We start from the raw sequence: 72,089 nt of genomic DNA on the forward strand, positions 1-72,089 counted from the left end.
ACCCATCCAAGGCAATACCAAACCGAGTAAGACTTAGAGTCCGAGTACAGAGGCTGAGATAGCTGAGATGAGTCGAGTACCATATGCTTCCACAGTTGGCTCGATCATGTATGCTATGACTTGTACTCGCCCTGATGTGGCCTTTGCTTTGAGCATGGTCAACAGATATCAAGGGAATCCTGGTAAAGCTCACTGGACTGCGGTAAAGAACATTCTTAAGTACCTACGCAGGACTAAGGACTGGGTCCTTACTCTTGGTGGGAGTGATGACTTAAGAGTCATATGGTATAGTGACGCTAGCTTTCAGACCAACAAATATAATTTCCGCTCTCAGTCGGGCTGGGTTTTTACTCTGAATGGAGCAGTAATAACTTTGGAAAGTTCCAAACAGGAGACTGTAGCTGATTCAACGTGCGAATCAGAGTACATAGCAGCAAGCGAAGCGTTGAAGGAGGCGATATGGCTGAAGAACTTCATTAGAGACCTTGGAGTTGTACCAGCTATAATGGAGCCTATGGAGATTTTTTGTGAAAATGAGGGTGCTATTGCCTTAACCAAGGAACCAAGGGATCATGGCAGATCCAGGCACATCGACATGAAATATCACTTCATAAGACATCAGGTGGAAGAAGGACTCCTCTTGGTAAAGAGAGTATCATCAGATGAGAACCCAACAGATCCCCTCACGAAGGGACTGAGTAGGGTTAAGCATTTATAGCATGCGAGGCGCATTGGGCTGAAGGATGATATTAGTTTTAATGATTAGATAACTATTTTGAAACTTGTAATAGATAAAATGTAATTGACATTTGATGATTAAATAAAAGGTGTTTTTTATTTATAAGTAAGGTTACTGTCTTATGTCAATTGTTTACTATTGTTTCATTTGCATGTTTTGACTTCCGAAATAATCATATTATTCAAACTATCCACAGTCGATCATACTTTGGAAGTAGGTATTGAGGCAATAATGTCATGAATATGGCTTGTAGATTGTCTGAAGTGTATTAGACATAGCAAAGTTTGCTACAATATTCATGAGTGCTCATAAGGTTTGAGTATTTGATTAAACCCACACTCACTTGAATCACTTCATGGAATTTATCACGAGTGATCGTGAGACAATAATATCATATAAGTCTTCAAACCTAGATATATGAGTTAGTTGTGCATTGATAGTGCGAAAACGCATTAGTAACTTGATATTATAAAACGCACTGTTGTTTATGATTTGATGAATAGTTAGTACAAGCATATAATGTCAAAGTTTATCTGTTCCTTTTAATTCTTGGAGGATTAAAAGCGATATCTTGGCCCCTTCAATGATTTTGTTTTGACTTATGTGTGGGGCCCGGTCGAGACTAAATTGATGTGTTCAATTAAGTTCTCTGTCAAACAAATCGAAAATCGAGAAACAAACTATTGGACAATAAGTATGGCATTGTTCCATGTATTTGTCCAACTGATATCTTGAAGAACAAAGGATTATATGATCCCTTATCTAAAGGATACGTCACTGACTGGGTCAGAGTTCGACAACGGATTTTAAGAGCTACGATTGCTAGTCGGTGTTTTAAGTCGTACTTGCAATTATAGTTATTAGACTTATCCAAGTGGAAGACTGTTGGATTAGGTATCTAAGCCCATAACTATAATTGGTATGTAATTGATCCGAGAGTAGCATGGTCCTTTTGGGTTACCTTCACCAATGCAACTTGATAGGATGGACTTTTGAGAATAAGGTTATTTGTGATTTGTTAATATATTACAAGTTTAATATATTAATATGAAATCATATTATTTAATTAGTATTGATCAAGAATTAATTTGGAATTAATTTAGTGATCAAAAGAGACTAATTAAATATACGGGGACTGATTTGGTAAATCAATGATTCTTATAGTGTGGGCCAATGATCCATGGTTATTTGGGTGGGCTAAACCAACATGGATAGTCCATGGAGGTTAACCCATGGAGCCTAAGTAAGATAAAGAGTCATTGCGCATTAGGGTTTGCATGGATGTAACCCTAGCACTTGCCACACTATAAATAGACACCCCTAGAGCCAAAATCGGTTACACCTATCATTCTTAGAGTTTGATATTGATTTTGAGCTAAGCAACTTATTCTCTCAAGCCTCCTTTTGCACTTGGTGTTTGTGACACATTAGAGGCATCACACTTGAGGTGCTAAAGCTTTTGAAGGCCAAGAACTACAAGTCTTATTAAGAGGTAAGTTATCTAACTAGTTATATTATTCAATTGTATGCTAGTTAGGATGAATGCTTTGGAAAATCAAATTGCATGCATAATTAGAGAAAACATAGATCCAAAGCATCTAGGGTTGCATGTGCACCATAAGGTTGTTAGAGTGCTCAAAACCCATCATTTACATTATATCAGATCGAGATGTTCGGTTCGCTTCACAATTTTGGCAGAAGTTCCATGAGGAACTGGATACGAGACTGCTTTTCAGCACTACTTATGATCCACAGACTGACTGACAAAGTCAACGGACCATCCAGACACTTGAGGATATGTTGTGGGCTTGTGTCATAGATTTTAGTGGAAGTTGGGATTCCTATCTACATCTTGCGGAGTTTTCCTACAATAACAACTATCACTCTAGCATTGGTGCATCACCTTTCCAGATTCTGTATGGTTGGAGATGTCGGACCCCAGTTTGCTGGGGGGAGGTTGGTCACATAGTGATAGGGAGGACTGAGGTAGTCCTCCATACAATAGAGCTTATCCAGCAGATCATGCAAATATTACAAACAACTCAAAGTCGGCATAAGAGCTATGTCGACCGACGTCGATCAGAGTTGGAGCTCCAGGTCGGCGATATGGTACTACTGAAGGTATCACCCTAGCAGGATGTGATACGCTTCACGAAGAGGGGGAAATTGGGTCCCCGATATATTGTGTCTTTTCGTGTGATTGCCATGGTAGGAAGGGTGGCTTACCGGTTGGACTTGCTGAGTGAGCTCAGTTAGATCCACATCACTTTCCATGTTTTGCAATTGCGAAAGTGAGTATTGGACGATGAGACGGTGGTCCCTTTGGATGATATTCAGGTCGATGAGTGCCTGAATTGTATTGAGAGGCCAGTGGCGGTAGGGGAGAGGAAGATGAAGGTCCTAAGCAACAAGAAGATACCTTTGGTACAGGTTCAGTGGCAATATCGGAGAGGTTCCGAGTGGACCTGGGAGCCAGAGGCGAAGATGAGGGAGAATTATCCTGAGTTATTTGCAGCATTGGACTTCGAGGATGAAGTCTAGTTCAAGTGGGGGAGAATTGTAACGCCTGTTCCGAGAAGGTTCATTTCTAACCCTTAACTCTTTAAGTTGCATTCCTGGTCTGTACGTCGTGCGTATTCAGGGCATACGCAAGGCGTACTAATGCATGAGGAATGTGGGTTCACGCACGTACGTTGGGCGTACTCAGCATGTACGCGGTGCATACGCTGTTCAGGCCAAAACCCTACTTTTGATGGTTTTCACCCTATGTAATCCCCTTTATGTCCCCAAGACCTTCACCCTCATCAACCTCCACCTAAAAACCGTGCCTCTAGCTAACCCTAACGGTGGAGAGTGCACCTTGAGCTCATTTGTGTGTTTTGGTGGTATTCTTGAAGAAGAAGAAGGCGGTCGAAGGACTTTGGATCTTGGAAGAAGTTTGGATATGGAATTCTCACCTTGCTAGCAACCTTCGGGAGGTAAAAAGCTCCTAGCTTGATCATCCTTTCTTATAGATCTAGTTATTCCTTCATTTAGGGAATTTTTGGTCCTAACCTTGGTGATTGTTGAGCATAGAATGCTCTTAACTAAATAAGTCGTCCTTTCAGACCCATTGAGGGGTCTTGAGTCATAAAAATGAGATCTTGATGCTTAGTTCTTCCCCATGCATGCTCTAGAATATCTTTATGGATTAAGAAGTTAGGATTGTTGGTATTAAGCACTTAATGGACATGCAAAGTCATAAAGTTGGAAACTTTATGACTCTTAGTGGTAACTTGGCCTTAGATCTATAATTGGAACGTAAGAGCTTAATGCATTAAGTTCTTATTATAGAAAAGGGACTTCGGTGTGTACGCCGTGCGTAGTTCTGAGTATGTCATGCATATGAGATCAATGGCCCGATCCCGGTCAAGGCTCGTGTACGCCCAGCGTACAAGCTGAGTACGCCCCGCGTACTCAGCTAAGTTGTCTCGTTGACTTTGACCTTTGACCAAAGTTTTGACAAAGTTTGAACTAGGGGTATTTTGGTTATTTTGAGTTATTAATTAGGACTAGGTCCTTGGTATTGGTTAGGTGATCGTTGAGCCAGTTTCTGCAGTTGTTCACGGCGTTGTGCATTTTTCCTGTTCTCGTCTGATTGTGAGGTGAGTTCTTCCTCATTATACTTGGGGGCGAAGGCACCAATGTTGGGCCAATAGATTAGGTATCCTGGTTTGAAGGATATTGATATGCTATAGTGACATGTTAGATCTATATGATTAACTATATTAGATGTTTATCTGTAATCTGTATATATATGTCGACGTATGTTCATTGGGTTGAGGTCACTGCTTTGTGCAGTAGACAGACAAACTGGGGCAATCCAATCGGGAGATTGTGGGCCAGGGCAATCCAACCGGGAGGTTGTGGGCCAGGGTAATCCGATCGGGAGGTTGTGGACCCAATGTTGTGGCAATCCAACCAGGAGGTTGTGGGCCCAACATGCATTGTATATGTCTATTTAGGTGTAGTGTGTGGTATCGTGGGGAATCTCACTAAGTGTTGGGATTACGATTTTAGTTTATGTTTCAGGTACTCCAGATGATCGGGGCACTGCGAGGGCGTGATCGGGCACATCTTCCTTGATTTGATTTGATATTATTTTCTAGGATACTCTGGTTGATGATTTTCTACGTTTGAAACAATGATGTTTTAGACTATATTTTTAAATGAAAAAATATTACTGTGATTTTAGGATGTTACAACCCCCCTGCAGGTTGATCGGGAGTGGAGGATTAAAATGGAAAAACAAAAACATAACATAACATAAATGAAGAAGAGGCAGTGATGGTGACAAAGCTCTAAAGATGACGGCTAACAATAACTGTTCGTTGGAGAAGGAGAGAGAAAAAGTGACGACCAACAACAGTTCCTTTATATAAGAAGAGAGGAGTGACGACGAAGATAACGATCATGCGACCGACGACAGAGGAGTCCGAAGAAAGGCAGTGAGAAAGAAAGAGTGTCGAGCTGCGGTAGACGGAGCAATTTTGGTGAGATCGGCGACTGCAATGCTGATAGAGAAAGAGACGACTGTAGATCAAAGACTACTCGATGGAGAAGGTGCCATCGGAGAGAGGCAACCGCAATATCAGAAGGGGCTAAATCGGAAAAGAGATATGAAGAAGTGGCTAGCCGAGGAGGAGGCAGAAGTAGACGAGACAGTAGAAAAGCCGATGAAAGGGCTCTGGTTTGGTGTCAGTCGGTTGTTTTATTATTTAGGTGGATAAGAGAATAAACAAAAAAAATAAGGAACATAATGAAGGCACATTCGACGACTATTAGAGAAGGGTGCCAGAGGTGGAGGGCGACGGCTGCGGGATGTTGTCAGCAGTAGGGTTTTTAACCTAGAGCTCTGATATCATGTAAGATAATAAATTGTTTTTATGTGACCCCCAAATTGAGTAGATATAAGATTGGAAAGGTGCAAGAATTTAGCAAAATCAGATTTTTGTTGTATGGGATATACCCAAAGGTAATGTGTGTAATGATCAAGAAACATAACATAATATTTTAAACCACCATTACTAGAAATAGGAGATGTCCACAAGTCAGAATGAATAATCTCAAAAGGTGCAGAAACATTAGAATCAGACAAATAAAAAGGTAACTAGTGTGTTTGCCAAGTTGACACGCATGGCAAGTAACATTATGTTTAGGTAAATGACAAGAAATGGAACTACTAGAAGATAAATGCTTCAATACTTGGTCTCCAGGATTGCCGAGTCGTTGATGCAGATGTGGAAACGAAAGCATGACTTGTGGAGCTTGAAACTGGGTAGAGAGGCCCGAAGCTGTCACAACGGATTAGAGGCCGACGAGTCTGATAATCAAGAACAGTAAAACCATAAGGATCAAAATCAATAGAATAATTATTTTGGGTAGTAAATTTCCGAACATATATGAGATTTTTAATAATGTTTGGTGTTATAAGGACATTTTTTAAGTGAAGAGGGCGATAGATATTAGGAATAGGAAAGATTGAGTGTCCCGAGGTCATGACAGGTATTGTAGATCTGTTACCGACATAAATAGAATGAGGGTAATGATTATTACTAAATGAATTCGTAATACCTGAGTAGGCGGGAACGTGATCAGTTGCTCCGATATCCATGATCCAACCATCATTTCTGAGGTTGTTTAGAGACATGGTATTGAACATTTGCGGGGGTGAAATGGGTTGATCATTTATGAGGAATTCATAATGCCCACGGGGGCTAAACAGTTCCAAAACTCTGAAAATGGTCCTGATTTGAGAAAAAATTGGGTTGTTGTACAGATGAGGGCATGCTGCCCAACAGACCTTGTGCGCCAAAAGTAGGGCTGCCCCATTGGGCCGAATGTTGTTGCTGTTGCAATTAATTTGCACCGGCCCAAGGAGTTTGTTGGACTGAAGATGAAGCAGACTAGGCTTGTTGTGGAGCGACCTATGGTGACGGAAAATAGACCCACCCATACGGTGGGTTACGAGGGACGTGCTGAGGGTTACCTCCACCTCTGCGTCGCTGCTGTTGATGGCCTCTTCCTCGACGATTGATGCCCTGGTAAGAACCATCACCGCCTCCTCGATTGGAAGAGGTGGCTACAACATGAAGAAATGAGGGCGACGAGGGATGGGAGTCATGCGATGGAGTGGTGACAGTGATACTGTTGATGCAGGTTTCTTCCATATCCAACATAGACCTCATCTCGGAAAAGGAAGGGAAGGGTTTGGTAAATCGGATGATACATGCAATACCCTCATATCTGCTTGATAGTCCATTGATAGCGTGAGTAACAAGGTTCCTTTCCCTGATCGGTTCGCCATGACCATCAAGCAAATCACTAAGTGGTTTGACTTTCTCACAATACTCATGCACTGTGCAGCCCCCCATTGTTATATTTCTGAGTTCTGTTTCCACTTGTAGGGCTGTTGATTCCTTGTTTTCATATAAAATGGAGTGAATGTTAGTCCATATCTTATGTGCATTGGCATTGATGGAGTAGGCTGAAGTGGCGAGTTTCTGATATATCGATCCAAAGAGCCAAAGCTTGACCATGTTATTGAGTCTACCCCATTCCGGATATGTTGGGGTGTTTTTGGAGGGTCGTAAGTGTCATCAATGCGATCTAGGACGTCGTAGGCAATGCAGTGGGCACAAAACTGTCACACCCCCGAACCAGACAGCGGAAACGTCCGAGGGCTCGTGTGACTTAAATTGAAATATCATCACAATGAATATATATGAAACATAACACATGCATCACCAACCATTACATAGTACAACTGGCATTGTTTACATCAAGTACAAGGTTTACATTACATGATTTCGAAATATAAAGTGTTTGGTGATTAACAACTACAAAAGAAACTTTCATCACACTGGATGCCTCCTTGTCTAACGATTACCTGAGAATACAAGTTATTTTGAAAACGGTCAACATATATAATGCTGGTGGATTTGCGCCATGGCTGCTGTGACCACAACAGATACAGCGGCTTGAAACGCGGCTGAGTTGACTTCCGGTGGTGTCGGTGGTTGGTTATTTCCGCGGTTTGGTCTCTGAGGCATCTTGCTGTTACGGAACAGAAAGATGTTGAGTATGTGTTGTTTTTAAGTTGGGAATTTCGTGAATCGGTTTGCGCATCTAAGTGTTTCAATAATTTACACTAATTAATAAGAACATAAAACACATAACAGATAACAACATCACAAATAAACACATAATATTTTCCACTAATATTATCCGCACTTTGATACATGAAAATTTGCTCGAAAGAGCATACATAAAGTTCGGCAGCATAACGACTCTATGAGTAGTGTAATCACTTAAACATGGAGTCGGTAGTACATAATATAGCGAACATAGTACTAGTAGGGGGGTCTACTGATCCGAAGTGCTCTGAGATGCGTCGGGTGGTGGGGCTGATGATGTGGATGCGCCCTGAAGACGCGCCACCTGTCGTTCTGTGGCTCATAGTCGATCTTCCTAAATCGCTTGACGTACATGAAAGTTATGGATTACTTCTTGAGTTTCTTGTTCCGCTCTGGTCACTGCGGCTCGCATCTGATTCAGTTGCTCGGCCGTGTCCTGGGCTAGGTCGCCAGTGTTCCGTAGCCGCCTCACCATGACAGGGAGTGCCCGATCGGCTGGCCCTCCGTCTCTCATATCATAAAACTCCCTGGCCATCCCATATGGGGGTCGCTGCCCCTGCTGCCTGCTCCATCTCCAAATATCTACGCCCCATGGAGGCGTGGGGCCATTCGGGCCCATCCGATGAGCGGGCACCCTAATCGGGTAAGGTGGGTTGATGACTTCGGACTCTGCATCCTAATCACCATCGTCGTCATCACCGGGTTCTTCCTCAGACTCCTCTTCGGGGTCTTTTTCGGGTTCCTCTTCCAGCCATCCGTTATTCCCCTGGTTAGGGAAATACGGATCTCTAGGATGATGGAAGCCGACCATACTGTCTGCGAGAGGGTATATCAATATATCATTATTAATCCTAAGGTATTCTTAGTTGTTATGAAATTGGTTTAATGCATTCTTCTTGATTAACAATAGGGTATGCCTTGGGTTTACTGACCACCGCGATCGTTCCAGGGCATGTAATAGTTGTATTACGAAGAAATGTAGTTGATCAGGCTACATTTATCCCTAATACAACTGTGAACAGTCCTGGCTTAACCGAGATGTCAGGTTCTCCCAATCGTCTTATTCGATTTGTTATTATGTTCATTTTTCTAAGCCGCACAAATAAGAGTGTTTATTAGTGTATTTTATTTGTTTTGTTCAGAGTTAGTTAGTCCCTCTATGGGTTTGTAGTTGCATATCAATGTGTGGTTAGATATTCTAGTTCACTATAAATAGAGCTCTGATACCAACCTGTCACACCCCCGAACCAGACGGCGGAAACGTCCGAGGGCTCGTGTGACTTAAATTGAAATATCATCACAATGAATATATATGAAACATAACACATGCATCACCAACTATTACATAGTACAACTGGCATTGTTTACATCAAGTACAAGGTTTACATTACATGATTTCGAAATATAAAGTGTTTGGTGATTAACAACTACAAAAGAAACTTTCATCACACTGGATGCCTCCTTGTCTAATGATTACCTGAGAATACAAGTTATTTTGAAAACGGTCAACATATATAATGTTGGTGAGTTCATAAGTGTGTTTGATGTGAAACAATTTATGTCATTTGAAAAACCCAGAAAATCCGATATTTTCTGTATTAAAACTTTTCTTGAAAATGTAGTGATGATCCTGTAAGTATGTGCGTGAGTGATTTCAATACGTGAATAAATGAGACGTTTTGCATTATAGTTTTTGAAAGTACAAATGAGTAAGATTTGTTTCCCCGGAAAACCCGATGTTTTCCGATATAAAGTTATGATAGTTTCGCTTTATTGAATCGTTACATCGAATGAATATGATTTCCCTTGATTAATGATGTCGGATTTCTACGTGAGTCGTTATAACAATGCATGATAATGACTAGTTCGTCTGTCTTGGCATTCTAATGAACACCGAAATTTGATCTTAAGACTTTGTCACCCTAGACTGGCCGAGTCTAACTGTAGCGAATAACTTAGGTGTGGGGGAGTCACCCCCGTATAGATCTATACACAAACTCTCGCTCTCCCTCCAGGAGACTTTGATTACAACTACAGACTACGACCGACACCTAATGGTGTCACCTGTTATTACTCACTCAATCCATATGAATTTGATTAACCTTGATTAATGATCTAATTTTTATTTTACTTGAAGAGGTGATAAGCCTAACAGACAAGGAGAAGAGGACTACTAGGCCCTACTAATTTCGTATGTTATTTATGGCTGTCGAGTATACGAAAAGCGTGTTGGCCCATTTCGCATACGATTTATTTGGACCATACTAGTAATGCTAATGGGCCACTGAGGCCCAATAGCATGTAAAAACCATTGAGGGTCCCTTAAGCACGTAATTGGGTCGCAGGAGGCCCAATAACATGTATTAATTATGTTGGGCCCAAAAGCCATGTTAATGAGCCACGAAGGCCCATTAAGCATGATTAGAATCTCTCAAGCCCAACCATTTGAACGTTTACTTGTTTTGCATAGAATTAATGTTGCGAGTTGTTTAATCGATATGTCGTATAAATCACGCATTTGTTTTATAACGATTTATAGATTTATAAAATAGTTATTTTTCTATTTACAACCCATAAGTTATAAAGTTTTGTATATTTTGACCCAATTATTATTATTATCAACATAATTGACCAAAAACATTAGTTTGACCCATTCCGCCCCTTATTTTGTAAAGTTGGCAATTTTGCCCTTTTTATAAAAAAAATGACATTTTAGGTCCTTGAACCCTTTTTCTTGACATCTTTGACCCAAACACTTATTTAAATAATGTTTTAAGCCCAAAAGTAAATTTTAGAAAGTTTCAACCCTTTAGTTAAAAGATTTGCATTTTTGTCCACCTTTTTCAGCAATTTTTACACTTTTTACCCAAAATCCAAAATCTTTGCATTTTCAATCCTTTTTAACAAATGTGATCATTTCAAACCCCATAAATAGATTTATTTACCTTTCTACCCACTGTTTTGAGAAATTTACCATTTCAGTCCCCTTAAATCCATTTTTTCGCAACTTTGGGCCTATGGGCCGACAAGCCCGAAATTTAGCCCAATAAGCCCCAAATTTCATTTTTAGTCCTTTGAAAAACATAATGTTCATAGAAATTTCCATTTTAACTATTTGACATTTTGAACCTTGTAAAAACCGTAAATGACAACTTTTTCCCAAACTTTTGTTTATTTGACAAAAATAGCCCAATAATGAGTTTTATGTTGTAGTGTGTTATTTTAAGGCTTGTATATTAGTTTATCTTGACATGTTAAGTGAAATATGACCTAGATTACATATTTTTCCTTCTTGAACTATAGATCTCGCAATATCTTTCATTTTTTGCACACATATACCACAAAAACATAAGAAATCACACATCACATACAAATACACATAGATCTTCACATTTTACTTGCATTCTCCCCCATAAAACATATGAAAACCGAAAATAGAGGGGTATGAACTCATCTTGAGTTTGTGGGTTCGGTTTTGAAGAGAAATGGAAGAAAATGATGAGGTCTTTCGGCTTAGCAAGCTTCTTGAGAGGTCTTTGGCTTAGATGTGTTCTAAGAAGCATGATCATGAACTTTCATGAGTTAGAAGGAGATTTTTGAGGAAATCAAGAAGCTAAGGTATGGATCAAAACAACAACTTACCAAGGATTGGTGATATTAGGGAAGAATCTTCTTGGAGCTTTTGTGATTCTTGAAATTTTTAATGGATGGAGGATGAGTTCTTGAGAGAGTATTCTTGAAATATTTTGAAAGAGAATGAGGTGGAGAGAGTGGGAATCGGCCGAGAAGAAGAAGAAGAGAGGAGATAAGGAGTGAGTTGACTTGCATGGAAACCCACCATACAATAAAGAGGTGGCAAGTGCACAAAAATCCTCCAATTCTCTTTTATTTTTATTCCTTCTTCTTTTTCCTTTACATGGGCCGAATTCTTGGGCTTAGGAGGAAGGAAGTAGTTTATCTTGGGCCATTGTTTGATTTTGTTCGAAACCATGAGCCCATTAAGTAGGTTTTCGGCCCATTGGGCTTTTAGAGGTGGTTCACGGCCCAATGTGCATAAAAGAATTGATTTATGGTCAATTTGAAGGTTCTAAGCCCAACATAGTCAAATTGGAGGCTTATTGGCCCATTAGGCCCAATAAGAAAATCCTAGTCCATAATGGACTTAAGCCGGGATTTTTAGGGTTTCCAATCTTTTGTTGACTATTTGAAGTGTTTTATAGCGTGTTTGATGGAATTTTGTTGTCATTGATTAAGCATCATACATGCTTTCAAATTTTAGTTACAATGTTATCCTTGTTTAATGTTTACAAAGCATTAGAATTCCTAGTTGTGACAAAAACATGTTACTCCATGGTTGATAATTGTGAGCAGTAAGGTCGAGAATCACGGGACATAGGTTTTGATATTCGTGATTCCATAGGCTTTGTGGGTCGAAGGAGAGGATGTCTCGCCTGTCATTGTGATCAGGAGGGAGAAGAGAGAGATCAGTGAGTAGAGAAATATCATAAAGCAGGGAGAAGAAAGAGCAACAGTGGAAGTGTTGGGATCGGCCGTAGAGGTTACAAAACAACACTATGGAGCTTTTGTGATTCTAAGTATTTTCCCTTGAAAGACTTTCATTAATCTCAAACAAATATATACATAGTGTACAAGATACAAAGCTATATGGGGCGATACAAAGAGGTTACAAAACATGGGTTAGATATACAAATATACAATAAATATATCACCCGTTAACAATCAGTTTCAAGTAAAAGGTAAAGGGGAATCGATATTTCCATTAGAGATTTGAGAATTTTAAATTTTGAATCAATATCTAGTTTCCAAAACCAATAAGCGAAATTGAAGGAGACATGAATAAACCGCACAATCAGAATTTTGTGGATATTTCATAAGGACATAATCGGTAATTTAATTTGAAAGTTTATAAATCGAAGAGATGCCACCTAGCAAAAAATGACTCTTTTATTGAAATATGATGATGATGATATCTAGTATTACCATTGTAAATTTTAAATCTTTTACTCAAAATGTTCACGCATCAATTAAATCGATTACAGCAAATTATTGAAAACAAAACTAAATTTTTTATTTTCAGCACAATTCCTACATATGCATTAATTTGATTGCCAATACAACAAATCCTACATTCGATTCAAACGGACAAAAAAGATATGTAATTTAATATATTAGACTTATTTCAAAAATAAGATAAAATAAACTTAATGTAAGATTTTGTTTGAATAACAAAATGAAGAAATATACAATGAATGTTGTCTTATTATTGTACTCATTTTTTTGTTACTTTACTATCTGGAGCTTTGACCATTTTATGATTAGTAAATTTTCTTATCCAAGATTCATAGCATTTATTTCGTGAAATATAATTACTTTTTTCTTCCAAATATGCAATTTGTCTTTTAAGGTTACCTTTTAAATATATTTGGTTAAACATTAAGTTTTCAAAAAATAATAATAATAAATAAATAAATTATCGAAAGAAATTCATAAAATAAGTCCTTCCCCTTCCCTTTCCCCCCCCCCCCCCCCCCCCCCCCCCCCCCCTCTTCTTCTATAAATGTATCTCCTATTTCCATGCACAACTCATTCAAAAGGTGTTTTTGGTTTAAAAAAAAAGGTTTTTGGAGTAAGCTAGATCAAAGATCAACTGTATTCTTTAGCTCCCGTGTGTTATTGTAAGTTGATTTTTATATCCAAACCAACCCCTTCAAATACCTTATCATGTGTTTTTAAGTTATTCAATTTTTATTGTTGTACGTAGTCCTTCTTTTAAATGAATAAATGCATTTGTTTATCACTAATTGTAGTATCGATTTTGAAGATGCGTGCAATGAATTAGTTATATATTCAAATCTAATATAAATGATTTATAAGCAAATTTACCTTCTTACTGAATTAAGGTTACAAAAAGTGTCTTATAATATTTCTTGTTGTTCAGAAAAAAAAAACAATAGCAACTATGAATATACAATTTAAACAAAACTTATGTTGAATTTTAGGCTTCTTATTTTAAATTAGGGTTACAAAATATTTAATTAGAACTCTAGTATATATATCAACTATATATAGGTGGTATAAAATACATATATCAAGACGTACTTTAAATTTGTTTTCATCTTTGACCAAAGGGGCTGAGGGAATTCTTCATATATATATATATATATATATATATATATATATATATATATATATATATATATATATATATATATATATATATATATATATATATAACAACATGCTCCCGTTTCCAACTATTTAACTCACCATGTGTATATACACATCCCTTATCCATATTGTTGCCACCTTTTTTGTTTTCGAAATGCTTCTTTTGTTGTTTTTTATGGCTTTTTGTTTGCTTTTAGTGTGTTCGGTTTCATTTATGCACCTGATGATTCTGCACACAGAAGCCAAATTAAGATGAAGGGATTTGGGGAATTTGGTTTGGCATTGGAAAGCTCTGAAGGACATGATAAACAAATTAGGCCCAGGAAGGAAGTACGTGAAACAAGGTTGTCTGATGCAAACGAGACCTTCGAAGTCACATCAAGCGAGGAACAAGAAATCCATCGTGGTGCTTCTTCGAGTTCACGCAGGAGACAGAAATATCGCCATACTCGTTATCAGATTCAAGAACTCGAAAAGTAATACATAATTTCCATTTTAACTCTTGACCAAATTTTTTGTTTCAAATCTTGAGAGAGTTAATGCATGATATTTTTCTATTCGATAGTTTCTTCAGAGAGACTCCTAACCCAGATGAGAGAGAAAGATTGGAACTTGGAAGAAAGCTGAATCTGGAAGCGAATCAAGTTAAATTCTGGTTCCAAAATAGAAGAACGCATTTAAAGGTAAGGTTTGATATAATAGTTTGGTTAAATATTAATTAGTCAATATTTGGTTGTTACTAAAAAATTTATATGCAATGTACATGGTCAAGACTCAAACGGATCGTCATGAAAACAAGATTCTGAGAGAAGAGAATGACAACCTTCGGCTTGAGAATATAGCCATGAAAGAGGCATTGCGAAAAACAGTCTGCAAGAATTGTGGTGGACCTACGCTTCAAGTTGATAGATCCATTCATGAGCGGAACCTAATGATCGAAAATGCTCGATTGAAAGAGGAGCTTACACGAATCACAAGTCTCATTCGTCAACTATCGGGAAGGAATTCGTCATCATTAGCAACAGAAAGCTCAGCAGGTGTAATTTATAAAATCATTTTCTTTATTTTTTTATTTAAAATCGTAAAAAGAATTATAGATTAAAGAGTTTTTTCTACATAAAATGCATGAAGTTTCTGGAGGAGAAGCCAGAAACCCAATGGAGACCGGATTACAAATGGGAAATATTGCAGAAAATAATCCAGTCTCAAACGATTCACCATTAATACTGCCACTTTCTAGATCCGAAGTAGGCGTGGTTAATGCTGACAGCATGATCAACTTACCCGAGAAAACAAAGTATCAGGATCTTGCTTCAAGTGCCATGGATGAGCTTATGAAACTTGGGCATATAGATGCTCCACTCTGGAACCGAAACATGGAAACCGGTGGAGAAACACTTAACTTCAACGAGTACGGAAGGTCTTTTCCTCCTCTCCTTGGCACGAAACCACTTGGATTCGTTTCCGAGGCTTCAAGGGCTACTCGTGTGGTATCTCTCAGAAGCTTAGACCTCGTGGAGGCGTTGCTCGATGCAGTAAGCTTTTAAGATCCTTCATTACACCTATATATGTTACGTACATCGATCCTATATATAAGAAAACATTATTGTTATGATTTATAAATTTCTCAGAATCGATGGAGAGAAATGTTTGTGGGGATGATCGGAAGCAGTGCTACACTGGAAGTCATTTCAGATGGTGCCATCGGAGGTTCAAGAAATGGTGTCCTCCAACTTGTAATTAAGCCAGCTTCTTGGAATTTTATATATAATTAATTTAATGTTAAACTCAGAAAATGTAAATGGATTAAACGTTATGTAGATGCAAGCGGAGATTCAACTCATTACACCTTCAGTATCAGCTCGTGTGGTGAAGTTTATTCGATCCAGCAGACAGCAAGCGGATGGATTATGGGCAGTGGTTGATTTGTCCGTTGATGCTGAAGGGAAGGAAGGAGTTATGTGTAGAAGGCTTCCTTCTGGTTGTATTCTGCAAGATTTGCCAAATGGTTTCTCAAAGGTATCTTCTATACATATATATAACAATCTAGTTAATTATATGCAAAGATGACATATAATATATGAAATGAATATATATGCATATATGCAGGTGACGTGGGTAGAACATACAGAGTACGATGAAGGTCCTGTCGAGCGTAAATACCGTGAGTTAGTTAGGTCAGGTGTAGGGTTTGGTGCACAAAAATGGATTTGTGCACTCCTCCGACATTGTGAGTGGTTAAGAGCATTGTCATCGGCTACTACTGCCAACTACCAACTAGACCAACATACTAGAAGTTGCTTAAAAGGTTTAGCAAGACGCATGACGAGTAGCTTTTGTGCCGGAGTTTGTCTGACAGGTGGTCAACGGTGGAACTTGGTTTCTGATGCACCTGCAAGGATCATGACACAGAAGAGCATGAGTTCTCCACCAGGAACCATCCTGTCTGCGACCATCTCAGTCTGGATTCCAATAACAACACATCGACGTCTATTCGATCTATTGCTGAATAAAGAGTTGAGATGCATGTGGGACGTGTTATGCAATGCTACCGGGAATGTCGCCCATTTCCCCATGAGCCATGATACCAACAACCCTAACTCCATATCTCTTCTAAGTTCCGACGTGAGGATACAAACTAATTTTTTTTTTTTTTTTTTAAATTAGGGTTCCACACAATGAACTTAAATAATAGATTACTACATCGTTATTTTATATTTTATACTGTTATTTTTTTCTACAATGCATTGAAATTTACAAATTTCAATAAAACATATTTAAATATTTTTTTAAGAACTAGAAAAGTTTAATTTTTTTCTTAATGAAACATATTTAAATATTTATTTAAGAGTTAGAAATTCACTCATTTTTTCCAACGACCATTTAACTTCAAATTCATTCAATATGTTAGCATAACATCTCATAATAATAGAGTTACATCTATTAAATGACAACTAAGTTTGTCATCTTATTTAACTCTTTCATTGAACTTTATTATAGATGCTCTTAAGAATATCCAGAATGCATACTTTAATGAAAATGGTGGAATGTCTACTTGACATTTAATGATTTAAAACAGTGGGATGTTACATTGGCCTTCAATTGAACTTTATAAAGTTTAATGCATGCCCTAAGCAATAATTGACTGTGTATATATTAATTTTTTTTTCTAATGTTTGTTGTTGAACATGCAGAACCCAGTAATGGTAGTGCAGGAAACCGCAAGTGATATGACGGGATCATTGATAGTATACGCACCTGTGGATCTCCCAACAGTGTCTGTGATGATGAACAATGGTGATACTTCTGGTGTAGGGTTGTTGCCATGTGGGTTATATATTGTTCCTGCAGGGTCAGAAGCGGATGGCTCGATGGTGACAGTGGGATTTCAGATGTCGCTGCAAGACTTGGTTACACCTAACCTCATAACAATGGATACCATTAACACGGTTAACAATCTGGTGTCACGAACTGTTCTTGGAATCAAAGAGATTGTTCGCTCCAGTACTACTACGTAGCTAGATAGCGCTTAGCTACGTGGTTCAATTGATGATCATGTACATGTCTCAGATGGGACTCATGGTCGATTGTGGTTGTCCGGGTGTAAGGCATAATGCATAGGTTCAAGAAAGAACGAAAAGCTAAACTATATATGATGCACCTAATGGCTGAGCAGGTACCATTTATGGTTTGGGTATTGATTGATCATATCTCAGTTGCATATGGGCTTGGTTAATTGAATTTCGTTTTGGCATTTTGGTTATTGGTCTTTTACGCTTCGTTTACACTATTTAAATGATCTTTGATATCATTTACAGGAGGTGCATTTAATTTTCACTACAAAAAAACTAACCTTTAGCGGCGACAAAAATCGTCGCAATCGATCACGCCTGTCGTCGCTAAAGGTATTAGCGACGACATGTCGTCGCTAAAGCATCGCCGCAATTGGCTCGTAGCTAATAGCCCCCTGTCGTCTCTAATACATGTCGTCCCTAATACACCACTGTCATCGCAAAAAACGTCGTCTCTATTAATGTTCCGGCTACCGGCCGGAGTATTTCCGGCGAATCTCCCCGGAGGTCTGCGTCGTCGCAATTGATCGTAGTCGTCCCTAAAGGCGTCGCTGCTAATGTTTTTTTTTTTTAATTTTTTTTTGAGAAAAAACGTATTTTTTATAATATTAATTTATATATATTACAAAATGCAGTTTTGATAAAAATACATAAATAAATACATACCGCATTATATAAAAACATCAAACATACCATATTCCATAAAATATCTAATAAATCTGAAACAAACATCTAATATATATCATACATAAACTATTTTCCAAATCCAAAATAACATCCTCCATATCATAAAACAAGAAATACTAGTTGTCTTCGTCTTCCCCATCGTCCTCCCCATCGTTGTTTTCCTCGTTGACTTGGTTTTTAAACGAGCGAATAATGTCTCCAATGGCCGTCACAAATGCCAGGTTTTGAAGAAAAGCATTCACATCAACATCCTACAATTAAGTCACAAACACATTAAGTCATGAACAATTCAACAAACTATCAAACCATCAAAGCACCAAATGAATTAAGTCGTTAACAATTTACCAAACTATTAAACGGCTAAATCAATTAAGTCTTTAACAATTTAACAAACTACCGAGCTACCAAAAATTACTACAAATACATTAAGTTCTTAACAATATAACAAAGCAACCAAATTTTTTAAGAATTTAACAAGTACCTGTGTTGGTTGCGATGCTTGTGACTGTGACTGCCATTGGGATGGAGCACTTGTACCCGCAGCTGAAGAAGCTTTAGGCCCAATGCCTCTCACATGCCCCCTTCGAGTACCCAACACCTTCTCAAATATTGCGATCCAATCAATGATGTCTGGATCACCACCAGAGTCGGCTATGTGATGAGTCTGTAAAGCAATCTCAGCAACTAAGACATTCTGTATTTCACAAAGATTGTTAATATACGTTAAAACTAACACAAAAAAAATCAACAATCTACTTCATTTTTAAGTAATAATAGCTTACATATTGCTCTTCAACCAAAGGATCAACAAATTCCCCTCTTTTATTTACATGCACACGATGAAATACTTCAAGTCTATTCAAATTCTGTTTAACATTACAAAATATGTTATATTTGAATAAACATTAAAAAATATGTTATAACTGAATAAACATTATTGTAACTTACTTTCTTGAAACAAGCACTACCGTAGCTGCACGTCCCTCCACGATTCTTCACTGCTTGCTTTTTCCGGCATTCTTTGTTTCCAGCGGATCGTTTTTGATGTTTTTCTGTTAAGAAATGGTCAATAGCAGCATTCCAACGCTGCCGATCTATACCCGTAGGGGTTGAGCCCTTGCTGCCTCCACATTCCCTGCAAAATCAGAAAAACAATTTTTTGCAATATTTTTGCGGCCTCTATACCGCGCACATATCCGATTGTTCAGTGACGCCCAATAAGTTGAAGCCATGGGATGATTTGTAATCGCGTCAAAATCAAACCATCTCTACAAAAAAAATAGAGAAATTAAAAATAAATCAAAATTAAAAAATATTAAATATATAACTTTATAAATAATTTACTGAAAGATACTGCAACATTCCAACCCTTTCGGCTTCAAAAATCTATGTCCATGTGTCTTTATCAAAACCGATGTCCCGCCACATATAGCTCCCAACCTCCCGAATGAAACATTCGTACACCTCCCCAATCGGCATGTTAGTATTTATGTCGAATACTATCTTAAGAGGCCGTTCACCGTTAGCTTTAAAGAGTTTGTACATTTTTTTTATTTACCGCCATGCCTCTTTGTTTCGGAGGCACCATTGCATAAAAAAATATTAGTCAGAATAATTTTTTATATACATACAATATGAAATACAATGAATTAGAATAAATAATTACCATCGTTTTGGTGATCACCAAAACCTCCACCGAACGGATGTGGTGGCTCATCACCACCGTCGCCTCCATGACCGATCACAGCAGCCATGAGATGGAGCAATGCAATCCAAAAAAATGACATCCTAATAAATTATAACACAATATGAATTATATATATATATATATATATATATATATATATGATTACAACAAATACAAACCTTATTTTACTAACTAAATGCAAAAAGATTTTTTTAATCATTCTCGCCCCCAGACACTTCAGTGTCTGCCGATACATCACTATCATAATCAGAATCTTCCTCATCATAATCAGTCTCGCAATCAGACACATTATTGATGATACTCATCGGTGGGTCAACTTCAATATCGTACATTCAAACAAGTGAAACAAATCAAAATAATCAATTTCACAGTTTCCATCAATTTCACAGTTTCATGAATTTCACTGTCAAAATCAAGTGAAACAAGAAATAAAAAAAAAATAAACAATTTCACAGTTTCCATCAATTGAAAGAAATCAAAATAATCAATTTCACAATTTCACAGTTCACACTCAAAATCAATTTCACAGCTTCAAAATAATCAATTTCACAGCTTCATAAACAATTTCACAGCTTCAAAATAATTACATATCACAATTTCACAGTTCACACTAAAAAAAATAAACAATTTCACAGTTTCCATCAAGTGAAACAGATCAAACTAACCTGTGTTTGCCCGGAAAAAAGAAAGCTAGACGGTGGTGAAGATGCAGTCGTGGTGAAGGTGCTGGAACGAAAAAAAAACAAATCACTTCAAATAGGAATCGGTGGTGTTAATGTGTGTTAACTAGAAGAATGCAAACAGAATTGGGTCCTGAAAACTAACCTCGCCGGAGATATGAGCACGAAATCGAAGGTCCCGTCGACAATTGGAGGCGGCAGTCGCTGTGGAGGTTATACTGCCGGTGGGACTCGGTTTTGGAAGCCAATCGGCGGTGGGAGAAAAGTTTGGAGCCCAATCAGCGGTGGAGAGCAGTGGGAGTCGCCGGAGAAATTGCAGATCGCCTTGGAGCTGTGTATGAAAGAAACGGGAGCAAATGGAGTCTGGGGAAGACGAACTGGAACAAAAAAGGGGACCCTAATAGCGGCGACAAGGGGCTATTAGCGGCGACAAACTGGAGGGAATCATACGCGCACTTTCTGGCAATTACCAACCGTTGGATTGGGTAGGAATCGTAGGGCCAGAATTTGGTCTAAGGTTGGTCAACGGATCGACACCTTTACCGGCGACGTGTCGCCGCTAACAGCGTCGTCTCTAATGCCTTATCGCAGGAACAAACCCTATCCGTTAGATTATTTGCCGAACCAGGGGTCACGATTGAAAGTAGCGTGTCTCTGACGGATCTCCGGTGGTAATCTTTAGCGACGAGTCTATTAGCGACGACATTGGTGTTTTAGCGGCGACACCAAGCGCGTCTACTCTGGTGTCGCCGCTATTGCTCATGGCGTCGCAAAAAGCGACGTCCCTAATACTCCGAATTCTTGTTGTGTTTCAATGTATCAGTTTTGATTGAAACCCTTAACCATTTTCAAGTTTCCCATTTCCTACTTTTCTGATGTTCAATCTAAGACCTTTGGTAACCTAAAATCACAATGTTATGTTATCCCTCAATGTTATTTCAGGTCTTTTTATTTTAAATTATATATATATATATATATATATATATATATATATATATATATATATATATATATATATATATTGTTTATAAAAGAAATTAAGAAAAAAAAAATTACATATATGATAAATACATTGTTGTGTTATTCTAAAGCGAAGAGTAAAATTGTTTATTTTATCATTCATCACTGTCATTCAAAGACATGGCAAAACAAACATGTTTAATTTCATTGAAAGACATGAGTCTTTGAGTCATTCAGATCTGAATCATTTAGAGGTTGTCATACAGCCACTAACAAAAAGTAAATCAAAAATGGTTAAAATGTTGAATCTCAAACACAATCATATAATACTAGCTACTATTTAAATATGAAATTCTATCTTCAAATGTAATTATTGTTTGTACCGCTAAGTGCTCGCTAGTTTTGTTTTGAATAAAATGATTGGAGGTATTTAGAGATTAATGTAATCAAACACATATTTAGCGTGGTTTACCTCAATGTTGTTGTAGTCTGTTTTTGTTTAGTGCACTCTTTGAAACTCGATCCACCAATTAAGGGAACTTCTGTAACGCCCGTAGATCCGGGCTAGTCAATTTAGAGACGATAAGCATCAAAAACGACTTTTTGATGGAAGATTATTTAGAATGATTAATCTTAACCAAGTTGTAGTATATGTCACAAGGTTTTCGGATATATAAAGAATGCCGAAATCCGAGTTATAACGAAGAAGTTATGACATGTCGAAGTTTCGCGACAAACCGACACGGTGTCGAATGTCGTAAAAAGTGAGTTTTTGATAAACTACTTTTTAGCCTTAATAATCTAAACGAAACTCGTAGTATTCGTTAAACCGAGAAGTTCTATAAAAAGAACGCCCAAATCTGACTTCGTATGAGGAAGTTATGATTTTTCGAAGTTTCAGCTTAGCAGTAGACAACTAAAAACTCGAATTTTAGATCGAGTGATTTTTAGCCGACACGACCTAAACGATAATTGAAGGTCTCGTCATTAGTAGTACAACGGTAAAAATTCTGACGAAAACGGACGTCGGATGAAAACGTTATGAATTTTTAACGGATTTACCAGTCCCGGTCTGTTAAAAATAATAATATAAAAATAAAGTCAAAATTTTCCGACGAAGTCTAAACAAAAGTTGTAGAGCATAATTTTCTCTACGCGTGCATATAAAGAACGTCAAAAACGGAGCCCGTATGAGAAAGTTATTGATTTTACAAGATTGGGCACATTTTTCGAGAAATTTCGCATGAATAGTGCTGCCACGTCACCCTCGCTTTGAGTTGGCCACGTGTCCGAAGCTGCTGCGTGGCGCGTCCGAGAAGCAACGCGTGTCGCACAAGTGTCCGAATCGATGATGTGTCCGATGCGCTGGAAGCTTGCATGCGCGCCCCGTGTCGCTTCTGATCCATCCGAGCCTCGCATGAGCCACGAGCCCCCCACCTCGGACTCGGACTTCGGTCCAATCAGAGCCCTCCAGCGAGGCCCTCGCATGCGCAACCCACGTGCGAGCAGGTGCTGCCTCCTTCGGATCTGCTGCCGTGTGGCTTCTCTCCTGGCCGTCCGATCAGCAGCTCGCATGCTATAAATAGGAGGGTGCGAACCCTCCCGGCTAGAATTTAGAAATTGGCAATTTTGGCCCCTTTTTCAATATTTTGGCTATTTTCACGTCCCCCGAAGCCCCGATATCGATTATAACCCCCGGAATACGCCCCGAAGTGCCCGAAGACCCGAAAAATTTATCTTTTCGGTTTTGAAGCCCGACCTTTCGCAGAGCCCGGTTTCTCAATAAAACTCTCGGTTTTATTAGAAACGATCGTTTTAGGAAACGAATTGCTGCCCGATTTTCATTAAATCAGGTGAGTGTGTAGTCACTTTCATCTTACACATAGATATGAAGTATTTTATATAAAATACATGATATGTGTATATATGTTGTTTGTTTATTTGAGATGGATGTTGAATGAATGTTTTATACATGTTTAAAATGATTTAAAATGTGTATATATTTTATCTTCAAATATGTTGGGTAAAACATGGGTAGATAAAGTATGAGGGATAGAAGTACAGTATAAATGTACGTTGGTAGCTATGAATTTAGTACAATATAGATGTACGTTGGTAGCTACGGATTTAGTATGTTGGCAGCTATGGACTTAGTGCCTGTTGTATAAACCTTGGCGACGATGTGACTTCGTGCCTATTAGATAAACCCTGGCGACGATGTGACTTCGTGCCTATTAGATAAACCCTGGCGACTATGAGACGTAGTGCCTATTGTATAAACCCTGGAGACTATTGATGGGTTTGAGCCATAAGAACTTTCCTATGTGCACATGCAAACCCTAATTGCTTGGATCTAGGTTTCTCTAATTGAACATGCATTGAATCCAAGACTTGCAATACTAGATCTAATGTAATATATTGAATCTAATCATATGAAATCAGATCTGAAAGAATACCTTGAATTACTTGCTTGATACTTCTTCTTCTTGGAGCTTAGAGTCACAATTGTCACTCCTCTAATGGCTTACAAACACCAAATAGCAAGAAGATGATCTTGAGAGAGAGGGAGGAGGGATAGAAATCGGCCCTAGGGTTCCTTGGCTTGCAAGAGTGCCAATTTCTCCACCCCAAGGGTCCTATTTATACTATGAGCTATTAGGGTTTCTCCTTTAACCCTAATTGAATGACTTAGGCCCTAAGCAATCCAAGATCCTTCTAGATACAAGGCTTGGACGAATTTAAGGTTCCCAAACCCTAAATTTCGTCCACCCTCATGTCCATAAGGATACATAGCCCAAAATACAACTATCACACATTTGACATTTTATGCCCCTTTATTCAATTAACCTCTTTAAGTCACCAAATTAATTCTCAATTAATATATGACTTATATTAATCAAATAACATTATTATTTAATATATTATTCTCATAATATATTAACAATAATATCTCTTCTCTCTTAACAAATCATCCTGTCAAGTTGCTATGGTGAAGGCAACCCAAAAGGACCATGCATAACCGGGTCAAGTACTTACCAAATATAGTTACAGCCTTAGACACTAATCCAACAGTCTCCCACTTGGATAAGTCTAGTAACTATATATGCAAATATAATCCGATTAGCAATCGTAGCTCTCAAAGACGCTGTCAACTCTGATCTTATCAGTATCCTGTCCTTTAGATAAGGGATCGTATAATCCTCTGTTCTAGATATCGTGCGGACAATTACATGGAACATGGTCATACTTATTGTCCTGCAATTTGTTTCTCGATCTCAGATTCATTTGACATAGAACTTAATCGAACACATCAATTTAGTTCTGACCGGGCCCGGCACATAAGTCAAATCAAATCATCGAGGGGCCCTGATATCGCTTTTATCCTCTTAGGATAAAAGGAACAGATAAACTTCGACTTATATGCGTTTACTATCCACTAATCAAATTACACACAACAATACGTTTTATAACATCAAGTTACTGACGCGTTTGCGCATTATCAATGCATAACCAATTAACAAACAATAAACCATATATCTAGGTTTTAAGACTATATGATATTACCATCTTGTGATCACTCGTGATAAATTCCATGAAGTGATTCCAACAAGTGCGGGTTTATTCCAATGCTCAAATCAAGTTCATAAGCACTCATGAACGTTGTAGCAAACCTTTGCAATGTCTAATACACTTTAGACAATCTACACACCAATTCATGACAGTCTTCATTCATACCTACTTCCAACATATGAACGACTGTGGACTATTCGAATAATTCGATTATTATCAAATAATTAATTACTCAGGAAGTCAAAACATGCAAAATGAAACAATAGTTAAACAATTAACATAAGACAGTAGCTTTACTTATAAATAATACTCCTTTATTTAATCATCAAATGTCAATTACATTTATCTATTACACGTTTCCAAACTATCTAATCTAAACTAATATCGTCCTTTAGCCCAATGCTCCTAGCGTGATGCAAATGCTTAACCCTGCTAAGTCCCTTCGTAAGCGGATCTGCTGGGTTATCCTCTGACGATACCCTTTTTTACCACGAGGTGTCCTTCTTCTACTCGATGTCTAATAAAATGATATTTTCTGTCGATATGTCGAGATCTACCATGATCCCTCGGTTCCTTGGTCAAGGCAACCGCTCCTTCATTATCACAGAAAATTTCCATAGGCTCCTTTATGGTAGGCACAACTCCAAGATCACCAATGAAGTTCTTCAACCACATAGCCTCCTTTGATGCTTCGCTCGCTGCAATGTACTCTGATTCGCACGTTGAATCAGCTACTGTTTCTTGCTTGGAACTTTTCCAAGTCACCGCTCCCCCATTAAGGATAAAGACCCAGCCCGACTGCGAACGGTAGTTGTCCCTGTCGGTCTGAAAGCTGGCGTCACTATACCCTCGCACCTTTAAGTCATCACTCCCTCCAAGGACTAAAAACCATTCCTTGGTCCTCCGAAGGTACTTAAGTATATTCTTGACCGCAATCCAATGAGCTCTGCCCGGGTTCCCTTGATATCTACTGACCATGTTCAAAGCAAAGGCCACATCAGGGCGAGTACAAGTCATAGCGTACATGATTGAGCCAACTGCGGAAGCATAGGGTATTCGGCTCATCTCAGCTATCTCGGCTTCTGTACTCGGGCTTTGAGTCTTACTCAATTTGGCATTACTCTGTATCGGTAGTTCTCCCTTTTTCGAGTTTTCCATACTAAAACGTTTTAGTACCTTATCCAAGTAAGTATTCTGACTAAGTCCTATTAGTCTCTTACTTCGTTCTCTCACTATCCTTATTCCTAAAATATAGGAAGCCTCTCCGAGGTCCTTCATAGCGAAACACTTCCCGAGCCAGGACTTAACCTCCTGTAGAGTCGGGATGTCGTTTCCCATGAGCAGTATGTCATCGACATACAAAACGAGAAAGCTAACTATACTCCCACTGGCCTTGACATATACACATGATTCATCTTCACTTCGTACAAATCCAAACTCTTTGACTTTCTCATCGAAGCAAAGATTCCATCTGCGAGACGCTTGCTTAAGCCCATAAATGGACTTCTCAAGCTTACACACTCTATTGGGATGCTTTGGATCGACAAAACCCTCTGGCTGAGCCATGTAAACATCCTCAGCCAACTTCCCATTAAGGAAAGCGGTTTTTACATCCATTTGCCATATTTCATAGTCATGAAATGCAGCAATGGCTATCATCACCCTAATAGATTTTATCTTCGCAACTGGTGAGAAGGTTTCGTCGTAGTCAACTCCAGGAGTCTGAGTGAAACCCTTCGCAACCAATCGCGCCTTATAAGTGTGCACGTTCCCATCCACGTCGGTTTTCTTCTTGAAGATCCACTTGCACCCGACCGTCTTACGACCTGGTACATTGTCAACCAAATTCCAAACTTGGTTGTCATACATGGACTGAATCTCGCTGTCCATCGCCTCTTTCCATTTTACAGACTCTGGGCCTGCCATGGCTTCCTTATAGCTATTAGGTTCATCTAGATTTATTAGTGTACCATCACTAATATACGTGTCCCCTTCGGTAGTAATATGAAAACCATAAAACTGGGGATGAACTCTAACTCTTTCGGAACGTCTAAGAGGTAAGGACTCGTCAATTGGTTCAACCGGATTTTCCTCCTCGGGTTGAGCGCCAGCGTTAGAGGTTCCTTCATCGCTCGACTCTTGAATCTCTTCAAGATCTACTTGCCTCCCACTGTCTCCTTGGCTTATGAGTTCCCGCTCTCGGAAAACCCCTCTCCTTGCAACGAAGACAACATTGTCACTCGGCCTATAGAAGAGATATCCAAAGGATTTCTGTGGGTAGCCGATGAATATACATCGCTCACTACGAGGTTCGAGCTTGTCGTGAGTTTCTCGTCTTACGAAAACTTCACAGCCCCAAACCTTGATGTGTGCCAACGAGGGAGCTTTCCCTGTCCACATCTCGTGAGGTGTTTTGGCAACCTTCTTTGTGGGTACTAAATTAAGGATATGGGCGGCAGTCTCTAAGGCATACCCCCAGAATGAGATAGGTAGTGAAGCACGACTCATCATGGAACGAACCATGTCTAGCAAGGTTCGATTATGCCTCTCAGCTACACCATTCAATTGTGGTGTCCTAGGTGGCGTCAATTGTGAAACTATTCCACATTCCTTGAGGTAGTCGTGGAATTCAAGACTTAGGTACTCTCCACCTCGATCAGATCGAAGCATCTTGATTTTCCTGCCCAATTGATTCTCCACTTCTTGTTTAAACTCTTTGAACTTTTCAAAGGTTTCTGACTTGTGCTTGATTAAGTAGATATACCCATATCTGCTATAATCATCTGTGAAAGTCACATAGAAGCGATTTGCATCCCTTGTGGTGGATCTAAAGGGTCCACATACATCTGTATGTATAAGATCCAATAAACCCTCACCCCTCGCACAAGTGCCAGTGAAGGGTGACTTGGTCATCTTTCCAAGTAAACAAGATTCGCACGTGTCATCTTCCCTAAGGTCGAACGACTCCAACACTCCATCCTTTTGGAGTTGGGCTATGCGCTTCTTGTTGACATGTCCAAGACGACAATGCCACAAGGATGCTTTATCCATACCATTGGAAGAATCCATACACAACACATCATTTCCTAGGTTATCTATAACCATAACAGTTTCATAAATTCCATTACAAGGCATTGCTTCAAAATATAAAACACCATTTAGATAAGCATAAATCGAACCATTCTCATTATTAAACGAATATCTAAATCCTTGTCTAAATAAACCATGAAAAGAAATGATGTTTCTTGCCATATCTGGCGAGTAGCAACAATTATTTAATTCTAAATTCAAACCATTCCTAAGCTCTAAAGAATACACTCCAATCTTGGTGACAGGCGACGTTCTTCTGTTTCCCATGATCAGATTTATTCTTCCAAGCTCCACATCCCTATTTCTTCCTAGTCCCTGCAAATCAGAACAAATGTGGTAACCACACCCTGTATCAAGAACCCAAGAAATAGCATGAGATGAATCATTAGATTTAATTGTGTAAATACCTGCAAAAGATGGCTTGATCTTCCCATCCTTGATGGCTTGCAGATATTCCGGGCAGCTTCTCTTCCAATGCCCTATTTTGTGGCAATGGTGGCACTCTGCCTCCTTTGGGTTTGGGTTGGGCTTAGCAGGATCAACCTTGGTCCCACTAGAGGAGGAACCATTTTGGGACTTTCCTTTGTGGTGGTTCTTTGAAAAAGCCTTCCTCTTCTTGCCCCTTCCCTGTCCAATAGCCAAAACAGGAGCAACGGGTGGATTGGGAGTTGGTGCAACAGACTTGTCCTTGAGGTTGCTCTCAGCAGTCCTCAGGAGCCTTTGGAGTTTGCTTAGGGTGACCTCTTCCTTGTTCATGTGGTAGGTCATCCTAAATTGGTTGTAGCATGAGGGCAAGGAGTGAAGAACAATGTCGATAGCCAAATCTTCCCCAAAGTTGACATTCAACTTGCGAAGACGATCAACATACCTTTGCATCTTTTGCAAGTGCACAGTAAGAGACTCTCCACTTCCCATTTTAGCAGTAATCATATTCGTTATGATTTCATAGCGCTCTTGCCTCGCGCTTTGGTGATACCTCTCCATCAAGTCTAGATGCATCTCATAAGGATACATGTCCTCATAGGACTTTTGGAATTCTGAGTTCATTGTGGCTATCATGATGCAATGGACCTTCGTTGCATCACGCTCATGGTTCTCAAAGACAGCCATTTCTTCAGGAGTAGCAGTTTCTGGATTGATCTTTTCGAGCTTCTCATCGAGAACATACTCTTTATCCTCGTAACGCGCGATTGTGCGAATGTATCTTATCCATTCGCTAAAGTTCGTTCCATCGAATGTCACTTTTTGACAAAGGCTCATTAGAGGAAATGAGCTAGCAGCTGTGTTGTTTGCGTTAGACATCTACAAATAGAAAGAACAAAGTTTGATTAGATTAAGTCCCTAATTAACAGCCAAAAAGAAAATTAGGGCTAGGACCCAACAACATTATTTACACATTAGAAAAGGGATGCCGTAATCCAACATGCAAATAATTTGGAGGTAAGTGAATGACGATTCACTAATTCTTCACCATGAAAAACATAAGCTTTAAGTTTTAAATGTATTGAGAATTCCTAGATTTCATTGAGATTCATTGAACATTTCAATGACATGTTTAAATCTCGATATGCCCCTCTCGTTTGTGACTGGGATGCCGAGGATCACAAAGTGGGTGTGAATAACCATGCAAATGTACAAGGTGCCCCCATTGTTACAGTTACCTATTCAATGTGCTGGTTAACCACACACGCTCCATTGAACTATAACAAACAATGAGTCACCCTTTGCCACCTTTGCTTAGAACCCAATTAATGTGTCGGTTAACCACACGCGCTCCATTAATGTCTTAGCGAGGGTACAAAGTGTAATTTCATGGGATTGCATCAATTCACTTTTCCTAAAGTAACTAAGATTGGGAATTTTATAAAACATGTTTAGTTACTTTATATAGATTCATTATACTTATTAATGAGAGGAGGTTTGCCCTATCCTACCCGTTCGGCTAACGACCCTCCACCAGTCAAGCAAGCGGTGGGTGTGAATGTACACCCATTAAGCGCCATTTTATAGGCAGCAACCTTATACCCACCTTATAGACTGGCTTCGTGAATGAGGCCTACTAACGGTAAGACTAGCATTTTAAATTATACATATATATATATTAAGCTTGTAATAATATAATAGTATATGGTTGAATTTTAAACTTGTAAAAATTCTAGGGATTTGAAATTTAAAATTATCTAAATTAAACTTTTAATCACAAAATTTAAAATTTCAAAGCTTGAGGACAAGTCTTGAACATTTTCAAAGCATAAGGATCAAATAGCAAATAATATAAATCATCTAATTAGATTATCTCAATTTGATCTTATTTAATGTTACTTGCAAAACAATTTACCAATTCAATTCAAATAATCAACAATTATCATATAAGGAAATTATTATTCAACTAATTGGTAATTATCTTTTGTTAGGTCAAGAATATACTCATATATATGATTAAAATCGGATTTTAATGACCCAAAACAGTTAAGGCAAGTATCCTCAAGTAAAACAGCAAGAAATCCCGAAACTTCCTCCTTCTGACGCTCGAACTCGCCGAGTACCTCTATGGACTCGCCGAGTACAGCTATGGACTCGCCGAGTCCACAGTGGAACTCGCCGAGTACAGCAGTCAGAATCACAAAATCGAATTTTTCAAGCAACAAGCAATCAACCAATGCATCAATTCAATAGAAATCAATCAAAGCTCTGATACCACTGATGGGTTTGAGCCATAAGAACTTTCCTATGTGCACATGCAAACCCTAATTGCTTGGATCTAGGTTTCTCTAATTGAACATGCATTGAATACAAGACTTGCAATACTAGATCTAATGTAATATATTGAATCTAATCATATGAAATCAGATCTGAAAGAATACCTTGAATTACTTGCTTGATACTTCTTCTTCTTGGAGCTTAGAGTCACAATTGTCACTCCTCTAATGGCTTACAAACACCAAATAGCAAGAAGATGATCTTGAGAGAGAGGGAGGAGGGATAGAAATCGGCCCTAGGGTTCCTTGGCTTGCAAGAGTGCCAATTTCTCCACCCCAAGGGTCCTATTTATACTATGAGCTATTAGGGTTTCTCCTTTAACCCTAATTGAATGACTTAGGCTCTAAGCAATCCAAGATCCTTCTAGATACAAGGCTTGGACGAATTTAAGGTTCCCAAACCCTAAATTTCGTCCACCCTCATGTCCATAAGGATACATAGCCCAAAATACAACTATCACACATTTGACATTTTATGCCCCTTTATTCAATTAACCTCTTTAAGTCACCAAATTAATTCTCAATTAATATATGACTTATATTAATCAAATAACATTATTATTTAATATATTATTCTCATAATATATTAACAATAATATCTCTTCTCTCTTAACAAATCATCCTGTCAAGTTGCTATGGTGAAGGCAACCCAAAAGGACCATGCATAACCGGGTCAAGTACTTACCAAATATAGTTACAGCCTTAGACACTAATCCAACAACTATGTGACGTAGTGCCTGTTGTATGAACCTTGGTAGCAATGGAATTTGGATAATTTCCTTAGGTCAATCCTGAGGAATGATTGGATGAAGGATAGTCGATTCTTGATCGACGTTTGTTAGTGCTTGTAGTATAAACCTTGGGCAGCGATGGACTTCGTGCCTATTCCTTAGGATGAATCCTTAGGAATGAGTGAGATTTGATTCTTAGGGTAAATCCTTAAGAAATCAATAAGATAATGGGGATTGGGTAATTGGGTTGATTGTTTGATGTTTAAGCATAATAAATTATTTATTGTGGGTTGAAAACCCTATATGCTCACCAGGCTCCCAAGCCTGACCCACTCAGTTTGTTTGTATCACAGGTATCGATACGAAGTTACTTTATACTGAGAGATTAAAAGAGATGTAGATCACTAGTGTAAGTGAGTGTAAGTTCTGTTTATGCTTATGTTTCTGTATTGACGATGACATCCCAATGGTTTAAGTGAATAAAATACATTTCTTCAGAAATGATTTGATAATATAATTATCATGTTTTTCTGGGAACAAATTCCGCAACACTTTTAATCAAATGATTACTCTGAAATTATTTCAAAAGCATAAATTAAACCGGTTTTTTCTGGCCGTGAATTTGGGGATGTCACAACTTCTTAGGATAGACCCTAAACCATATGTACATGATTTACTCACTCACACATTTAACTGTATAAATTATTACATATATGAACACTATTAGAAAATAATTTTAATCCAACCTTTTAAAAGTACTTTTTCAAATTAGTTTCCTTTGATAGTAGGTTGCCTTTACAACATAAACGTTTCATAAAACATCTCTTGCAACAAAAATAGGTTAAAATGGTAACATATGTATGAAAGGTGGATAATTGTCAAAAGTGACAAACCTTTTTTACTTAAAAATTCTAAAATATTATTGAAAACAAATACATTTATGAGAAATGTTATATTTGTTAAAAGAAAAATACAACAATATTTTTTTAATTATAGAAAGAAAATTTCCCCAACCCATTAGGGAGCCCGACTGATCAGCCCTAAGTTGATCGCTTCATTGGATTTTAATAAAGTATAAAAATGGTTAACAGAGAGATTACGATCCTCCAACTTTATATTAAATGGTACAAGGACTTTTTTCGAAGGCACCCACTAACATGTTGAGAGAAAGAGTATAAAGACTCGACATAGGGGTGGAATAACATATATTTGAAGCCACACAATCTTATCATAACATACGAAGTCGTCTTCTTTCTGAGGTGTAATTTAAAACTAGTTGTTTTATACACATCTTTTTTGTAAATTCATGCCTACGTACATATATTTATATTTATATAGGTGTTGTTTTTGTTTATTAAGAGGTAAAACTCCTGTAATTTTTCCACATCTGTAGAGGAATATATGGACCAAAGTTTGTAATCTGCAAAAAAAAAGATTGTTTGTTTTTAAAGTGTGGATACATCATCACAAAAGTCATGTACCAGTGTTAGCCTCTTGAAATAATGCAATATCCCTTAATTTCCTCAAAAATCATGTATGTGCATTAGCCTGTTGAAATAGTGCAACAAATGTTGCTGATGGAGTCTTAAAGCTTATTGTTTCGAGTTGAATTTTCATGAGATTTACAATAGGAATTACTTTCTACAATTTTACAAGCTCATATATATATATATATATATATATATATATATATATATATATATATATATATATATATATATGTTTAGGTTCTATGGAAAACAAGAAACCCTAAAAATCATAAAAATCCTTAAAAAAAATACTTAGACATCACAAATCTTTTATTTGATTTTATATTATGAATTTTCACAGTTTTTTTATGTATTTTCGCTGAATTGTTTTTTGAAAAAAAACCAAAAAAAAAAATAATCGATTTTTTATTTTTTTTTCAGCGAATTTCTAAAAAAACCTGCGATTTTTTGGTATATAAATTCAAAAAAAAGATTTGTGATGTCTTAGTATTTTTTATATGAATTTTTATGATTTTTAGGGTTTTTTATGGTTTTTTTTTTTGTTTTCCATATAACTCTTCCATATATATATATATATATATATATATATATATATATATATATATATATATATATATATATATATATATATCAATTGATGTTTGTATGTTAGGAGCAACTTTGTAGGTTCCTTAGTTGGAGACTTACCATGATTCTTAAATGACAATTGACAATACAAAACCTTATATGCCAACCAACTTTTGTTGAATTGTTACAAGTTAACATGTAAATATTCTTTCATCTCCTAGTATTTATGTAAGTTATAACTAAGTTTATTGACTTTGCCTTCAAGTACATGATTTTCGTAACTAGAAATATGTTATTTTACAAAGTTATGTTCTTCTTTCCACTTATATACTAATTCCCTAAAGCTACGACTTGAAAGGATCTTCCTCGTATAAAATTTATTTATTAAACCTTCGAATAATTACTTGTAATTCCATATATATATATATATATATATATATATATATATATATATATACACACACACCATGATGAGCTTCTTCAAATTACTCAATGAGTTCCTTAATTTATTAAGAGAAGACTTCATAATCTTTGGCTTCAACAATGATCTATCTTAATCCCACAATAAATGACACAGTCATCAATGCAACCCCTAGTCCCCTAGTATGATACACACCTGAACTATGTTAAACGATGTCATAAAATTGATTAAAAAAGATCAACAAAGCATAAAATTAAATGGTTGGAGTTGACAAATATATGGTTAGTATGTTTTATGTGATTGCTTCACCTAAAAAAGATTCAAAACCCTAAGTCTAATTTGATCATAATCAGATCATGTGGTAATCTCATAAACAGAAAGAGACGAGAGGGGATGGGAGAAAAGAGAGACAATAAAAGGGAGACGAGAGAAGAAAATGATGTATTATTGGAGGAGTGGGCGGCGGATGCGGAGACGAGACCATCATCAATGGAGAAAACGACAATATTAACTGTCTGTAGTGGGGATCTCGTGAACAAAAGTTCTCATAAGGGGTGGGCGAGAAAAAGTTAAGGTTTTCACCGGGAAATAAAAAAAGGTGGTGGTGACAGATAATATAATGATATTATATATTCAAAATAAAAAAGTAGACATTTGTAATTTAACACCCTGTTTCGAGTCGTTCCATATTACAGGGCCGTGACCCGAAGATCAGTTATCATAAGGCTTCGGGCCTTGGGGAAGGAGATATTTAGACCCAATTGGATGTGGGTAATGTAGATTATGTGATCCAAGAGTTTGGTTTGTGCTTTGCAGCCCAATGGTATAATGGGAAAAGTGGTGTTTCATACTTCTTTTATAAATGAAGGATTTTAGTTCGATGTGTTTTAAGTTAAAAGTAAATAGATAGGGTTGTAGAGCTCCTAAATACCTTTCCGTGGATATAAAGATTGTCGAAATTGAAGTTGAAACGAAGAATTTATGACCGTTTGAAGTTAGAGCGGTTTTGGATTAAGTTGCGTACGTTGGGTGTACGTGGAAGTACGTTGGGCATACTAGGGTATTCCTGAGTACGCTGGGCGTACTAGGAGTATGATGGACAAACACGATCAGTTCACAAACCCTATTTTCATGGTTTGAGGTCTATTTAAGCTCCTTAACTTCCCCAAACCCATTCCATTCTGAGCCTCCACCTCTCCAACACACTCCCTTGAAACCCTAACCCTAGTTTGAGCCTTGTGAGCAAAAAAATGTGTTTTAAGTGCTTTGGAGTGTTCTTGGTGTATCTTGGAGAAGAAGGAGTCCATTGGAGAAGTGTTGGTTGCATTGGAGTTTGTAGATCCAGACTTTGTTCACCTTGATCTTTCTTCTAGAGGTATAAAGTTTGAATCTTGATGATGCATTTGTTAGATCTAGCTAGTCTTGGGTGTTATGGGCTTTTGGTCAATTTAGTGCATAAAGTTTAGATCTTGAAAATTTGTGACCTTCTTATGGATAAAGTTGGAAACATTATCCATCTAAACATCATATTGATTTAGATCTAGAGTTTTGAGACTTGGACTTAATGGGTTAAGTTGAAAAAGATGCTCTTTTGGTCCCTTTGAGACTTAAAGACTAGATCTTGGTTGTTTGGACCATTCTAAGGGATAAAGTTGGAAACTTTATCCATTATGAAGCTATTAGGAACAATAAAAATGTAATCTTGGTCCTTAGTTTCCGTCCATGCATGTTCTAGGATGTGTTAATGAGTTAAGAAGTTAGGGTTTTTGGTATTGAGCACTTACTAGCCATGCAAAGTCATAAAGTTGTAAACGTTATGACTTAAGATGTTATTTCGGGACTAGATCTGCCTTCGGTCGAAAATACTTAATGGAATATACTCTTAAAAAGAAGTGAAGTTAGTCAGCGTACGTTGGGTGTACATTGGTGTACACCGCGCATACGTGATGAGAGGTCCGATTATGGATCTTGAGTGCGCCAAGCGTATAAGCTGAGTACGTTGGGTGTACTCAGCTGAGTCAACTCGAATGACTTTTGACATTTTGACTTTCGACTTGACCACGATTTTGACTAAGTTGACCTAAGGGTATTTTGGGTATGTTGAGTTGTTGTCTGTGTTTTGGTCATTATTTATTGTAAAGGTGATCGGTAGAGTTGGTATTTGGAGCAACGTGTGGTAGCCGTTATTTTATCAGACTGTGAGGTGAGTATCCTCACTGTACCTGTGGGTCGAAAGTACCAATGCCTGCCCACTAGGATCTGTTATGCTAGTTGTCTTTGTGACTCTTGCATGGTATGTTGGGCTAGGCCCATTGTATGATGGGCTAGACCCATTTGTATGCTGGGTTGGGTCCATAGATCAGGAAGGGATAGGCCTAATGTATGTTATGTAGGATGCTAGCTGCCTCTGTGACTCTTGCATTTGTATGTTCAGTTGGGCTCATTGTAAGAGGGCTAGGCCCATTACAGAGGGATGAGCCTAATGTAAGGACTAGGCCCAATGGTATGTATGTTATGTGGTATTTTGGGGAACTCACTAAGTTTTGTGCTTATAGTTTTATGGTTATGGTTTCAGGTTCTTCCGGTTCGAAAGGGAAGGGGTCGGCTTGATCGCAGTGCATCCACCCATATTTCCGCAACTAGATGATTTTGGGATTGTACGTTGATAACTGTTTTTATTCTGGAATACTTTTGAATTATTATAAAAAAAGATAATTGGTGTTTCTGGTTGAATTAAAAATAAAATTTTTTCCTTATAATTTTTGGGATGTTACATGTAAAATAAAAAAATGAGGTATACTGTGAGATGATATTTTATTTGGAATGGGAAACGAAAATCAATATAAATTACCAAATAATGATCAAAATTATAAGGGTGGGACCCCAAAACCATAAAAAGAAGCTAGTATGGGCCAAACATATTTATAAAAAAAGTTATTAATAAAAGAACAAAATAGTAGTGATCTTTTAGCTTTTTCAAATAGTTTTAGCAAGTTTTTTGTTTCTGATTTTATCTAATTTTACATCTTTAAAAGCTAAAAATTATTTTTACAGAATAGTTTTTGTAACATCCGTATTTTCAATAACCATTAACCAGTTATATTTTACGTTGTCGCTTCTTAATTATAAAATTTATGTAGACCGTAAAATAATATCCATGTCTATTTTATAAAATATATTGGATATAACTCGAATTATGACAATACTATATCAAAATAAAGGTAAAAATATATTGATCGTAAAGATGCAATTGTATTTTTACCGCACATTATATATTAAAGGTTATGATTGAAAAAGAAAATATTATAAATTGTATTTTTACCGCACATTATATATTAAAGGTTATGATTGAAAAAGAAAATATTATAAAGTTATTAGTTATTATAAATAAAAGAATAATATATATTATTTTGGAATTAAAATGGCCACGTAATAATGTAATAATATTAGTCAAAATCAAATAAATATGGTTTTATAGAAGAAAAACTATATATATATATATATATATATATATATATATATATATATATATATATATATATATATATATATATTAGTTTGTAACCCGTGGGAATCACGGGTTATAAAATTAATTAAACTTTCATAATAAAAATTTATAATTATTAATCAATTATTTTAAATAAATCATTTAAATAAATTATTAATTAAGAGATATATCAAATTTTTAAAGTTATTATAACTTCAAATTTAACATATAATTAAAAATTATAAATTTGAATTTTGAAATGAGTTGTCTAATATATCGACATTACACATGACATAATATTAATGAGTAGTTATATTAGAGTGACACTTGGCAAAAGGAGATTAAAACTATTCATTTGTTAGAATATATATATATATATATATGCAATATAACATATATATATATTTGTTTCATTCCATAATAGAATGAAATAAAATATGCAATATAACTATGTGTTTTTGTTGATTCTCTATTAATGATAATAGAAGAAATATTTCAAAATAATAATAACTTCTATTAATTTTTTTTTGGGTTGACGTAATTTTTCAGAAACAAAAGAAAAAGAAACATATATGATGTTGATTTTTTAATCAAGAGATTGCAAAATGAATATAAACAAACCTTCATGTGTCAAAGAAATTAAAAAAGACATTTGTGCAAGGTGCAAACAATCCCAAAAGATGCGATTTTTAGTTTTGATTTAGAGACCAACATATAAAATTAAAATGTGTTATATTAGTCTTTGATAATTAATGATGGGCTTCATAGTTCAAATAATAACAAGCTCTTGCTTCTCGCTAGCTAGTTTCACAATTACCCGTATTTTGCTGTTTTTTTTTCTTTTTGCAATGGTTCTTTTGTTGATGTGTACGGGATTGTGTTTGCTTTTACTTTTGTAGGGTTTCATTAATATTAATCCTAATGATTATGCACACATAAATAAAATATGGAGGCCTAGGAATCAATTTAGGGAATTTAATTTGGTATTGGAAAGCTCTGAAGGAAATGGTAAACAAATGACCAAAGAAGAAACACCTGAAACATCATCTCTAGTACAAATTAAATCAACTTCAAAGTCACAATATGCATCTAGTGATAAATTTAAAAGAAATCCATCACCAAAGTCACATCTTGCAACCAAGTACAATGATTGATTTCGTGTTCATCACCATATATATGTGACTCCAAAGACCTTTTTAATTTTCACTAGACCAGATATTTAGATACTTCCTCATTTGCCCTTTTATTACCATTTCATTTGGATCTTTCCCATACCAAGTTAAATTCCCCAAATCCCTCCATCTCTGTCTCCTGTATGCAGAATCATAAGAAACGTAATTAAATCAACATGAAGAAGCCTAAAAAGCGAACAAACCCATAAAACAACAAAACAACAATTACAAAAAGAAAAGGGTGCAAAGCTATGGATGGATGCGTGTATACACGAGAGATAAATATTGGGAACCGTACATGTTTTTGTATGAAGAATCAAACCCCATGTATTCATCTAAATTAAAGAACCCGTTTGGTTTTTATGTCGCTCCAAAAACCTAAAAAGAAAAACCTCACCTTTCAAGATTTTTTGGTAGACACAAAAATATATTAATTGTGTCTATATATTATTTGATAGAGAAAATAACAAAATACTGAAGTAATTGGTAGAATAAATGTTTTTTTATTTAGTTTAAGAATTCTAACAAAGAAAACAGATTTGGCAATACAAAATCATTTATGTAGACGTTATAGATAGAAACGAGTAATCAGTCATGCAAGATATGCTCAAAGTAATTCGAACTTATATATGAAACTAGTGATTGACAAATATATAAATCTAAAAGAAATGTTACAAAAACACATATATATAGTATGAAACCGACTTACAGTAGCACACTGAAGTCCATCAATGAAAATGATGCATCACCTTCTTTCTCCAAAATCCTTTTTAATTAACTAAAAACTCACTCTGCTACTGCTAGATGTGTTGTTGGTTGAATATATAGAGCAAAGTAATGGAATATATATAGATAATGGGAATTAATTAAGGGGATAGATAGTAAAAGAAACTCATTTTCCATAAGGATGTAATACAAATATCTAATTAATGTTGATTTTAATTTTATTGAAAAATAATTAGGTCAGAATCTATATATTTTTTCGATCAATATGGAAGTTAATTTATTTTATAAATTTCCTGGTATAGAAAAAAAAATTGTTTATCCGCTTTTTTTTGCATATATGTTATTGTGTTACTAAATACTATTTAGAAGTTATGATATTACTTCATTTCTTTTAAAGGAATTAAAGAAATTTATATTTCAAAATTTTGCTATTTATTTATTCAATTAATTAGATCAAATCAACTTTTATATTTGTGTATTTTAAAATGAGATTTTTTTTGCATGATTGAGAGGGTTAATTAGAACAAAAATTAAAAATATTTGACAACTAGATTTTTTTTGAGCTACGAGTCATGGAAAGTTGAAATCTTTGAGATTTTGAACATCTATATGTCAACTTCATTTTTAAGTTGTTTTGTATAGTAGAGATCTTTTAGCTTTTTCAAATAGTTTTTATAAGTTTTTAGTTTTTGATTTTATCTAATTTTACATCTTTAAAAGCTAAAAATTATTTTTACAGAATAGTTTTTGTAAGACTCGTATTTTCGACAACAATTGACCAGTTATATTTTACGTTGTCGATTATTAATTATAAAATTTAGTAGATCGTAAAATAATATCCATGTATATTTTTTAAAATATATTGGAAATAACTCTAATTATGACAATACAATATCAAAATAAAGGGAAATATATCGATCGTAAAGATGCAATTGTATTTTTACCACACATTATATATTAAAGGTTATGATTGAAAAAGAAAATATTATAAAGTTATTAGTTATTATAAATAAAAGAATAATATATATTATTTTGGAATTAAACTGGACACGTAATAATGTAAGAATATTAGTCAAAATCAAATAAATATGTTTTTATAAAACGAATATATATATATATATATATATATATATATATATACTTGATTATAACCCGTGGGAATCACGGGTTATAAAATTAATTAAACTTTTATAATAAAAATTTATAATTATTAATCAATTATTTTAAATAAATCATTTTAAATAAATTATTAATTAAGAGATATATCAAAATTTTAAAGTTATTATAACTTCAAATTTAACATATAATTAGAAATTGTAAATTTGAATTTTGAAATGAGTTGCCTAATATATCAACATGACACATGACATAATGTTAATGAAATTTATATTTCAAAATTTTGCATTTTATTTATTCAATTAATTTGATCAAATCAACTTTTATATTTGTGTATTTTGAAATGAGATTTGTTTTTACATGACTGAGAGGGTTAATTAGAACAAAAATTAAAAATACTCAACAACTTGATTTTTTTTGAGCTACTAAATGGAAAGTTGAAATCTTTGAGATTTTGAACATGTATATGTCAAGTACATTTTTAAGTTGTTTTGAGCTCTAGTCATGTACAGATCTTTTAGCTTTTTCAAATAGTTTTAGCAAGTTTTTAGTTTTTTATTTTATTTAATTTTACATCTTTAAAAGCAAAAAATTATTTTTACAGAATAGTTTTTGTAACATCCGTATTTTCGACAACAATTAACGAGTTATATTTTACGTTGTCGATTGTTAATTATAAAATTTAGGTAGATCGTAAAATAATATCCATGTATATTTTATAAAATATGTTGGATATCAAAATAAAGGTAAACATATATCGATCGTAAAGATGCAATTGTATTTTTACCGCACATTATATATTAAAGGTTATGATTGAAAAAGAAAATATTATAAAGTTATTAGTTATTATAAATACAAGAATAATATATATTATTTTTGAATTAAAATTGACACGTAATAATGTAATAATATTAGTCAAAATCAAATAAATATGTTTTTAATATATATATATATATATATATATATATATATATATATATATATATATATATATATTAGTTTATAACCCGTGGGAGCCACGGGTTACAAAATTAATTAAACTTTCATAATAAAAATTTATAATTATTAATCAATTATTTTAAATAAATCATTTTAAATAAATTATTAATTAAGAGATATATATCAAAATTTTAAAGTTATTATAACTTCAAATTTAACATATAATTAGAAATTGTAAAATTGAATTTTGAAATGAGTTGCCTAATATATATATATATATATATATATATATATATATATATATATATATATATATATATATATATATATATATATATATATATACATAACGAATTACATAATATTAATGAGGAGTTGTATTAGAGTGACACTTGACAAAAGAAGATTAAAACTATTCATTTATTAATTTATATATATATATATATATATATATATATATATATATATATATATATATATATATATATATATATATGGAGTGATTCAAATGAGAACCACACAAGATTAAGAGCTCTAAGAATCTCGATTAATTAGTAAATATTTACACGATATTCTTATTAAACATGTAAAAATTCATTTTTTTTTTGTCTTTTGATACGAAAGGGCAAAATTGTAATTTTTAAAGTTTAATATTTTCATTCGTATATGCTCTCATATTTTAACACAAAACTTATATAAAATACAATTTTACACAGTTCATTTAAAAGTTAATGCAAAAAACTCACAACTTAATACAAATAATTTTACAATTATTCAAAGAAGTTAAAAACTCAAACTCTACTACCACACACCGCCACCAACCATCTGTATTAACATCGTAACTATCATTTCTTCCAAATCAGATATGTAAATAAAATCATGCTTTAACAACTTAAATATTACATTGACAGTCTAATAAAACTTTTAGTTCACTCGTTTTGAATTTAATGCAAAACAATTATAAAAACTAGTAGATTCTTACAGACTTATACAACACAAAAATAAATATATTCACAAGAAAATTAACACAAAAATTAATACACAAATCATTCATATTTTAACAGAAATTATAAAAAAATCACAACAAAATGCAGTCAACTCATAATTTAAACAGAAAATTCACAATTTAATGTAGTCAGTTCACATTTTTAAACACAAAAATCACTGTTTAGTACAAAAAATTCACAGCTTAATATAGTCAATTCACAATTTAAATAAAAAATTCATAGTTTAATGCAGTTAATTCAAAGTATGAAACACAAAAATCACAACTTAATACATAAAATTACATCTTATTACAATAAATTTACATTTTAATGCAATATATATATATATATATATATATATATATATATATATATATATATTCACAAACGTTTTATCAATTTGAAGTTCATAAGACAGTCAATTCACAGTTTAATACAATAAATTCATAATTTAAGACAAAAAACTATATATTCACAGCCATATTTTCAAATTAAAACTTACATTTATACGTTAATATATGGAGACATTTCTATGTATTAAATTGTGAATTTAATATATTAAACCATTAATAAAATTCACAATGTAATACACAAAATTCATAGTTTTATACAATACATTCATAACTCAATTAAAATATAATCTCATATTTCATTATATTAAACAACTCATTCACGGTGTAATACATACATAAATTATATCATATTTCAGAAGCAAACATCAAAAGAAAAACATATACATAAATCATAAAAGATAATAACTTATCTGAAATCAACGAAGAAGATGAGTGAGAAATAAAACATATCATTACTTTACCACCACCACCAGTATCAACACCACCAACTAACATACACTGCTATCAACCATCGACACCACCAACCATTGGTGCCCACAATTTTTCATTTTTAAATAACCAAAACATTTCTATAAAATATGAAATCTCAGTGACAATTGTTTTCAAAATTCATGACATTAACATTTTATTTCAAATATCATAGGGTCCCCATATAAAATACCGGAGAGTGCACGCCGTGCCATCAAGCCTTGCCCTTGCCCTTATGCTCAGAAGTACCTGAAACAATCAACAAATTGTAAGCTAATGCTTAGTGAGTTCCTCAGAGCATACCCCACATAATCCACATAATCACATAAGTCATATCAATCCCATAAACAACATAAGCCATGCAAATAAACATATAAGGATGCCCTGGAAACCCTCCAGGGTCTTACTCCGGGTGTCATGGGAACCCCTACATGGTCTTAGTCCAACGCATCGGGAACCCCCCTAGGTCTTGACTAGAGATGCCAAAGAAACCCTCCAAGGTCTTAAACGCTAGTGCCTCGGGAACCCCCCTAGGTATTTACTTAGGATGCCTTGGAAACCCTTCAAGGTCTTACACCCAAGTGCCTCGGGAACCCCACCCCCCCCCCCCCCCCCCGAGGTCGTCCATGCAAATATCACAAAACAACTAGCATACCATATAACATGTAACCAACTAGTATAACACATAGCGCCACATCACTAGTGTATCACATATCACAAAATGGGTCGGCCTTAGTGCCTTCGACCCATTGGTATGGTGAGGAGACTCACCTCTGTCTGCTAAATCCGAAAGCTTCTCTCCTAACAGTCTGTGACCACCCGTGCTGAACAATAATACCATTAACCCAAGGTTAGGGTTGAATATAATCCAATTAAAGAACCGAAGCCCCAAGTCCTTTAACAATGTCCCAAAAGTCTCTCTTTGCTAATGGGCCCACAGTCCATGTCCAAAATTATTAATGGGCCTCAATGCCCAATAAAGCCCAATTATAGCAACCATGGCCCAAAACAAATAAATTGGCCCACTAACTCAAAACATGACCAGGCCTAATGACTGATTAAGGCCCAAAGGGCTTACAAGCCCAAAACGAGTCCAAGCCCATCTGAGTACGTACGCCTTGCGTACCACCCTTGTACGCCCATCGTACTGAGTTCCTGAGTTGTACGCGCTGCATACACTAAATTACGCCCAACGTACAAACAGATTAAGCACCTACTTCCATTAAGTGCTTAATACTTGATGTTCTAATGTCCAATAGCAGATCTGAGTTCATTAAGACATCCTAGGGCATAAAGTTGGCAACTTTATGACCTTGCATGCTATATGGGACTTCAAAACTTCATTCTTCACATTAGGACTTCATATAAAGCTCCAGACTCATGCATGGAGTCTAGATACCCTTCAAGCTAGCACCTTTATGTATCTAGCATGCTCACAAAGCTCATATCTAACCATTTTAGTCTCTGGAGTTGCTCAACTCTCAAGAGAAGGTCCAAAAACCAACTAAAGGGACAATATGGAAAACCATAGCTAGATCTAATGAATAAGATGGCAAGATCAAGACTTTATACCTCCAGAAGCTCTTCAAGGTGATCTAGATGGAAATTCTTGGAACACAATGCCACTCCTAAGCTTGCTCACTAACTTCTTCTTCTCAAATACGATCTAAAATGGCCACCAACACACTTCTATGCTCCACAATCACACTATCAAAGGAAAACTGAGGTAAAGGGGCGAAATGAGGCTCAAGAGGCGGATTAGGGTTTAGTCCCAATGACTTAAGGATGCTTAAATAGGTGTTAAGTCCGAAAATTAGGGTTTTGGTCCTCTGTCGTGTACGCCCCGCGTACCTATATGTACGCCCCGTGTACGCAATACTCCTCCGCGATCCTTCCTCCATAGTACACTAAGCGTACCCTTAGGTACGCCCAACGTACAATAGGGACCATTTTTGCCAACTAAATCATTTAAAAGGGTTAAAAGGTTTACCTGATTTGGAGTGTTACACACACCGCCAATATCCTTCCCTCAAAAACCAGATCTAGATAAAAAAAAACCAAAATTCACAGTTTAATACAACATTTCAGGCACTAATTCACCAATCAATACATAAAAAATACACATTCACATCTTAATAACTTAGAAAAATTAATACATAGAAAATATAAGATCCATACAAATCATGATAAATTTAAAGTTTTTAAATACAACCCAAATCCATAAAGTGTTTACAAAATAGTTTTCAAAACATTTTTACAACGTCAAAGTCTCCCAAAATCATAGGTCATAACAAGAGGATGTGTACGGTCATGACTTCACCTTCCTGCGATCATTCGAAGTACCTGAAACATAACCCGAAACTGTAAGCCAACACTTAGTGAGTTCCCCAAAGTACAAACACATAGCTAAATAACAAATACAATAACATGTAATGGGTCCACTACTAAAATACTGGATTACCCCTGAGCCTACAACATAAATCTGGCTTGCCCTCGGGGCCCACAACTTATGTCTGGCTTGCTCCCTGACCAGATCAATCATCGAACTAAAATACCATCAAGCCCTCAGTACGATTCTGGCATACCGCCTGGTCCTCATCTCGTATCTGGAATGCTCATGAGCCCTCAATATGAGTCTGGCATGCCCCACCCGACCCTCAGTTCATATATGGAATGCTCCAGGGTTTGTTGGCTACAGCACGGACCAGTACAACCTCAACCCAACACAACATGTCGACATATAAAAGATAATAAACATATACAGATAATCATGCAGACAAATCACAGGTAGTCCTACAGATCTACCAGACTAGCATATCAATAACTAGCATAATCATGCATATCTATTCCATACTCAGCATATCAGTGAATATCAGGATATCAAACCAATGGGCCGGCCTTGGTGCCTTGGACCCGCAAGTACAGTGAGGAAGACTTACCTCGCAAACTGGACAAAAGTTGATGAGGTCCCGACTCCGAATCTCAACTCTCTAACCAATACCTATTCCAACCAAATGACCAATCTCCATTAAAATCCCAAAATACCCTTAAGGTCAAACTTGGTCAAAGTTAAAGTCAAACTGGTCAAACCAACTAAGTCAACTGAGTCAACCCAACCAAGTTAACTCATCCGAATCGACTCAGAGTGAGTACGCAGGGCATACTCCGAAGGTACACTGGGCGTACTCGCGTCCTCACATGTTGACCACCATCGACGTGGTTGACCTCGTACGCAGGGCGTACTCCCAGAAGCCCAAAACATCCATTAAGAACTTAATGGCTAAAGCTCTTACGTCCAAACTGCAGATCCATGCCTAAAATACTCTTAGGAGTCATAAAGTCTCCGACTTTATGACTTATCATGACTAATAAGTTCTTAACTCAAGATCTTAATCCATTAAGACTTTCTAAATGTTACACGGAGCAAAACTAACCATTTGGAACCCATTTTTATGACTCAAGACCCTTCCAAAGGTCTGAAAGGATGACTTAATGGGTTAAGAACATGCTTTGTTCAACAATCATCATTTTGGGACCAAAATGGGACTTTAAAGAGCAAAAACCTAGATCTACAAGATGAAATGGTAAAGATGCAACTTTTATACCTTTTTGAGGTTGCAAACAAGCTAGAAATCCAAGATCTACAATGCACTACACTCCAAGGTCTTCACACCACCTTCTTCTTTCTTCAAAAACCACTCCAAACTCTCTTAAGGGCTCACAATTTGCTCTCTCTTGCTTTAGGGTTGCTTAAGGGTCGAAATCTCTTAAAGAGGGTGGGTAAGAAGAGGGTTTATGTCCATAAAGATGCTTAAATATGAGCCAAGACCCTAAACTTAGGGTTTGCATGCCAATTATGTACGCCCCGCGTACGAAGTGTACGCCCAGCGTACTAAGGCGTGCCTTAGTACGCTTAGCGTACACACACGTACGCATGGGGTACTCAAACTTCCAGATTTTACCAAATTGCCACTATGGACCTTTCTCACAATTTCGTATACTTAGGGACCAACCATGCAATATAATTAAATTATAGGGTTTAAATTAGAAGTACCTTATCATCAGGGTGTTATAGAAAACACATATTCACAGCTTAATGACTTACCAAATTTCATTGAAGCATTTCATGAAACACTTTGTGTGCACCACATACATCAGATCAATAATCACCATAAAACATCAGATCTAACCAAATATATAAGATTTTCATCATCTCTAAAGTCAGGTGATGTTGTTTGTTTATCCGGCCAGGTTTAACGGTGGTGGTTTGACGGAAAGTACAGATCCAAATCTTCAGAGGAAAAATAACAACCAATTTTTAGAGGTCTGATATGAAGAACACAAGACCATATGTGCAACTTGAAGAACATGACACTAGATTTCTTTGGAACTCTATCAATCTCGTCAGACCTCACAGATCTGGACATCGGTGGTGGCAGAAATCGTAGATCTGGACCTGAGCTTGCAAATCTAGACAACGGTACGGAAGATCTGGTGGCAGATTTAGTGTTCCGGTGACAAAAAGTGTTAGATATAAAAGTGGAGTTGAAGCGGATGGCAAATCAAAAGGTGGAGGTTCTAGATTTGACCACATCTCAAAAGATCTAAACTAGAAACATGATCAGAAATAAGAAAAAACTATTAGAATCATTCAGATCTTGTTAGATCTAAGCAAAAAACACAAAGAATAGTCGTCAGAATTATGTCGTCGGAGATGACAAGCGGTGGTGTAGTGCTAATGTGATTTTTTGTTGTGGTTTCAGATATGAAGCAAAAAAAAAACGACTGACACAACATTCCGGCAAATGTCAAGTGGCCGGCGGCGACGTTAGTGGCGGTGTTGTACAGTCACCGGAGGTAGGTGGTGGTGGTGGTAGTTGTAGAAGAATGAAGTCTTTGAAAGTTAAGAGGATTTGAAAATTACTGAGAAAGATTGAAAGTATGATGTCTTGTAAGAATGTTCATATATAATTTTGTATATAGACCGATCTTAAATCTAATGTTAACTATAAGAAAAATGTATGTTGACCAAAATACCCTTAATGCAAAGGGTTCTTAACCTTTAGGGATTCTCATTTAATTTTCTATATATATATATATATATATATACACGAACCATCTAATGTTGATCTAAAATCATAGTGTAAATAGGAGTATTCACAATATGTTTAATTCATACCATTCAACTACAACTTTTAGAAATAATATAAGGAATTTCTAAAGTTGCATTTGCAGATTAAAGAGGTATGATTTTTATATTACGAAGTTTTTACGTCGTTATAATAATAAACCTTAAACTTTAGGCAATTTTTATAAATGTATTGATATTATGTTTTTAGTCACATCATTTTAACCATTTTTAGCGTTTAAACTTATTTTAAAATACATTATTACATAACTAAAATATTATTAGTTATATTATAAAATATACTTATTGATAACTATTTTCTTATTAGACACACAAGATATAAGAAGTAATTTAACTAAAATATTATTATTATTTATATTATAGCTTATGATTATTAGGTTGGTAACCTTATATACAATTTTTTTTTTCAAATTGTTAGGGTTTGGTTGGATATTTTAATGTTTAACTAATATAGTTTAATGTTTAACCGTTTAGATCAAGTAATCATTTTGGGAACTATAGGGAAGTGAGACATACATTTGTTGCTTAAGGTGAGTTATTTCACTATACTATGTATTACAATATATATCCATTTATGTTAGAATATGCGATATACTAGAGTAGAGTAAAAAAAAGTATAGTTTCTATGTGCTTAAATGTTATTGTACTTGAATTATTCATTATGGTTAAGTGAGGGGTTGATGGCGGAACGACGACAGGTCGCGAGCCTATAGACTCGTGTTGACGACGAAATGGCAGGCATGCCGTAAGTCTAGATACACATTTTATTGGTGGATCGGCGAAAGGTCGTGATTCATTCATTGTATGTATGTATATGTATTGTGATATATGTTATCTTGGGAAAACTGTAACATCCCAAGTTCGGAACAAGAAGTGAAGGGTGCTAAGTGTAAATAAAGGAAGGGACTCGACGAGTAGGTTTGGATCGCGAATTAAGTGACCAACTCGCCGAGTCGGAGGCTTGGACTCGACGAGTTGGTGCTGGAATGAGAAAACCCTAATCTTAGGGTTTGCACCCTATTTAAAGGACTTTATGTCCCTCTTCCAGCCTCCTAAACCCCCAGAGAGTTCCAAAAAACCCTAATTTCGTGTGAGGCTTCATTGTTGAGGAGATTGGGGCTTGGAAAAGGAAATTGGTGGAAGGAGCTTGATAAATTGGAAGCTAGCATCAAGAGGCTTGTAAAGATCTGGGATCTACATCAGTTTTGGGCACATCTCTGAGGTAAGGAGCCCTTATCTTAAGCTATTTCCTTTTTGGTTCATCCTTGGTGGTTGTTTTGGGAGTTCTTTAGCTTGTTTTGAGATCTATTTCGGATTTAGAGTTAGATCTGAGGTTGCTACTCCAGATCTAGACTCATGATGGCCTAGGATGTCATAAAGCTTCAGTCTTTGAGTTGTTGGTGAAGCCCCTTTGTCTAAAACCCAAGCCCTAGTGTGTTTTGGGCCTATATCTCCTTGGTTTCACGTAAAGTTTGCAACTTTATGTGAGGGTTAGGCTGTAGAAGAGTGGATCTATGGATTCGATCCCCTGCATGGCTCGAAAAGCCTCTGTATGGATTGAGAACTGAAGAGACTCGACGAGTCACATGGGTGTACTCAACGAGTTGTATGAACATGTGCATGGACTCGGCGAGTAGGAAGAACAACTCGGCAAGTCTGTTGATGATGGCCTTGGACTCGGCGAGTCTGTTCTTGGACTCGGCGAGTCAGGTCGCAGAACCCCAAACCTCTTCTGGTTAAGACGCAGATCAGTGAGTCGAGGGGTGACTCAGTGAGTTGGACAGGATGGGACTCGGAGATCGTTGAACTCGACGAGTCTTGGGGTGACTCGGCGAGTTGAGTCGTGTTCTAAGAGTTTTCAGAGTATAAGGACTCGACGAGTCAACGGGTTGACTCGGCGAGTAGGGTCAGTCAGGAAGTTTGACTTTGGCCTGGACTTTGACTTTGACCTTCAAGGGTATTTATGGAATTGGTTCTTTGGTAGTGTTCTGTGGTGAAGATCGTGTCGGTGGTCGGAGCAGCTTGGTCTTATCTTTCCAGTCGGCAATTGCAGGTGAGTTATCCTCACTATATCGACAGGGTCTACGGCACCAAGGCCGGCCCTTTATCGGATGGAAATCCGGGTATTGTTGTTATGTTATTGCTTTGCTAGATCTGCATCCTGGTATTTAGGATGATGTTATGTTAGTGACCTGGTTAAGGTCGGTACCCGGTATATAGGGTAATGCTATGCTAGTGACCGGTTAGGTCGGAATCCTGGTTAGGATGTTGATATGCTATGTGATCTGTTAGACTGATAGTCTGGTTAAGGATTTGTTATGTGATGAATTGTTTTATGTGCACATGGTTGTTTGACGGGGGTTGGGTTGAGGCGGGTCCTGCTTTGTGCTGTAGGCCAACATACCCAGGGCGGACCGGATATTTCGAAGGCCCAGCGAGCGGTCCGGATAGGCTGAAGGCCCCAAGAGGGCGGACCAGACGTGCCGAGGCTCGGAGAGTGGACCAGGCCGACTGAAGGCCCGGTGTGGGCGGACCAGTCATACTGTAGACTCAGAGAGTGGACCATGTGGATTGAAGGCCCGGTGCGGGCGGACCAATCACACTGTAGACTCGATGTACATGGCTGGACTCGGAGGGTGGACCAGGTGGACTGAAGGCCCGGTGCGGGCGGACCAGTCACACAGTAGACCCGATGTGCATGGCTGTTCTATTTGTGATATGTTATGAGTATGTTTATGTGTGGTTGGTATTTTGGGGGTAACTCACTAAGCTTTCGGGCTTACAGTTTCAGTGTATTGTTTCAGGTAGTTCAGGAGATCGTGGCAAGGCGAAGGCGTGATCGTACCGCTCCTCATGTTTTATGATTTATGTGATATGGTTCTGGGGATACTCTGATGTTTAAACTATTTTGAAAACAAGATGTGTGAACTTAATGGTTTTTGAATGAAATAAAAATGTTTTAATTTGGCTCAATTTTTATGGATGTTACAAGTTGGTATCAGAGCCTTGGTTTGAGTGAATTGGAGGAACATTCGTGTGAATCCAGTCGCAAATGAAGGAGTGATTTTCGAAAAAAGTTTTCAAAAGGTTTTCAAAATAAGTAAAGGAGGACGCAGAGGGTACGATCAGCCGGAGCCAGTAAGTAGACCCCAAAATACCATACAAGTTACTGATTATGTGATATGTTAGAATAGCATGCTAGTACTAGGCTAGGGATCTTCAGGAATTACATGATAGAATTGCCTGATTTGTGATGCCTGTTAGCCTAGGGTTTTCTTGATATGAGATATTCGGTATTCCTCTAAGGGTGAGGATTGAGTGATTGCTATGTATGTTTGTGCTTAGGGCATTGTGGTGATACTTGAGACAAATATGGGTAGGTGTGGAAGGTAGTATGGGCCCGTACTACTGAAAGCACATGACTCATACGCGTCTCAAGGAAGTCACAACCCCTAGGTTGTTGGTTATAGGTTAGTTCTCGGAGGATATGCGAGGTATCTGAGGATCTTGTTGGTATATTGCAGTATGGCGGATGTGAGGCGTGTCATGACTGGATCCGGATCGGGATCAGGACAGGGTGAGCAGGAGGCCCCAGTGGCACCTGAGATTATCGGCCAAGAGGGGCCAATGTTGACAGGGGAGCGGGTCAGGGAGATCATCCGCGAGGAAGTGATCGAGATTGTCCGGGGTCAGATCCCGGAGTTGTTTGGGACTATTAAGTCCGCTATGAGGGAGTACTTCGATGATCGTTATGCAACTCTTACTGAGACGGCCGCCGCGGCAGCTACATCGGCTGTAACAGCGGCAGGGGGAGGAGCCGGTCGGGGCTTTCAGTATCGGGATTTCGACAATACGAAGCCCCCTACTTTCGATGGAATTCAGGATCCGATCGTTGCTATGAGATGGTTGTCAGACGTGGAGGGTTGTTTCTTCACGTGTTCATGCCCTGCGGATCAGAGGGTGAGGTGTGCTCTGAACCTTTTGAGGCTCGGGGCGAAGGATTGGTGGAGGTTGACTACGGGATCTTATTCTGATGCGCAGCGGGCTGCGATTTCGTGGGATCAGTTCAGGGAGATGTTCAGTACTCGTTATGTTCCGCAGGTTGAGAGAGAGAGGTTGGCTCAGGAGTTCCTGGAGCTGAAGCAGGATTCGGAGTCGGTGACGGAGATCACCAGGATGTTCACTGAGAGGGCAATGTTTTTCCCGGAGTTCGCGTCGGAGCAGGCTCAGATGTCCCGATATCTGAGTATGCTCAAAAGGGATATTAGACAGTTTGTGTCTACGCAGAGATGTGATACCTTGTTAGAGTTGCAGGAGGCCGCCAGCCGGCGTGAGTTGGAGATTGAGTTACAGTTTCGGGAGCAGAGGCAGGCCCCGGTGCAGCCGCAGCCGGCGCCGAAGCGGTTCAAAACCGTTGACTCCAGGATTGGGGGTCAGAGCAGCCACACTTGTGAGAAGTGTGGGAAGGGTCATACCGGAGTCTGTAGGGCCGGTGGTGCGTGCCGCAAGTGCGGGAGAGAGGGGCATTATGCAAGGGATTGCCGTCAGACAGCCCCGGTACAGGATATGAGGATTTGTTATCACTGCCATCAGGTTGGACACTTGAGAGCCAACTGCCCACATTTTGCTGCAGGATCGGTGCAGGCTCCAGCACCGGCCACTTTGAGGATTACTGGCAGGGGTCAGGGTGGAGCGGAGCCTCCGAGGGCTCAGGGACGCGCATTCCAGCTTACAACAGAGGAGGTCAGGGCAGAGCCAGATGCAGCTGCGGGTATGTTTCCATTATGATATCTTGTTATCTTGTTGATTATGTGGTATTGTAATCTGTCTGCATTGTTCCGCATGTTTCGTAGTATGATTGAGGATCTTAGTAGTTAGGAGTTGTAGTTGGTTAGCATCCAAGAGGATAGATGATCGGAAGGTCGGGTATATGATATCTTTGCTGGGTATGGCACCTGCGATGTGAGAAGTGTTCAGCTGAGATTCAACTTTCCTGGAGTTCGGGTGTGCGATGGCGGAAGGGTTTTCGATGAAGGTTACTCACTCCCGAGGGAGTCGGTTCATGGTTAAGAGGGAATATATGGAGTAAGGACGATTGAGCTATGCCGATTTTGGGCATCGGTGGTTGGTAGTTGGTGCACTAAGTGGGGGAGAATTGGAAAATTCTCCGGTGAAACAACATACATCCACGGATGGTTAGCTGTTTGGATTTCAGCAGTGTTTTGCTGAGGGTGTGGATCGGTGAGAGCAAGTGGTAGACAAGTGGGGCGGAACACAGACCATGGTTTTCGGAAAAGGTGACTGATTGTTGTAAGGCCTAGGGTTAGGCCGGGAATTGAGTATATGAATGGAGCTGGAGTTCGGAACCCCAAGAGGGCTAGAACAGTATGCATGGGAGAGATTCCCGGGAAGGATGGTTCAGGGTGACGTACGACAGTGTGGAGCGGTCCGGATAGACTGAAGGCCGGAAGGCGTACCAGTCAGACCGAAGGCTCTGGGAACGGTCCAGACAGGCTGAAGGCCCAGGAGGGCGGTCCAGACATGCTGAAGATTCTGAGAGTGGTCCAGATAGGCTGAAGGCCTGGAAAGGCGGTCCAGTCATGCTGAAGACTCTGTATGTGTTAGTGGATCGGTATGTAGAGAATGAGTGATTATGTCGCCTTGCAATGGTAATCGATATGGTCCGACCCCAAGTATTGATCATGATGATGAAGTTGGCTGGAGGCCGCGCGTAGGCCTTGTTAGTATGTGATCACATTCGGAGTATATGGGAGTTCGAGAATAGCAGTTGCTCTACATGGATAGTGTAGAGTGGAGTTTCGCTCAGTGGCACTTATAGGTGCGGTAAGGGTTGTTGAGTAGATTTCCTGGAAGGGAATGGTATGTAGCTCCGGAAGGAGTGTGGGTCCTCCGAAAGGAAGGCAGTGGAGTAAATGGATGATCGAAGTGCTTCAGTTATTGGTAGTAAGCATTGGGATTGCACCGGATGTATGGAAGTACATACAGGTTGGCTGCTCGTTGAGGTGGTGGCAATGTTGAATGATGCGCAGGCATGTTTTCAGTCTCCTTGGAAAAGGAGGAGGTTAGTGGTTCCAGATTGGAGATTTGGACAAAGGAAGATGAGACAGCAGGTTAACAAACTCGGGAGTAGTCTGGACCGGTGCTGAGGACTGTATAAGGATATTACAGTCGGAGGTCAAGGACCTAGAGATCATGATAGGGAAGTGTGAGTGGGTTGCACTCCGTTGTATCGAACCGAAGGGTTCGAGGGTGACGCAAGGACAGGGTCCTTGGTTCCGAGTAGGGTTGTGGTCATGAGCTTTGGATGTAGTGGTGTTCCATCCTAGGGATGGCTGGACCATCGTAGGCGTGCCTGGTTTTCTAGCCCGAGGCTGTTTGGGCCAGGTACGATGTGTATGAACATTATGGCTGGATGTTCAGGAGGGTTGCTCGGAAGCTGTGAATTGTTTCATCATTTCAGCACGGTAGGGGATTCGACCCAGGGAGGAAACGGGATGAGTTTCCATCGGTGCAAGTTGATAAAGGTAGCGCCAGTTGGGCGAAAGATAGTGAGCTAATATTGGGTCAAGACCCGGTGGTTTAGAATGGTATCCAGTTTTCGTAGGTGGCGAATGAATGCGTAAGTCGGAAGTAAGATAGTGTCTTCTGGTGGCACTTAGTTGATGAGTGTTGTTATCAGAGAAAGGAAGCCGGTGGCCGGCTTGAAGCGGTTATCAGGACCCTGCAAGGGAAGAGATGAATTTTAAGGATTCGATAGCAGTGTTTGAAGGAATCTGGGTCGGGTAAGATCAGTGGATGCATTGTGGGAGTATCATCGGGAAGTTGGTGTTGCCGCAGGCTTCGAGGACGAAGCCTAATTTAAGTGGGGGAGAATTGCAACATCCCAAGTTCGGAACAAGAAGTGAAGGGTGCTAAGTGTAAATAAAGGAAGGGACTCGACGAGTAGGTACACTTACTCGCCGAGTCGGAGCGGGTTTGGATCGCGAATTAAGTGAACAACTCGCCGAGTCGGAGGCTTGGACTCGACGAGTTGGTGCTGGAATGAGAAAACCCTAATCTTAGGGTTTGCACCCTATTTAAAGGACTTTATATCCCTCTTCCAGCCTCCTAAACCCCTAGAGAGTTCCAGAAAACCCTAATTTCGTGTGAGGATTCATTGTTGAGGAGATTGGGGCTTGGAAAAGGAAATTGGTGGAAGGAGCTTGATAAATTGGAAGCTAGCATCAAGGGGCTTGTAAAGATCTGGGATCTACATCAGTTTTGGGCACATCTCTGAGGTAAGGAGCCCTTATCTTAAGCTATTTCCTTTTTGGTTCATCCTTGGTGGTTGTTTTGGGAGTTCTTTAGCTTGTTTTGAGATCTATTTCGGATTTAGAGTTAGATATGAGGTTGCTACTCCAGATCTAGACTCATGATGGCCTAGGATGTCATAAAGCTTCAGTCTTTGAGTTGTTGGTGAAGCCCGTTTGTCTAAAACCCAAGCCCTAGTGTGTTTTAGGCCTATATCTCCTTGGTTTCACGTAAAGTTTGCAACTTTATGTGAGGGTTAGGCTGTAAAAGAGTGGATCTATGGATTGGATCCCCTGCATGGCTCGAAAAGCCTCTGTATGGATTGAGAACTGAAGAGACTCGGCGAGTCACATGGGTGTACTCGACGAGTTGTATGAACACATGCATGGACTCGGCGAGTAGGAAGAACAACTCGGCAAGTCTGTTGATGATTGCCTTGGACTCGGCGAGTCTGTTCTTGGACTCAGCGAGTCAAGTCGCAGAACCCCAAACCTCTTCTGGTTAAGACGCAGATCAGTAAGTCGAGGGGTGACTCAGTGAGTTGGACAGGATGGGACTCGGAGATCGTTGGACTCGACGAGTCTTGGGGTGACTCGGCGAGTTGAGTCGTGTTCTAAGAGTTTTCAGAGTATAAGGACTCGACGAGTCAACGGGTTGACTCGACGAGTAGGGTCAGTCAGGAAGTTTGACTTTGGCCTGGACTTTGACTTTGACCTTCAAGGGTATTTATGGAATTGGTTCTTTGGTAGTGTTATGTGGTGAAGATCGTGTCGGTGGTCGGAGCAGCTTGGTCTTATCTTTCCAGTCGGCAATTGCAGGTGAGTTATCCTCACTATATCGACAGGGTCTACGGCACCAAGGCCGGCCCTTTATCGGATGGAAATCCGGGTATTGTTGTTATGTTATTGCTTTGCTAGATCTGCATCCTGGTATTTAGGATGATGTTATGTTAGTGACCTGGTTAAGGTCGGTACCCGGTATATAGGGTAATGCTATGCTAGTGACCGGTTAGGTCGGAATCCTGGTTAGGATGTTGATATGCTATGTGATCTGTTAGACTGATAGTCTGGTTAAGGATTTGTTATGTGATGAATTGTTTTATGTGCACATGGTTGTTTGACGGGGGTTGGGTTGAGGCGGGTCCTGATTTGTGTTGTAGGCCAACATACCCAGGGCGGACCGGATATTCCAAAGGCCCAGCGAGCGGTCCGGATAGGCTGAAGGCCCCAAGAGGGCGGACCAGACGTTCCGAGGCTCAGAGTGGACCAGGCCGACCGAAGGCCCGGCGTGGGCGGACCAGTCATACTGTAGACTCAGAGAGTGGACCAGGTGGATTGAAGGCCCGGTGCGGGCAGACCAATCACACTGTAGACTCGATGTACATGGCTGGACTCGGAGGGTGGACCAGGTGGACTGAGGGCCCGGTGCGGGCGGACCAGTCACACAGTAGACCCGATGTGCATGGCTGTTCTATTTGTGATATGTTATGAGTATGTTTATGTGTGGTTGGTATTTTGGGGGTAACTCACTAAGCTTCCGGGCTTACAGTTTCAGTGTATTGTTTCAGGTACTTCAGGAGATCGTGGCAAGGCGAAGGCGTGACCGTACCGCTCCTCATGTTTTATGATTTATGTGATATGGTTCTGGGGATACTCTGATGTTTAAACTATTTTGAAAACAAGATGTGTGAACTTAATGGTTTTTGAATGAAATAAAAGTGTTTTAATTTGGCTCAATTTTTATGGATGTTACAAAAACTCACTAAGCGTTGATTTACAGTTGTTGAATAACTATTTTTCAGGTTGTTCTTTTGATCATGGAAAGGCTCCAGCATGACTGTACTCACATCGAATAAATTAATTATGTTTTTAGATTTCCCGCTAAAAGTCTTTTTTATGTTTAATAAATATATGACAATGATCTTTCAATAAAAATGGGCTTTTGAGTATATATATATATATATATATATATATATATATGTATGTATGTATGTATGTATGTATGTATGTATGTATATATGTATGTATGCATGCATGCATGCATGTATGTATGTATGTATGAACCCGAAAATCGGTGCATTTAAAACAACAAAAACTAAAAAAAAAATCAAAAGTAGATGATTTCTTAATAAGTCACCAAATTGCAAAGATCGTTTATCTAACTTATGTCAAAGGTGCAAGATCGCAAAATAAATGAATAGGGGTGGATAATAGCAAAACCCATAGAAGGAACAAAAGTGTCAAACTCAACAAAATCTAGTGACTATTTATGCAAGGGAACTCTTGGAACATGAAAATGCTCTACAAATTATGAGTGATAAGTTAAGTTATTTTATTCCCTTTTATTGTTTGTAAGGTATCTCTCTTTATAAATAGAGATGGATGGTCATTTTATTTCGTGTGCACCTAAAATGTAGTCTTTTGTTTTAGTTAGAGAGAAACTATCGGTTGAGATTTCTCCCACCGAAGTGTTCTTCAAAGTTGTAACCTCTCTTTCTATTAATATCATCAGATTACTCATCTTATCGTGCTCTTCATATTTTTGTTATCATTGAATCACAAGATCCTTTTATTTTGCACCTATTCGATCGTGTTCAAATAGGTTCCTACAATTGGTATCAGAGCCGTACCTTGAAGATCTAAGCAGTTATTTCAAAGGAACGACTCTCGATCGACTACTTTCATCTTGTGTTTTTCGATTTTCATACAAGAATTTTTGGGTTCGCAACCGGAAATTTTTTTATTGATGAGTTTTCGACTTTTGAAGTGTTGATTCAAAGCTTTTTCAAGCTTTCAAGAATAAATGTTGTTGCTGTCATGTTCAATTTTCTGCTAAAATCCGTTTTTACAAAGATTTTATCTTGCTATTGAAGAAAAACAAAAAGAAAGATCATATTTATTGTCTAGCACACTTGAAGATTATGCGCCAGGCATCTTGATGCTATGGAAATAGACAAAATATCTTGGGTATTATGGAGATTGGAGAAGATTTTTCATGAAGACATCATCAACTTATTCTTTTGAATTCATTATCTTCACATGAGAAATCACCGAATGTATGATGTTCTTGTTGTTTCTTTGAAGCTGGTTAATACTTGATAGATATCTTGAAGGACTTTAAAAAGCATACGTCCTTTTACTCTTTTTAAATGAAAGAGTACTCCACCACTTTCTTTACCCATGCTTTCCTAACAATTCTCATGTGACAAGCAACCTACACCCATACCTAATCCTTACTTTTTATATTTCTCTCTCATACTGTATGTCACTTTTTCCTCTTCCCAACACCTCACCTTATCCCCACATGCTTTAGAAATCATTTCCATGAATTAACACGAAGTTATACCCTTTCGGTATCAAATTTCATGAAAAACGACATTTTTCGTTATCAACCCTCTCATCCTCAGTGCTCAGCACCGAAGACCTAAAGTCTGACTAAAGACATTACCTTACTGAGAAGATAAGCAACACTGAATTCAGTTAGAGGCCCTTTCACGCGCAACCTCTGCGGCCCCTCTTAATCGGAGACACCGAAGACTTGTACTCCAGTCGGCCTCACTGCTCGCGTTTTCCTCGCATACCGGAGACCTGCTATTACTCTTTCGTATTCCGTGTTTGTCTTCGCCATGCATGCCACATACCCGCCTCCTCGCAACTCCATCTGCTCCTCACAACTCAACTGTGACATCCCCAATTTTATGGCCATAAAAGACCGATTTGTTTATGCTTATTTAAAATCAGAGTATCCTTTTTGAAAAATAGTATTGCAGAATTTGTTCCTAGAAAACACGATAAAGATGTTATCAAAGCATTTCCGAAGAAATATATTTTTATTTAAAACATTGGGATATCATTGTCAATATAGAAACATAAGCATAACGAAATATTACAAGCCTTACAATAATTAAACTAGTGGCCTAATACTCCTTGAATCTCTCAGCAGAATGTATCTTTCATATAGCCACCTGTGATACAATAAACTGAGCGGGTCAGGTTGGGAAACCTGGTGAGTACATAGGGTTTTCAACCCACAATAATATAATTATTATGTTTAATCATCGAACAATTAACCCAATTTCCCATCCCAGTTATCTTCTTTATTCTTAAGGATCTTCCTATGAATCATCTGTTCTTCATTTATTCATTCCTAAGGATTTTCCTAAAGAATAGGCACGAAGTCCATCGCTGCCAGGGTTTATCTAACAGACACTAAGTCCATAGCTGCCAATGTTATTGATATGTTCATATCTATACATATAATTTTACATCATATCTTAATATTTCTAATTATTTTTATGCCCTTTATAGAACAAAAGGTACTTAATTTGTTATGTATTGTGTTGTAGGGGTAAAAGACATGCTTGGAGCGAAAAGGAAGCTGGAAGCTAGGAGTTTGAATGAAGACTTTAAAATGAATAAAAATGCATTCTCCACGTCGTGGTGACATTTCCACGACGTGGTGTTTTGAACTTTCCCGATTGACTTAGAAGACTTGCTGAATACGGGATAACCACAAAGACCACGACGTGGTGGCCTTACCACGTCGTGGTGGTCTGTTTTCGGGAAAACTATAAATTCAAATCATTCTCCTTCGAAACTAGAACTTTTGTTGGAAGCTACTTTCGATTATTGAAGGCCAAGGATCTGAATTGAAGCTTGGAATTGAAGAAGTTGAGTATAACTTTGGGAATCGAGAGAATCAAGGCAATACAATCCTATTTACGGTTTTCTACTTTATTTTAATTATGTTTACCACTATGAACTTCGTTTTTCTAAGTTTGTTTGCTGAAATCATGGGCTAAAACCCTATGAGTTTCGTTTAGTGTAGGTTTGCTTGACTATTCATGGTATGATTTATGGTTAGGATTAAGTTTTATTGGTTATTTGTTACTTTAGCTTATTAAAGACCCTTCTATACTTATGAAAACTACATTTTCTGTTTATTGATGAGTTTAATTTAGATTGCATGACCATCTTTTTTTATTGAACTTGAATCTTATGATATTTATGAATTGCAAAAATTGTAGGACTAGTGTTTTGACCAAAACCTAGGGTTAAATAGAAAAGTGGGTAAATAATTGCAGGAGCTAATATATGATACCAATCATATATTGAATTTAATCAATAAACCAACTTGATCAATTTATTATAAGCCTAAATTAACTCGAACCGAATACTAGTAAGTTTGTTAGTTTATCCGCCTGATCACCGAATGAATGAACTTGTTTGCTAAAGGATTAAGTTAGTGAACATTAACTTGGTCATTTTAGGAATCGGTAACCAATATAATATTAATCCATTTCACTTCCATAAATCAACCATAATAGCAAGTAAATTGAAGCTAAACGAAAGTCTCTCAATTACCTTGGTTAAATCGTCTTTTGTGTATTCTTTGGTTTTAGTTTTAATATTTACTTCATTAATTGATAGTTAGTTAGTTTGGTAAATTAAGTTTCTAGTCTTGCAAAACTAGAGAAAACCCTTTTTCTAAATTTATTAGTAATTTAGTTAGTAGTAGATAAGAATTAGCTAATAATGTTGCTCCATGTGTTCGATACCTGTCTATTGTGCTATACTATCTTCAACAAGGTACACTGCCTTAAGAGATAATTCGTCACATTAGTAGGATTAACTAGTGCATATTATTTTAAGCATAAGTTATCTATTAGGCACAACTTCCAATGTTATCTATTAGGCACTAAGTTCATAGTTGTCAATGTTCATTTATAAGGCACTAGGTCCATAGCTGCCACAGTTTTTAGAGTACATCTGGTGAACACGTAGTTCAAAAACACCTACAGGTTGCGAGCCTGCTAGCGTTCCACTGGACTGTCTAGAATAGTCTGTGGTCGTCATCTATACTTTGCTAGATGACTGGATCAGCCTTAAAGTCAAGGCTTCTTATCATCTTTCACCTGTCATCATCTATATCATCTTTCATCTCTCATCTTTCATCAACCCATCTTTACCCAATATATTTATAGGTATAAAAATACATATACAGTTTAAATCGCGTAAAACACGTATAACATAGATAATAAGCATATATAGCATGTATTAATATTAAATACTTCATATCTATGTGTAAGATGAAAGTAACTATGCACTCACTTGTTAAAGTGGCCACTTAAATTTTGGGCAGCGCTTCGCTTCTAGCAACTCTCTTTTCCTTTGACGAAACCTAATATTATTATCACTAAGTTTTAGTCTAACATTTATTGCGACTAATTATTAGTCTAGATTTATCATTAACTCAAAGTCTAATTTCATGATCTATCAAGTAATGAACAACCAGGTAAGATCATATCGGAGGTAGGGTCCGTTTGGTATACGAAGTATACTGTTTGGAAATTCCACTTTAAACACATCACTAAATCACAGCCTAGACATCATCCCCGTAAGTAGATCAATCAGTATAACGACTTGGAATCACTGATAAATCTTGTCTATAGGTTCATAATAACGATGATGAACTTAAACATAAGTTATACTTAAAGTATGGTAAGCATAACTCAGTTACAAGGGGGTTTAACGAGGAATCGGGCTCTGCACGAGAAGAATTTCTGAGCCGAAAGCTCTTCTTATCGGGGCCTTTTGGCGCTCCTAAACTCACTACTAACACCTACGAGGTGCTAGGTAAAATAATAGAGGCTTTGGGGATGTTTGGGAGAGAGTTGGTTAGAGATGTGAGAAAAAGAGTGAAAAACGCCTTCTATTTATAGGCTGCCAGCACCGAGTACGCGGGGCGGACGTGAAGGGTATGCTAGGCGTACTTAGTGTACTGGGCGTACTACATGTTACGTTGGATGTACTCATTCCAGGTGTCGCCATCTCGTGCAAATCCGTGGGGAATAAGTAGTGGCTCAGATCGTTCCACGTGTCACTCGCTGGTTTAGTCCAAAAATTAATTATCTTCTAAAATCTGTAACTTTCGCATACGAGCTCCGTTTTCGACGTTCTTTACATCCACATGTAGGAAGCAACGTGGTCTACAACTTTTGTTTAGACTCCGTCGACTAATTTTGATTTTATTTTTAAAGTTATATTTTAACAGGCTTAGACAGTTAAAGTCCGTTAAAAATTCATAACTTTGTCATCCGGCGTCCGTTTTCGACTGTCTTTATATCGCTGAGCTCCTACTAACGAGATCTTCAATTCTCGTTTAGGTTGTGTCGGCTAAAAATCGATCGATCTAAAATTCGATTTCCGAGTTGTCAACTGCTACACTAAATCTTAAAAAATTCATAACTTCCTCACATGAAGTCAGATTTGGACGTTCTCTATATGCACTATCTCGGTTTAATGTCTACTACGACTTTCCTTTAGGTCGCTAAGGCTAAAAAGTATTTCTTCAAAAATTTACTTTTTACGATACGCGGAGCCGTGCTGGTTTAATCGCAAAACTTTGACGGATCCTAACTTCTTCGTTATAAGTCAGATTTCAGTGTTCTTTATGTACGGAATCCTTGTGACATATAATATAACTTTGGTTAAGATTATTTATGCTAAATAATATTCTATCAAAAAGTCACTTTAACGCTTATTATCTCTAAATTGACTAACTCGAATATGCTGGCGTTACAATTATCTCCCCCTTAGGATGATTACGTCCCAGAATCATCAACAAAATAGGGCTTGTATAATGACTCCATATGTTATCTTTTCATCCTAGGTAATAACTGTAACTCTTATATCACATTAGAACATGAAGGAAGGAAACTTCCATTGTGGAATCTGACTCAAAACCTAAGTCTGGGCATTGCATCATACGATGAGAGGTCGTTAGAACATGACCTATCAGTCTGTTATGGTAATCGAAGGAAAGAACTTATCTTAATCCTGTAAGAAGAAGAAGGAGTTTCCAATAATAATCGAGATTGTAACTCAAGGGTTACAATTAGAAGTTCGACATAATACGCGGAACATGTGCAGGGTTGAGCACCGCCTGCGGTCGAGAAGTCCAAGAGTTAGATACTCGTTCGAATAAACAAAGAAGTCACAGTTATTACCTAGGATGAACAGATAACGTATGGAGTCCTTATACAAGCCGTTTCTCATTGATGATTCCGGAACGTAATCATCCTAAGGGGGAAATAATTGTAACGCCCGCAGATCCGGGCTAGTTAGTTAAGACACAATAAGCGGCGAAATGACTTTTCGATAGAAAGTTATTTAGAATAAATAGTCTTAACTAAGTTTTAGTATATGTCACAAGGGTTCTGTACATATAAAGAACGCCGAAATCCGAGTTGTAACGAAGAAGTTATGACCTATCGAAGTTCACGACAAAACCGGCCCGACGCTGTGTGACGTAAAAAGTGAGTTTACGATAAAATACTCTTTAGCCTTAGCTATCTAAACGAAAGTCGTAGTATACATTAAACTGAGAGTGTGCATAAAAAGAACGTCCAAATCTGACTTCGTATGAGGAAGTTATGAATTTTCTAAGATTTGGCATAACAGTGTACAGCCCGGAGTTCGAAATTTAGATCGAGTGATTTTTAGCCGACACAACTTAAATGTGAATTGAATATCTCATTCGTAGGATTTCAACGATAAAAAGGACAGTCGAAAATGGAGTCTGTATGTAGAGCATGTTCCCACCTACGCATGGATATAAAGAACGTCGAAAACGGAGCTCGTATGCCAAAATTACGGGGTTTAGAAGTTGGCAGGGTGTTGCAGCGAAATGGGTGACGTGAAGCAATCTGATCCATTGCTTACTCCGCACCAGATGACGAAACATGGCACCAAATCGACGAGTTGGACCAGCAACTCGACGAGTTGGGGGTCAGAAACTCGACGAGTTGGGCCAGAAAATCGACGAGTTCACCACTTTTTCAGCCTATAAATACCACCCGAGAGTTCCTTCATTTTTCACACTTTTTACCCTTTCTTTCCCTCTCTACCCACTCTCTAAACCTCCCAAAACATCCCCAAAATCCTAGGAAACTTCCCTTGCACTTGAAGAAAGCCTCGGAGTGCCTGGAGGCTCCGAGAAAAAGAGTTTTTCGGTTTGAAACTCTGCCCGCACAGAACCCGGTTTCAAGCAAACCTCCCGGTTTCGTCAAAGCGTAGCGTTGTCCAAGTTGGAATCACCACCATATCAAGTGAGTACATAGTCCTTTTCATGAACATGATTTTAATACAAGTATTAATTAAAGTATTAAATATCTGTTAAAGAGTTAAATATCTTTTAAATAGTTTATGTGTGAATGCATAGTTACTTACACATAGATCTAAAGTATTTTATATAAATTATGTGTTATGTGTGCATATTATCTGTTTACTTGAGATGTGTGCTGGATGAAAGATCTATACTTCTCTCTTTAGATCTAAACTTTTTCTTTTCAGATCTAAACTTTCTTTTTCAGATCTAAACCGTATATGTATTTTATAGTTGAGATCGATGCTGGATGAAAGATTTAAACCTTGTTTTTCAGATCTAGACCTTTTTCTTCAGATCTTAACCGTATATGTAATTTCTTTTCAGATCTAAACTTTTTCTTCAGATCTGAATTGTATATGTATTTTATATCTACGAATATGTTGGGTAGAAGTGAAACATGGGTAGATGAAATAGTTGGTTTTGATACTGGAATAACTTTAAAACTTGTCATTTATCCGAGAGTATGGATTAGACTTAGTCAGTTGTCCTTAGTCCAAGAGTATGGTTAGGACATTGTTACTTGTTTTTAGATTTAGGAGTATGGATCAAACATACCAGATCCGGGAGTATGGATTAGGTAAAGAGGTAAATTTTAGATCCGGGAGTATGGATTAGGTAAGGAGGTAAATTTTAGATCCGGGAGTAGGGATCAGACATACCCGATCCAGGAGCATGGATTAGGTAAAGAGGTAACTTTTAGATCCGGGAGTATGGAATAGGTAAAGAGGTACATTTTAGATCTGGGAGTATGGATTAGGTAAAAAGGTTAATTTTAGAGTATGGATCGTCTCGTTGTGAGGATCGGCGGGATGGGGTAAATTTGCTTATATATGGTGAAATTGTATATTTTGTGAGTTCTAATATATATATATATATATATATATATATATATATATATATATATATATATATGATATAACATTGTGGGATTGAAATCCCTATGTACTCACCAGGTTTCCCAACCTGACCCACTCAGTTTATTGGTATCACAGGTGTCGATATAAAGCTATACTACACCGAGAGATTAAAGAGATGTAGATCACTAGTGTAAATGAATGTAAGTTCTGTTTATGCTTATGTTTCTGTATTGACGATGACATCCCAAAGTTTTAAAATGAAAAAAATACATTTCTTCGAAAATGCTTTGATAACATATTTATCATGTTTTTCTGGGAGCAAATTCCGCAACACTTTTCTTTAAAAAGTTACTCTGATCTGAAAATAAAGCATAAACAAATCGGTCTTTTTTGGCCGTGAAATGGGGATGTCACATATACCTTCCTTCATGTTCTAATGTGATATAATCATATTCTAGCATGTAGCAGTTCTAGCTACAAGCTTCTTACTTTAACAACGATCGTAATACTTCCATTGATCGTTTAGATTATCTTTTACTTCAATCTTCCGGCTTAAGTCAGATGCTACATCGAACTTGGTTCTCTGAACCACGTAACATACTCATCTTAGTTGGACTCGATTTGATATGACCACTAGGGTCGGAATAACAATCATCTTCTTAGTCATTACCGAAACGATGGTAACGACAGACATGAACAAAACAAAATCAGTTACTAGTACCTTGGTAACCTTGTGACTTTCCCTGATCCAAGTGCGAGTCATGTGCTTCCAGTAGTATAGGACTCTACTACCTTTCACACCTACTCATTCTCGTCCCAAGTATTGTCTCGTAGTTCTCCAAGTCACCACACAAGAAAAATCATATATCAACTTAACACATCAGATATCATAACCACGGTTTATATTATTTCTTGAAACGATTACATAGATGTTCAAGTTCACCCTACACTAGGCCTCCTGTAATAGGCTACACCACATGATACTCTCTACATGGCTATTTTATATCTTGATCTTCAGATATATAGATCCTTACTCTTGGTCCCTTGCATCGTCACCTGCATCATCAAGGATCACCTGGAATGCTCTTGCCTTTGGATTTGGTGCATTCGGTCTTGCTGCTTCATTTTTCTTCGGGCAATCTTTTTACATATGCCCCTTGTCTCCACATCCGTAGCATACCTTATCATTAAACGTACAATCCTTGGAATAGTGGCCGATCCTCCCACACTTATAACAAGTCACTTCTCCGTAGCATCTCCCATAGTGCTTCTTTTTGGACTTCTCACACCACTTTTCTTCATTGCTATCCCCATACCTCTTGTTATTGGGGTCATACTGTGGGAACCTATTTTTCTTTTCATATCTTGAAGACCCCTCAAACTTTCTCTTCTCCCCTACCTCAAGTCTTTCTAGACCTTTTTCCCTAATTTGGGTCTCTACATTCTTGGTTGCTCTAACGGTTGTCTTCAAAGTAGTTGCCATTTTTACCGTTGCGCCAAAGTCCTCTGGCAATCCATTAGCAAACCTATCTATATTGGAGAGTTCAATAGGCACCAAGTAGGGGAATAGCTTCATCTTATCGGTGAATGCGGTGCCATACTCATCGACACTCATCTTCCCTTTCTTCAGGTTCTGAAACTCGTTGTTTAGGTCTATCAGATTTATCGCTGAGCAGTATTGCATTTTCAACTGCTCCATAAATGCTTCCTAAGACATCCCCAGGGCTTCTCCCTGTGGCATTGTATTTGCCAACAAATTCCACCAACTTAAAACTCTGGTCTTTAGTTGTCTGACTGCAAAGACAATTTTCTGCTTGTTGTTGCAATTGCAACTTTCAAATACCGTCTCCATCTCGGAGATCTAGTCCATGATCTCTAATGGCTTCGGGCTTCCATAAAGACTTGGTGGCATGGCACCTAGAAAGTTCTTATACATATGCCCATCCCTATCAATCCCTCTGTCCGGGTCGTTCCTCCTTACCACTCGGGGTTTAGCTTGACTCACCGTACGACTGTAATTTCCCTCCTCCGACAGTTCTTCATTCAGTTCGGGTTGCACAACAGGCACAGTAGGTTCATCCCTATTATTAAGCAACATTTTTCTCATCTCCTCCTTTTGTTCGACCATCATAGCCCGAATCATTGCTTGGATTCCTGCCATCGTGATTGGCTCGGATGCAACTGGTACCTCTGGTGCACGCTCAATCACTCGTGGTTGAGGCTGTTGGTTTCCATTAGCATTTCCTATTCCCCTGCGAGTTCTCACAATTTCGATCTATACACTCTAGCAGATGTTCAGTGTACATCAACGAGAATTAAGATAGGGAAAGGTTTATTTACGATAGACGTATAAATCTCCTTATCACTCCGAAAAGTTATATGCCAGTTCTAATACCGTAATTAAATGTTTAGAAATCTGAACACATAAAATTTCCAGATCCGGTCGGCAATAGACCATAGATATAATAGCATCATAAAGCATATAAGGCATATTATAGCGTAAATCATTTAGCACATAAAAAGCAATTTATGCATCTCCTCTAAATAAGCTAGTGCTCGTGTCTATGCAGGCATACATCCTAAATATAGCAGACACTCATCTCACAATCATCGATTAGCATTCTAAGTTTAAGTCTAGAAATGAATCCTTACTCCTAGTTCACTTAAACTAATGCTCTGATATCAACTGTGACATCCACAATTTTACGGCCAGAAAATACCGATTTTTTTATGCTTATTTAAAAATCAGAGTATCCTTATTTAAAAATAGTATTGCGGAATTTGTTCCCAGAAAACATGATAAAGATGTTATCAAATCATTTTCGAATAAATGTATTTTTATTTAAAACAATGGGATGTCATCGTCAATACAGAAACATAAGCATAAAGAAATATTACAAGCCTTACAGTAATTAAACTAGTGGCCTAATACTCCTTGAATCTCTCAGCACAATGTATCTTTCATATAGCCACCTGTGATACAATAAACTAAGTGGGTCATGTTGGGAAACCTGGTAAATACATAGGGTTTTCAACCCACAATAATATAATTATTATCTTTAATCATCAAACAATTAACCCAATTTCCCATCCCCATTATCTTCTTTATTCTTAAGGATCTTCCTTAAGAATCATCTATTCTTCATTTATTCATTCCTAAGGAATAGGCACGAAGTCAGTTGCTGCCAGGGTTTATCTAACAGACACTAAGTCCATAGATGCCAATGTTATCTATTAGGCACTAAGTCCATAGCTGACAATGTTCATTTATAAGGCACTAGGTCTATAGCGGTCAGGGTTTTTAGAGTACATCTGTTGAACACGTAGTTCAAAAACACCTACAGGTTACGAGCTTGTTAACATTCCACTGGACTGTCTAGAATACGTCGTGGTCGTCATCTATACTCTTCTAGATGACTGGATCAATTTTAAAGTCAAGGTTTCTCATCATCTTTCACCTTTCATCATATATATCATCTTTCAAATAAGGAACAACCAGGCAAGATCATATCGGAGGTAGGGTCCGTTTGGTATACGAAGTATACTGTTTGGAAATCCCACTTTAAACACCTCAATAATCACAACCTAGACATCATCCCCGTAAGTAGATCAATCATTATAACGACTTGGAATCACTAATAAATCTTGTTTATAGGTTCATAGTAACGATAATGAAGTTAAACATAAGTTATACTTAAAGTATGGTAAACATAACTCAATTACAAGGGGGTTTAGTGAGGAATCGGACTCTGCACAGACAGAACTTCTGAGCTGAAAGCTCTTCTTATCGGGGCCTTCTGGCACTCCAGGACTTGCTACTAACACCTACGATGTGCTAGGGAAAAGAATAGAGGCTTTGGGGGTGTTTGGGAGAGAGTTGGTTGAAGAGATGTGAGAAAAAGAGTGAAAAACGCCTTCTATTTATAGGCTGCCAACACCGAGTACGTGGGGCATACGCAAAGGGTACACTAGGCGTACTGCATGTTACGTTCGGCGTACTCATGCCAGGTGTCGCCATCTCGTGAAAATCCGTGGGGAAGAAGTAGTGGCTTAAATCGTGCCACGTGTCACTCGCTGGTTTAGTCCAAAAATTAATTATCTTCTAAAATCCACAACTTTCACATATGAGCTTTGTTTTTTACGTTATTTATATCCACGCGTAGGTAGCGACATGATCTACAACTTTCGTTTAGACTCAGTCGGCTAATTTTGAATTATTTATTAAATTTTATCTTAACATGCTTAGATAGTTAAAGTCCATTAAAAAGTCATAACTTTGTCATCTGACGTCGGTTTTCGACTGTCTTTATATCGTTGAGCTCCTATTAACGAGATATTCAATTATCATTTGGGGTATGTCAGCTAAAAATCTATCGATCTAAAATTCGATTTCCGAACTGTGTACTGCTACGCTAAATCTTAGAAAATTCATAACTTCCTCACATGAAGTCAGATTTGGACGTTCTCTATATGCACGATCTCGGTTTAACATCTACTACGACTTTCGTTTAGGTCGCTAAGGATAAAAAGTATTTCTTCCAAAATTCACTTTTTATGATACGCGGAGTCGTGCCGGTTTAATCGCAACACTTTGACGGGATCATAACTTCTTCGTTATAAGTCAGATTTCAGCGTTCTTTATATGTACAGAATCCTTATGACATGTATTACTTTGGTTAAGATTATTTATTCTAAATAATCTTCTATCAAAAAGTCATTTTTAACGCTTATTATCTCTAAATTGACTAGCTCAAATCTACGGGTGTTACATCTACGCTCCTCGCTACCCCTGTCTTTGCAATCCACCCGCCCTAGCCATCATCGAAGACCTTTATCTTCGGTACCCACCTTCACTGCGGACCTCGTACATACCCTTCCCTGATCCCGTCCAACTCACCGAAGACTTCGGTCTTCAGTCTCAATCGCATCCCCACTGCAGCCTACCTCGTCTGTATCACCCATAAAATCCAAGCCAAATTTAAAACTTTTCAAAACATTTAAAACCAAAACTTATTAGAGATTTGTTTTCAAAATAGTCTATATCAGATTTTTCCCGGAAACATAAACAAAACATAAGGAGCTGTACGATCATGCCTTCGCCTTGCCGCGATCCCCTGATGTACCTGAAACAGTAAAATGAAACTGTAAGCCTAAAAGCTTAGTGAGTTACCCCCAAAATACCAACCTCATATAACCATAATCATATCGTATCAACAAATACAGAACAACATGCAGGACGAGCCTTCAGCCTGACTGGACCACCTCGCAGGGCCTACAGCCTATCTGGACCGCTCCCGAGCCTTCGGCATGATTGGACCGCCTCACAAGACCTACAGCCTATCCGGACCGCTCACCGGATATGTTGGCCTACAACACAAACCAGGATCGCCTCAACCCAACCCCAATCGACAAGCATGTGCACATAAATATCATACGCTAGATCATATCATATAACAGTCAAACCGATCTAACAGATCACTAATCATAGCAACATCCCAATAACCGGGATACAGACCTAACCGGTCACTAACATAGCATCATCCTATAACCAGGACACCGACCTAACCAGGTCATTAAGCATAAGCATATCACCATCTTAACTACCAGGATGTAATCAATAAACATATCATGCCATAATCCAGATACCAATCCATAAAGGGCCGGCCTTGGTGCCTTAGACCCTGTTAATATAGTGAGGATAACTCACCTCGCAACTGCCGACTCGAAAGATAAGCTCAACTTCTCGGATCACCGACACGAACTCCACCACCTATAGTTACCATCAAACCATGTTCATAAATTTCCAATTTTCCAAAATGTCCCCAGAAGTCAACTGGTCAAAATCAAAATCAAAGGTAAAGGTCAACAATCCATGATGACCTCAACTCGTCGAGTACCCTTAGCTACTCGCCGAGTTCCTTGCATAACTTGTCAACTCGCCGAGTCACTAGAGTGACTCGTCGAGTTCCTACGGTTTGCGGCTGTAAACTCCTTGGCCAACTCGTCAAGTTTCCCTTAC

The 72,089-nt window shown here is 37.7% G+C and overlaps 1 protein-coding gene across 1 annotated transcript; it reads left to right on the top strand.

Annotated features, from left to right (window-relative positions):
* The first annotated feature begins 5,289 nt into the window (after positions 1-5,289).
* On the top strand, positions 5,290-17,621 carry LOC145158766 (homeobox-leucine zipper protein HDG1-like). Its single transcript, XM_079077613.1, has 9 exons — positions 5,290-5,468; positions 14,301-14,579; positions 14,669-14,786; positions 14,876-15,142; positions 15,201-15,638; positions 15,735-15,839; positions 15,925-16,122; positions 16,213-16,563; positions 17,298-17,621. Exons 1-9 carry the CDS (start codon positions 5,290-5,292, stop codon positions 17,619-17,621), a joined length of 2,259 nt encoding a protein of 752 aa, XP_078933739.1.
* Positions 17,622-72,089: the final 54,468 nt, after the last annotated feature.

This window comes from Lactuca virosa, chromosome 2, assembly GCF_052849685.1.
Source record: "Lactuca virosa cultivar CGN04683 chromosome 2, Lactuca_virosa_CGN04683_v6, whole genome shotgun sequence".
NCBI classification, from domain to species: Eukaryota; Viridiplantae; Streptophyta; class Magnoliopsida; order Asterales; family Asteraceae; genus Lactuca; species Lactuca virosa.

Excerpts from the sequence above, each read along its gene's own strand:
- LOC145158766 (XM_079077613.1), top strand. The coding sequence starts at position 5,290 with ATGCTGATAGAGAAAGAGACGACTGTAGATCAAAGACTACTCGATGGA. Across the intron at positions 5,469-14,300 it reads AAGCCGATGAAAGGGCTCTG|TGTGTTCGGTTTCATTTATG; the intron begins GTTTGGTGTCAG and ends GTTTGCTTTTAG. Across the intron at positions 15,639-15,734 it reads TGGAGGCGTTGCTCGATGCA|AATCGATGGAGAGAAATGTT; the intron begins GTAAGCTTTTAA and ends TAAATTTCTCAG.